At 38.1% G+C, this 55,450-nt stretch overlaps 2 protein-coding genes across 2 annotated transcripts; both read left to right on the top strand.

The window, feature by feature from the left end:
- The first annotated feature begins 17,915 nt into the window (after positions 1-17,915).
- Positions 17,916-55,214, top strand: LOC135707071 (cytosol aminopeptidase-like). The gene is made up of 6 exons (XM_065228808.1): positions 17,916-18,033; positions 18,305-18,420; positions 53,491-53,874; positions 53,931-54,307; positions 54,373-54,523; positions 54,588-55,214. Exons 1-6 carry the CDS (start codon positions 17,950-17,952, stop codon positions 55,003-55,005), a joined length of 1,530 nt encoding a protein of 509 aa, XP_065084880.1. The 5' UTR covers positions 17,916-17,949; the 3' UTR covers positions 55,006-55,214.
- Positions 45,331-48,377, top strand: LOC135707068 (E3 ubiquitin-protein ligase COP1-like). Its single transcript, XM_065228806.1, has one exon. The coding sequence runs from the start codon at positions 45,498-45,500 to the stop codon at positions 47,568-47,570; it is 2,073 nt and encodes a 690-aa protein (XP_065084878.1). The 5' UTR covers positions 45,331-45,497; the 3' UTR covers positions 47,571-48,377.
- Positions 55,215-55,450: the final 236 nt, after the last annotated feature.

Raw genomic sequence — 55,450 nt, 5'->3', positions numbered from 1 at the left:
AACACGATATAAGGATGCAGAGTGCGTTCCTTATGCGGCTCGATATCCTTACATACTTCCAGCAAAGCATCATGTAGTTGATTTAATATTGAAAAATCAACATGAACAGTTTAAACATAAAAAAATGAAGGCTACGATAGCAGCAGTGCAACAAAAATATCATGTTATCCAAATAGATGCTGGAATGAAGAGGACAATAAAAAAATGTCAACATTGTAAAAATGAAAATGCGAAGATAAATACCCCTAAAATGGCACCTCTACCTGAGTGTCGATTGCAACCGTTCGTGAAACCATTCACCCATACCGGAGTAGATTACTTTGGGCCGTACAATGTGTCCATCGGACGGAGAACAGAAAAACGATGGGGAGCATTGTTTACATGTATGACAACAAGGGCAGTATATCTTGAAATAGCCCATGATCTGTCTGCAGATGCATTTTTATTATGCTTGAACTCAGTGCAGAACAGACGAGGCAGAATAAAATTCCTTTATAGCGACAACGGTACTAATTTTGTAGGAGCTGACAATGAACTAAAAAAGATTCAGCACAGACTTGCGTCAAGAGGAATTGAATGGCATTTCAACCCTCCATCATCTCCACACTTTGGTGGAGCATGGGAAAGGTTGGTTCAAGAAGTTAAAAGTCTTTTACCAAATCAAACTATGCCAGAACACACATTCCGTGCGTTATTAACAGAAATCGAAAATATAATAAATAGTAGACCTTTGACGAAAATATCTTTAGATGCCACGGATGACGAACCACTCACTCCAAACCACTTCCTAATTGGTTGTGCCGGCGGTGCCGAACCATCATTGAATGATGTGTCGAAGGCAGAGGCCACTAGACAACAATGGAAGAAAGTGCAGTCTATGGCTAAAACTTACTGGGATAGGTGGTTACACGAATACCTTCCTTCATTAGCCAAAAGATCAAAATGGTCGGAAGCTGTGAAAAATGTAAAGGAAGGAGACATCGTTATGATTGCTGAAGATGATCAAAAGGCAAAGTGGAAAAAGGGAGTTGTTTTGAAAACACATGTAGGCAAGGATGGTCAGGTAAGATCGGCTGTTGTGAAAACAGCCTCTGGAGAATACACTCGACCAGTAGTCAAATTGGCTATTATGGATGTTGAGCCGCCAGGCGAAGCTTCTTCAAATGAAGACAATAAAAAAGAACAAGTAGCATCAAAACGGGTGTTGAAACACCAAGATGTTGAAACTACCATTAAGAAAGATTGCTTTGTGGGAATGATACGCAAAGTAAATGACGAAACCTCGCAGGGATACGAATGTGGAAAACGAAGGCGTGTCGATATTGACAAAGTAAAGCAAATAGCTGCGGAAATTGCAACACCAAAACCCAAACCAAAGAAAATCATAAGGCCTGTCACATGGGCAAATTTTATGGTGGTTTTGTACTTAGCATTTGCAATTTTCGGAAGTGTATTATCCTTTGAAGGATCCGGATTAATTGCATATGACTGCGGCAACCCAGAAGTTAATTTAACAAGTTATTCGTTATTGGATGTAGCTTCATGCATTCCACCATCGAATAACTTATCAACTGTGGAGGTACAAATACAAGTATTACAAAGAAATGTTAAAAGTGAAATAAGAGTGTTCCAATGCAAGGTTATAATTAAACGAAGCATAAAACATTGTGGAATGCATTCTCATACTTCTGATTATGAGAGAGGTTACGAATACATTGTAAAGGAGTTTTCATCTGAAGAATGTCAACTCTCACATCAATTAGGAATTGTCAGACTAACGCATGACTATCGATTACGTGAATTAAAGCGGAACGCAACTACACGTGGAGAAGTCCTCATAACAGGATCTGTGTGGGGAAGTAATTGCAAAGGCGGGACGTACAGAACGCCTGTCTATACCTGGGTCGATGCCTTGGTATATTATGAGTATGAAATAACGCTACGTGATTATGTTGCTACCGTAGATTACGAAAACGACGCTATTTACTTAAAAAATAGTTTGGCCTGCACATACTCTCAAGGAAAATGTTTAGATTCAGAGGATGGCTACATCACATGGGACATAGCACTCAACAAGAAATGTAAAGGAAGGAGATAGACGAGTTGCGTCTAACGTATTACACAAAATCTTGATCGGTGAGCACCCAGAGTATCAAGGATTTCGTTTTGAGGCGCTCGTCTCAGACAAGTTTGTCGAAAATATAATTGGAAAATTTTGGGAGAAGTTGATGTCATGGTCTAATATGCTTGGTAACATAACATCCACGTTTATAGGAATATACATGATCAGTCGGATAATTAAATTCGTCATTGATACAATAATGCATGGGCGCATATTGTACGATATTTACGGTTTAGGTTGGCAATTGCTAGCTTCATTTTGGGACTCCCTAACAAGCTTCCTTTCTCATCGAAATGCAATGAAGAGAACGTCCCAACGAGAAAACAATATAGAATTCATTAATCAGGATGAAGCAACCGCACATGTAGACATGGGTGAGCCTAGTGCACCAACAATATACCCAATCTTACACTCGCGGAATAACGATCATATATAAGTAAACCTAGAAGGATTTACGGGCTCCGGAATGTTACCGCGAGGCAATTAATTTAAAACCAAAACCATAAGATAACCACATAGTTGCATCCCGTTTGCATAGCCCTAGCTGACGTTGATACCAAGGCCAAGAATATGAAATGAAAAGTAGGGCAAAAGGAGCGAGAGCTCGTTTTACATAATCTAACTGCAGTATTTACTTAGGAACGTTCCTGCGTTCAAGTAGGATAAACACGCCCACGCATGGCATGCTTGCGCATCTAGGTTACGTTTAGCTTTCCCTCTCTGTTTATCCTTAACGAAGGATATAATTATAATGTTTAAACGTTACAAATGTCTCATTCTTATTTGTAGAGCCATATCAGATCTGAGTTACAAAAAGAAATAAACTTACAAGATAACCCGAGAAATCCCAGATCTGAGAGGGCATAGTATATAAGATCCAAATAACACAAATTTACCCTTTCAAGGGCGATCGAAATCCTAGCTAATAGAATAGGCAAAATTAGGTCAAAAGTCCGGTATTGAAAGGGATATGTAAAACCCTGGACGAACCAAGTAAAAGTTTTACATAATTATAAGTTGCTAATGCAACACGTAGCTGTAAGATCACTTTGTACAATTTTGTTGAATAAAATTAAGTTTCATAGGTTACTCCAGATTCTTCTCTTTTTTGAATCCGAAAGAACTTTCGGCCTAGAAGTGAAAACTTCTCTCCTTAACCGGGGAAAAAAGTAGCTCCTAGAATCGAGAAACAGTGTCTGATCTGAAAGCGAAAGACTCTCCCTAACCGGAGAAGAAAGTAGCTTTTGGCGGCGACACGACTTAAGCCCAAGCCTTTAAACCACGCTCTCGAAGAAACATTAGGAATAATTGAATGTAACCACCGTCCAAGATTTCCAGGGTCCCAATCGGTTTGCCAACTCGAAAAGGTACTCTGACGCACTAAATGGTAAAATTCATCGTGTGAAATTTGCCTGTCATACAATTCGCCTTCCTGCGCGCCCACCTTTTCGAGAGAGTCCGCCTTCTCATTGCCTGGGATTGAGCAATGTGAGGGGACCCATACAAAGGTAATCATATATGATCTTTCGACCAGCACACTCATCTGCTCCCTTACCTTTGAAAGGAAATAAGATGAGTGCCTACCTTGTTTCATCGACCGAATAGCCTCAATCGAACTGAGACTATCCGTGAAGATGAAGTAATGGTCTGCGGGCATGTTGGAAATCATCCCCAATGCGAAGTTGATTGCTGCCAGCTCAGCAACAAAAACGGAACAAGGTACCTGAAGTTTGCGGAAGGCGCTAGAGTTTTCATTGAAGACACCGAAGCCAGTGGATCCACTGAGACGAGACCCGTCTGTAAAATATCTTTTCATGCAATTGACTTGTTGGTACTTTTCAGTAAAAATACGCGGAATAATAATAGGTCGAAGTTGATCGGGAATCCCATGAGTTGCTTGTTTCATGGTCAGATCATATTCAATTGAGGAACTGCGATTGGTGAAGTGAACACGGTCTGGAGTATAACAAAGAAGACACATATCTGATGATATTTAGTGGTGGTAGATTCTCATAAATCGAGATTGTGTGTTCAGCCCAAGAATTTCTTCAAAATTAGCAATTATAAGTGTGTTCGTCACTCCGCATTTGATTAGTATTCTTAGAGAGAGCTCCCAGAAACGGTTCTGGAGGGGTGTTACTCCTGCCAGAACCTTGAGACTCATGTTATGCGTTGAGTGCATACAGTCTAGAGCAATACGCAGACAACGATATTGAATTCGTTCCAATTTTATTAGGTGAATTTTTCTTGCCGAGCCGTACTCTAGAACAGAGAGAATACTTGTTTTATAAAGCGTTATGAGGTCTCCCGGATGAGCACCCCACCATGTGCCGCAAATTGAACGGAGAAAGTTGATCCTCTGCTGACATTTTTGCTTCAAATACGTAATATGGGCATTCCAAGTGCACTTTGAATCAAACCAGACCCCAAGGTATTTGAAAGACAATGATTGGGTAATGTTTCTGCCCAAAAGATTAAGCTGCATTTGGGCTGGGTACCGCTTTCGAGTAAACACTACCAGTTCAGTTTTCTGCGGCGAGAATTCGATCCCTAGATTCATAGCCCAAGAAGACAAGTTATCTAAGGAATTTTGCAATGGTCCTTGCAAGTCCACGGCATGTGGACCTCTTACGGAAACCACACCGTCATCTGCAAGTTGTCTTAGCGTGCATTGTTCTGCCAAACAGTTGTCGATATCTTTGACATAAAAGTTATAAAGAAGAGGGCTGAGACATGAGCCTTGGGGCAGGCCCATGTAACTAATTCTGGAAGTTGTCAGTTTTCCAAGAGAAAAGTTCATTTGCTTTTCTGACAACAAATTGTACAAGAAATTATTTAAAATTCCAGAAAGTCCACATCTGTGCAGATTGTCTGACAGAATTTCAATGGAAACTGAATCAAAAGCCCCCTTAATGTCCAAGAATACTGAAGCCAATTGCTCCTTGTGCGCAAAGGCCAGTTGAATATCTGTGGAAAGCAGCGCTAGACAATCGTTTGTTCCTTTGCTCTTGCGGAACCAAAACTGTGTATTTGATAGCAAGTTATTTGATTCGACCCAGTGATCGAGTCTCCGATGGATCATTTTCTCCAACAATTTCCTAATGCACGAAACCATAGCAATCGGACGGTATGAGTTATGGTCAGACGCTGATTTGCCAGGTTTTTTAATGGCTATTACTTTGACCTGTCTCCATTCAGGCGGTACAATGTTGTTTTCTAGCAAGGAATTGAATAAATCTAGCAAGCGTCTTTTAGCGATATCTGGGAGATTTTTCAGAAGATTGAATTTAATCATATCGCTTCCCGGTGAGGAGTTGTTCGATGAAAGAAGAGCCATAGAGAAATCCAGCAGTGAGAATGGTCTTTCCAGAGAGCCGCCGCTAGGAGACGCTTCTCGAAGAATATTTTGTGCTGGAACTGAGTCCGGACAGACCTTTTTAGCGAAATCGAATATCCATCGGTTGGAGTATTCTTCACTCTCATTGAAAGATGAGCGGTTACGCATGTTGCGAGCCACCCTCCACAAGGTGTTCATTGAGGTTTCTCGTGAGAGTCCCTCGACGAAATTGCGCCAATAACCGCGTTTTTTTGCTTTGGAGCATTTCCAGCCCAAAACGCAAACCGGTTGGTCATGAGTGTTTCCGATTTGAATGAAACATTTCTCACGTGTTCGCTACTACTAATGGTTGCATTTTTCATTTAAATATGATTTTTTCCTCCAGAGTAACTTTTGAAAAGGGCGTATAAAAAAAGGATTATTTTTTTTCAAAAAATCATAACTTGAAAACTATTGATCTGATCAAAATGACATATCAGAAGAAGTTTTAGGTAGTTAAATTATCTTTGCAAAAAAAAAACACTGAAAGAAAAACTTAGTAAATTAGTATTTAAAAAACGTAAAACGATGATTATCTCAAAATACCCCCCCTTCGATCTTTATAATTTTTTTTTTCAAGAAAACTGAAAAAATGCACTAATATTTGGTGAAGAGTGTATGCTGGTAACTTTCTTTAAATTTTTTTTATAATTTTTGAAATTTTTGTTGGTTTTTACAAGTTGGTGAAATTGCATATTTTTAGTAAAATAGTAATTTATTTGGATTCTACGCATAATTTTCAAAAACTTTGCATATAGGAACTTTTTTCCTAAGTCCAGCCGTTCTCAAGTTAATGCAATTTAAAAAAATAATTATAATAATTTTCTACATTTTGGGCCATTTTCAAATGTTAGTCGTGATGTCCAGCAACGAGATGTTTTTCCATGAATGTATATTAAAAAACAAACAATTCATTCTCAAATATGGTAGCTGTCAGACTTACCCGTTTCTATTTAGACGCAGCGGAAAAGAAACAAGTTTATAAGTAAATACTCTCAAATATACCCAAATAATCAACAAACCCACTCATGTGCCTTTTTTCTGTCCTCTATTAGTTGTATACCTGGATAGAATTGTGTATGTCATAACAGAGGCTCAAAACATAAACAGGTAAACAAATATGTTATTAAACCTGTAATTGAGATAAATTCTCTAGGTACTTCTCTGACGTATACCGTATTGTGCCTTAAGAGCTCATCCCGCGATACACAACTACATAAAAAGGCACCCCGTGGAGGCTTCTTACACTCACACTTAAAAAAGTTTGCTATAATCAATTGTACCTAATGAAGATAGGTATAATGTCAACATTGTAATTATTCTGCTATATATATATATATATATATATATATATTGGGACGTTCTTCACCTGTTCTGTATCCGCTGATTTGCCGCAGATCCCGCCTCTCAAGGGTGAACAAACTGGCTGTCTACAAACAAATCATAGCACCTGCGATCCTCTATGAAGCTCCCCTGTGGGAATCATGTGCACAGACTCACAGGAACAAAATCCAAATCACTCAGAATAGAGTGCTGAGGATGGTTCTTGATCGTCCTTTCGACATTAGAATAACAAATTTACATGAAGAGGCAGGCATTGCCAAAATAGATTCCCGAATTAACGGAATTAAGACTAAATTTGCAAAAAAAAGTGTATTATAAGAACATGCTTTGATAAGCAATTTGTATATAGTAGATTAGGTGTATATAGTAGTTGTAGGTTAGTTGTAGTTGTAAATAGTAGTTATAAGTAGTCTCCTTTTTTCAAATTTTAAACAAACCAATCCCACCAAGGTGGTCATACTTTAAAACAGGCCTGATAGGACTAGGAACTGTAATTAATAATAATTTTAATTGAAAAGGAACTAAAGCTGAAAAGACGCATCTGTGTCACTTGATAAGGTATACATGTAAACCACACAATACAAGAAATAAAGATCATTTAAGTCAAGTTCTTCACCTGTTCCATTCAGTTCATCTCTCTTAGCGTTTCAAGTTAAAAAGCAAGTAGTTTTTTACGATGGATAACAATTTCAAGTGTTGTAAACCTCTACCTAAATCAATTTCAAAGCATGACACAGCAGTTCAGTTGTTTATCTCAAAATTATTAGAATTTTTAAAGTCGCAAATAACAGTCCAAAAGTGTATTTTTATGTTAGATAGAGCAGCATCACAATACAAAAACATAAAAAAATTTGCTAGCCTTTGTGGATTTAAAGATAAGCATAATGTAAAAATGGAATGGCATTTTTTTGCAACTTCACACGGCAAAGGTCCTTGTGATGCGATTGGCGGTACCCTTAAGAGAATGGCAACCAGAGCAAGTTTAGCAAAGCAACACGAGCACCCTATAACGAACCCTAAACAACTGTACGACTGGGCAAATAGTCGTAAAGAAGATCTTCAAACAAAAATGTCATTTTGTTATGTTTCTACGGAAGAATACAAAAAGGCTGACACGGAATTTGATCCAATTTTTAAGAAAGTGAAACCAATTCCTGGAACTCGAAAATATCATTGCTATATTCCAGTTTCAAACAACTAAATTGCAGTAAAAATATTCTCTAATTCAAACGATACAAACAAATTATTCAATGTATTCAAATAATATGAGTTGTAAAATAAAATAATAAATATATACTGTTTCTTATCTCAACAAATCTTTCATTTGACCACATCAACGTGCTTCTCTTCCGCTGCCTTTAGATAGAAACGGGTAAGTCTGACAGCTACCATATCTGAGAATGAATTGTTTGGTTTTTAATATACAATCATGAAATAAAATCTCGTTGCTGGACATCTCGACGAACATTTGAAAATGGCCTAATATGTTGAAAATTGTTATAATTATATTTTTTTAATTCGCATTAACTTGAGAACGGCTGGACTTAGGAAAAAAGTTTCTATATGCAAAGTTATCGAAAATTATGCGTAAAATTCAAATAAATTATTATTTTATAAAAAAATATGCATTTTCATCAACTTGTAAAAATCAACAAAAATTTAAAAAATTATAGCTTTCTTTTTAAGAAAGTTACCAGCATACACTTTTCACGAAATTTAAGGGTATTCCATCAATTTTCTTGAAAAAACAAAATTATAAAGATCGAAGGGGGGGTATTTTGAGATAATCATCGTTTTACGTTTTTTAAATACTAATTTACGAAGTTTTTTCTTTCAGTGTATTTTTTCCGCAAAGATAATTTAATTACCTAAAACTTTTTCTCATATGCCGTTTTGATCAGATCAATAGTTTTCAAGTTATGATTTTTTGGAAAAAAAATAATCCATTTTGTTATACGCCCTTTTCAAAAGTTACTCTGGAGGAAAAAATCATATTTAAATGAAAAATGCAACCATTAGTAGCAGCGAACACGTGAGCAATGTTTCATTCAAATCAGAAGGGGTCGAGACAAAATTGACATTTTTTTTAACGATTTGAGCTAGAAATGCTCTTTGATTAAGGGGGTATTCCCAATCTTTTGCCTTTTTTCGGCCTGTTTTTCAATTAATTTTTTTTCAAGGAAAATGAATAGTAATGCGCCTAACTCTTTGGGATTCGTGTTTATTGAACATTAAAGTTTACAAATAATTTTTTTTCGACATAAAAAAAGACATTATTGACGTCACAAAATGGCGACAAACAGACCCCTGTTCGCCGCAAACGCCTGGACGGGCGAAGACTTTTCTCTGGAACGGCTTCATCTGAAACAGATTTCGTGATGAAATAATAATCTGCATAAGATTCTCTGGAGCTTCTCCCGTTGGCAGCAAAAAATCTTGCAAATTAACAAAATGGCGGCCATATGAAAAAACAGGCGATTTTTAGCCCGCTTTTTTGCAACTTTAAGGTGCTTCAAACAATGTTAAATGTTAATATTTTTGGCTGAAAGTGGGAGAAGCTCCAAAGAATTTAATAAGGAACAAAATGCGCAAAGATTCAAGTCAATATCTCTTATAGTTTCTGAGAAAAATCTTCGCCCGATAAAAAAATGTGGTTTCGAGAAAAACGCGTTTAAAGTTTTGACTTTAGTTTAAACCATTTGGGGGTTCTTACCATTAGTCAGCTATGCCTGGACACCGAATTCGCTGATCGGAAAACGGCTTGGGGGGATGAAAATATAAAGTCTAAAGTACAAAAAAACGTGAAAAAAAAAAATTTGATTTTTTGAAAAAAAAGATCGGGAATACCCCCTTAATTGTTTCAGCTTTGTCTCAAGCTTTGAATACTCCTCGAAGTATGTGGAGGTTTTGTGTCTACGAAAAGCTTTGAAAGCATCAGATTTTTCTACATACAATTTTGTGCATTCTTCGTCCCAACCAGGTGTGGCTGGTCTCCTTTTAAAGTGTGCACTTGGAACTTTTCTTTTTTGTGCTTCCAGTGAGCTTTTGTAAATCAAATCGGCTAGGAATCGATATTCTTCCAATGGTGGAAGCGCATCTATTGATTCGACACCGATTGTCACCGCCGTTGCATATTTCTGCCAGTCGATGTTCCTTGTAAGATCAAATGGAACCCGAGATGGTTTTGCAGAGTGAGGGCCACACTTTATTGAAATGATGATTGGCAAATGATCGCTACCATGGGGATCATTGATAACCTTCCACTGACAATCCAATGATAGCGATCTTGAACACAAAGATAGGTCGAGTCGGCTTTCTCGAGCCGGAAAGAAAAACTTAGTAAATTAGTATTTAAAAAACGTAAAACGATGATTATCTCAAAATACCCCCCCTTCGATCTTTATAATTTTTTTTTTCAAGAAAACTGAAAAAATGCACTAATATTTGGTGAAGAGTGTATGCTGGTAACTTTCTTTAAATTTTTTTTATAATTTTTGAAATTTTTGTTGGTTTTTACAAGTTGGTGAAATTGCATATTTTTAGTAAAATAGTAATTTATTTGGATTCTACGCATAATTTTCAAAAACTTTGCATATAGGAACTTTTTTCCTAAGTCCAGCCGTTCTCAAGTTAATGCAATTTAAAAAAATAATTATAATAATTTTCTACATTTTGGGCCATTTTCAAATGTTAGTCGTGATGTCCAGCAACGAGATGTTTTTCCATGAATGTATATTAAAAAACAAACAATTCATTCTCAAATATGGTAGCTGTCAGACTTACCCGTTTCTATTTAGACGCAGCGGAAAAGAAACAAGTTTATAAGTAAATACTCTCAAATATACCCAAATAATCAACAAACCCACTCATGTGCCTTTTTTCTGTCCTCTATTAGTTGTATACCTGGATAGAATTGTGTATGTCATAACAGAGGCTCAAAACATAAACAGGTAAACAAATATGTTATTAAACCTGTAATTGAGATAAATTCTCTAGGTACTTCTCTGACGTATACCGTATTGTGCCTTAAGAGCTCATCCCGCGATACACAACTACATAAAAAGGCACCCCGTGGAGGCTTCTTACACTCACACTTAAAAAAGTTTGCTATAATCAATTGTACCTAATGAAGATAGGTATAATGTCAACATTGTAATTATTCTGCTATATATATATATATATATATATATATATTGGGACGTTCTTCACCTGTTCTGTATCCGCTGATTTGCCGCAGATCCCGCCTCTCAAGGGTGAACAAACTGGCTGTCTACAAACAAATCATAGCACCTGCGATCCTCTATGAAGCTCCCCTGTGGGAATCATGTGCACAGACTCACAGGAACAAAATCCAAATCACTCAGAATAGAGTGCTGAGGATGGTTCTTGATCGTCCTTTCGACATTAGAATAACAAATTTACATGAAGAGGCAGGCATTGCCAAAATAGATTCCCGAATTAACGGAATTAAGACTAAATTTGCAAAAAAAAGTGTATTATAAGAACATGCTTTGATAAGCAATTTGTATATAGTAGATTAGGTGTATATAGTAGTTGTAGGTTAGTTGTAGTTGTAAATAGTAGTTATAAGTAGTCTCCTTTTTTCAAATTTTAAACAAACCAATCCCACCAAGGTGGTCATACTTTAAAACAGGCCTGATAGGACTAGGAACTGTAATTAATAATAATTTTAATTGAAAAGGAACTAAAGCTGAAAAGACGCATCTGTGTCACTTGATAAGGTATACATGTAAACCACACAATACAAGAAATAAAGATCATTTAAGTCAAGTTCTTCACCTGTTCCATTCAGTTCATCTCTCTTAGCGTTTCAAGTTAAAAAGCAAGTAGTTTTTTACGATGGATAACAATTTCAAGTGTTGTAAACCTCTACCTAAATCAATTTCAAAGCATGACACAGCAGTTCAGTTGTTTATCTCAAAATTATTAGAATTTTTAAAGTCGCAAATAACAGTCCAAAAGTGTATTTTTATGTTAGATAGAGCAGCATCACAATACAAAAACATAAAAAAATTTGCTAGCCTTTGTGGATTTAAAGATAAGCATAATGTAAAAATGGAATGGCATTTTTTTGCAACTTCACACGGCAAAGGTCCTTGTGATGCGATTGGCGGTACCCTTAAGAGAATGGCAACCAGAGCAAGTTTAGCAAAGCAACACGAGCACCCTATAACGAACCCTAAACAACTGTACGACTGGGCAAATAGTCGTAAAGAAGATCTTCAAACAAAAATGTCATTTTGTTATGTTTCTACGGAAGAATACAAAAAGGCTGACACGGAATTTGATCCAATTTTTAAGAAAGTGAAACCAATTCCTGGAACTCGAAAATATCATTGCTATATTCCAGTTTCAAACAACTAAATTGCAGTAAAAATATTCTCTAATTCAAACGATACAAACAAATTATTCAATGTATTCAAATAATATGAGTTGTAAAATAAAATAATAAATATATACTGTTTCTTATCTCAACAAATCTTTCATTTGACCACATCAACGTGCTTCTCTTCCGCTGCCTTTAGATAGAAACGGGTAAGTCTGACAGCTACCATATCTGAGAATGAATTGTTTGGTTTTTAATATACAATCATGAAATAAAATCTCGTTGCTGGACATCTCGACGAACATTTGAAAATGGCCTAATATGTTGAAAATTGTTATAATTATATTTTTTTAATTCGCATTAACTTGAGAACGGCTGGACTTAGGAAAAAAGTTTCTATATGCAAAGTTATCGAAAATTATGCGTAAAATTCAAATAAATTATTATTTTATAAAAAAATATGCATTTTCATCAACTTGTAAAAATCAACAAAAATTTAAAAAATTATAGCTTTCTTTTTAAGAAAGTTACCAGCATACACTTTTCACGAAATTTAAGGGTATTCCATCAATTTTCTTGAAAAAACAAAATTATAAAGATCGAAGGGGGGGTATTTTGAGATAATCATCGTTTTACGTTTTTTAAATACTAATTTACGAAGTTTTTTCTTTCAGTGTATTTTTTCCGCAAAGATAATTTAATTACCTAAAACTTTTTCTCATATGCCGTTTTGATCAGATCAATAGTTTTCAAGTTATGATTTTTTGGAAAAAAAATAATCCATTTTGTTATACGCCCTTTTCAAAAGTTACTCTGGAGGAAAAAATCATATTTAAATGAAAAATGCAACCATTAGTAGCAGCGAACACGTGAGCAATGTTTCATTCAAATCAGAAGGGGTCGAGACAAAATTGACATTTTTTTTTACGATTTGAGCTAGAAATGCTCTTTGATTAAGGGGGTATTCCCAATCTTTTGCCTTTTTTCGGCCTGTTTTTCAATTAATTTTTTTTCAAGGAAAATGAATAGTAATGCGCCTAACTCTTTGGGATTCGTGTTTATTGAACATTAAAGTTTACAAATAATTTTTTTTCGACATAAAAAAAGACATTATTGACGTCACAAAATGGCGACAAACAGACCCCTGTTCGCCGCAAACGCCTGGACGGGCGAAGACTTTTCTCTGGAACGGCTTCATCTGAAACAGATTTCGTGATGAAATAATAATCTGCATAAGATTCTCTGGAGCTTCTCCCGTTGGCAGCAAAAAATCTTGCAAATTAACAAAATGGCGGCCATATGAAAAAACAGGCGATTTTTAGCCCGCTTTTTTGCAACTTTAAGGTGCTTCAAACAATGTTAAATGTTAATATTTTTGGCTGAAAGTGGGAGAAGCTCCAAAGAATTTAATAAGGAACAAAATGCGCAAAGATTCAAGTCAATATCTCTTATAGTTTCTGAGAAAAATCTTCGCCCGATAAAAAAATGTGGTTTCGAGAAAAACGCGTTTAAAGTTTTGACTTTAGTTTAAACCATTTGGGGGTTCTTACCATTAGTCAGCTATGCCTGGACACCGAATTCGCTGATCGGAAAACGGCTTGGGGGGATGAAAATATAAAGTCTAAAGTACAAAAAAACGTGAAAAAAAAAAATTTGATTTTTTGAAAAAAAAGATCGGGAATACCCCCTTAATTGTTTCAGCTTTGTCTCAAGCTTTGAATACTCCTCGAAGTATGTGGAGGTTTTGTGTCTACGAAAAGCTTTGAAAGCATCAGATTTTTCTACATACAATTTTGTGCATTCTTCGTCCCAACCAGGTGTGGCTGGTCTCCTTTTAAAGTGTGCACTTGGAACTTTTCTTTTTTGTGCTTCCAGTGAGCTTTTGTAAATCAAATCGGCTAGGAATCGATATTCTTCCAATGGTGGAAGCGCATCTATTGATTCGACACCGATTGTCACCGCCGTTGCATATTTCTGCCAGTCGATGTTCCTTGTAAGATCAAATGGAACCCGAGATGGTTTTGCAGAGTGAGGGCCACACTTTATTGAAATGATGATTGGCAAATGATCGCTACCATGGGGATCATTGATAACCTTCCACTGACAATCCAATGATAGCGATCTTGAACACAAAGATAGGTCGAGTCGGCTTTCTCGAGCCGGAGGTTTTGCTATACATGTCGCTTCACCAGTGTTCAAAATAGTCAAATTGAAATCGTCACATAAATCGTAAAAAATAGCCGCTCTATTGTCATCATATAGATCGCCCCACCCAGTACCATGGGAGTTCATATCACCCAGAATTAATACTGGGGATGGAAGAATCGAAACTAGATTCCAGAGTTGACTACGGCTAATGGAGGTTCTTGGTGGAACGTATACTGAAGCTATGCAAAGATCTTTGTTCTTCACTTTTTTTTGGCAAGCAACGATTTCGACGCCGGATAGAGCAGGAAGGGAAATTTTGTAGAAAGGTTAGCACTTTTTGATCCCTAAAAGTACTCCTCCATAAGAATCGTCTCTATCCAGGCGTATAATGTTAAAATCGTGGAAGTTGAGTTCTTTATCGGAAGAAAGCCATGTTTCACAGAGAGCAAATATATCACAATCAGAATTGTGAAGTAAAAATTTGAACGAGTCTAGTTTAGGCACTAGACAACGGCAGTTCCACTGTAGCACCGTGATCATATCTTCAACCTCGTTCGACGAATTATCCATCGAAAGATATGATTGATGCAAGGAGGGGCCATGAAACAGTCAATTGCTTAAGATATGATTCTAACGTTGGAAGCAAGGCAGAAACTAAGCTTCTTAGAGGGTCTTGTATGTTGAACATGTTTAATATGAATTCCACTATGTCCGAAAAAGCTAGCAAACCTCGTTCGGACTTGGATTTCTGTTGAGAAGTTTGAGGAGCAGCTTTTTTATTTTTTTTTTTATCTTTGTTGGGCAATGGCGGAAAATTCTTGCTGCATCCAGGGATTGGATCAACAGGAGCCTTCGGTTTTGTTTTTTCATCCCCATTACCCTGGGAATTTGGCAATCGTCTGGAGGTGACTTTAGTTTTCTTACGGCGCACTTTCGGGGAGGGGCATTTTCTTTTTGAGGAACCGTCCATTTTTGAAGGTGCGTGTACCACCGTAGAATCACCTTCAACGGATGAGTCAGAGTCCGATTCTTCAACTGACAAAACCGAAAATTGGTTTGCATCTTGGACGGCTGATGCAGCCTTCAACATTTGAGCATATGTCTGCTTGGAGCGTCCAGAGATTGAACGCTGCACTTTATCGGAGAGCTGTTTGTACATCGGGCACTCCTGCAAGGGGTGAGGATTCTCGCCACAGTAAGCGCATTTTACTGATTCTTTGTGGCAAGAATCCTCTTTGTGGTTTTCACCACATTTGCCACAACGAGTTTTGTTGCCGCAATGGCTGGCGGAGTGTCCCAGCCTTTTGCAGTTGGTACAATTATATACCCTCTGTACAAACAGTCACACCGGAAAAAAGCACCATCAATTTTAACAAAGTTTGGGAGAACTGAACCTGCGAAAGTCACCCGGAACGAGTCTGAATGTTTATAAACTTTTTTACCGTCTAGCAAAGATGCTGAATGCAGTTGCCTTACATCCAGTATCTTCACTAGCGTGGTAGCGAATGTCGAGTTTTTAAAAGTTCCCGAGGCATGTTTCAAGTCCTCGACAGTCAGACTCGCGTCGGAGACCACGCCTTCTATCTCCACATCTCGAGAAGGGATGTAGATGTTATACTCAACACTAAAAAGCTCGTGTTCAGCAATTTTATTTGTCACATCATAAGTCGGTGCTTCTACACGCAGTTTGTTGAATCTTTCTTTGTGTACCAAGATTCCCGGATACTTACGCAGCAAATCTCTCGTTATGTCGAGAGTTTTCAAAGGTTTATTTTTGGGCCGAAAAAAGACAACCCATGGTCCTTTCGAACACGGTTCATAGTATCTGGTTCGCGTAACGTAGGCATCGGAAGATGCCATAAGTGTTGCGCAAAAGCGGTGCGCAACCACTTAAGAAGGAAAAAAATTAAAACCTTCACTAATTAATTAATTTTAATTACTAGTAATTAAATTTTTTGCCCGACGTACAAACAAATCAAAAAGAAAAAAAAACTTATATCTACTTGCAAAAAGTTGTCTCACTATGACCCATACTCCCCTACCAGGGGTGAGAGACAGAGTCACGCGCCACGAGGCAAAATTAAACTACAATAGGGAGGCAATGGACTTGCAAAATGTATTGTCTAATACTTATGCCGGTTGTAAACAACCTATCAGCCGTTGCAGCTAGATGGTCCGTTTGCTGCTGCTGGTGGTGATGGTTGGTGTTGGTGGGTCAGCACGATGATGATACGATGATGAAAAAATGGCTTGACGACCGGATGGATTACCGGGGTGAATTAAAGCTGGATGGCAACTCCAAGGGGCTCGGCCCATGGAATTCCACTTCCTCTGTTGCACACTGGTCACTTGGGGCACCCAATGGGGGGGGGGTGAAAAAGCCGCTCGGACGGAAAAAAACACCGAAAAAAAACTAGATGCCGCGCGACTGAGACCGGGACGTTGTTAACCGACTGAGTGTTCAACTAGGAATGACGTCGCTTTTCTTGATACCAAATGTTTATTGTTGTTCCTAATTTATAGAAATAATTTAAAATGAAATCTCAATAAATGGTTAGCATTTGTATCGTTTTTTGGGTATCTCAATATCGTATTCCGTAGTTATATCAATAACAGGCTGGAAGTGCTAGTTGGGTGAGGTTATGTTTGATATAGCTACTGCAGCGGTCATATCAACTAATTTCTATTAAAATGCGTAAAATTTACCCTGTTATCAAATGTCAACATCTGGGTAACCGTTACCCAGTTTCTGTCGCAGGTACGTTTACCCAGATATGGGTAAATGAATGTTTACCCATTTTTGGGTTGGTTCAGTTTTGAACGATCTGAGTTGATTATACCCAAATTTGGGGAGTTTTGAAATAGCGTGTATGGAATTCTTAAATTAGGTTCTGCAGCGTGACGTCACGAATGAACTCAGTGTTAATCGGCTGAACCTTTTTGACAGTTCAGTGGTACTGTTTACAAGCACTTAGTCGTTTTTTCGAAAAAACAAATTCTAAAATTTCCGAATTTTAACTTGAAAATTGTCGATGAACAGCGCGGTGAAAGGATGTTGCTCGTGGACAATGCAGAAGTGTGGTTTACATCTCACTGCAGTCTGAAAAATTATCGAGAAAATCTACCCAAGAAAAAAACGACTAAGTCCACGTAAACAGTACCACTGAACTGTCATCAGATTGAGGTTAACCCCGACGGTGCAAAACCTAATTTATTTGCGCTTCAGTTTGGTAACCGAGTTCATTTCTGATGAACACATCATTCATCCAGTGTTGCTAAACATGACCAAGAAAGTGGATATTCGGCAGACATTACTTAATTTAATCTTGAATTGAATAGTACTATTACGGAATGCCAGCGCATAGAGTCTCAAACTTAAGTAAGAGAAATTTTAATTATTTAAATACTGCACTACTTGACTCAACCTTGCTCTTATTATTTAACTATTGATGTACCGCGGTAAATATAATTGCATGTAATAATCATAATATAGGGTAATACTATTTTCCTACTCGGCAGCACTGCCACTTACCTGATGTTGGCTTGCCATGCGCTTCATCCAAAAAGCTCACTGTCTTCATTTTTCCTCGGCTGTCATACCATGGTAGTATAATGGCATTCGTTCGTTCTTATCTGCTGGTTAGATACAATAATTCCGTGCTATCGCAAAGGTTCTTCTCTTCAATGTCCGACAAAGTACGTGCGCAAGTGTTGCCCATTAGGAAATAACTGAAAACTGATTGAACTTTGCTGAAAACGGTAAATAATCGCGATTAATATTTTCTCTTTCCCGACACCATCATTTTTGGCTTGTGCAACATTTCGTGGCTTGCCGCCGTCATCGCCTTTTGGTTGTGGTTTTCTTACTGTTATTATTCCTCGATCCTCGCCTGCCTGATTGACCTGCAACACCAACCAATCATCGTTTAATCAATCTTCGCCGACGACGACTTTCCGAAATCCGCAGCGAGGTCTTGTGCTTGGCGTTTACTGCACCGACGGTCAGGACAATGTAAAATTCACCAAATTTGCCCAAAAGTACAACGAATCAACAGCTGGTAAACTTCTGGAGCAGATCAAAATGTGAGTACCTAAATTTGATAACAATGCGTAGATGTTGCATTTCTTTTTTGTGTCGCGTTGCTTCGGTATTGATTTAACCTTTATCCATGACATTTTAGTCCAATCAATGATTCGTCCCGAATAAGAAATACGAGTCTTATTAATCTTGTTAATAGAAATGGTATAATCGTTCTCATAAATATTATGATTGCATTGACATGTTTATATTACGTAATTTAGTGCCGGAACGAGTCAGAAGCATCGATGGCTTTTGAGTCTATAGGCGCCTTTTTCTCGCTGGTGGGTGGCAATTTATCACCTCTTATCGTCTGCCATCGACAAGAAGACGTAGTGTCAAGATACCGGCCACAGTGGGTCAACTATAGAATTATTTATATGGGACACTGTTAACTATCTTTCTTAATATCAGTATAAAGATTTTTAATATGGAAAAATATATAATGGTTGATAATCTTCTTTACATTCAAAACAGGGATTTTCTTAATTTTTGTTCGTGAGACATTTTAGTGATTATACCTAACGCAAGTCATTCTAATTCCAAGCTTTCACAATGTAGGTCCATTCCTGAGCAGATTCTTCTTCCTTGACCTTACACCTTACAAACACGTATATGAACTACAGGTTAACGCTAAATAAATTTCAATACAGATTCTGTAACTCCAAATTTTCTGCAAAAATAGACGGTTCGGGGAACAATTTCTGTACACAGTAACTGTAAATTACGACAAGGGAATTTGGAGTTGGGGTGCACAGTGCCGTTTTTGACAACACGTGATTTTTGTCTTCTATACCTTCTAGAACATCCATCTAAGGCTTTATTCAATTTGTGATTTCACTAGACCATTCTTTGTAGATCCTCAATACTTGGTATATCATGGAAAATTGTCCAAAAAGCACTAGTACAAATATGAGGAAAAAACTAGCTGATGAGGCCATGTTGCCAACAACGGGAAAGCACTATATTCGCGTTTTGGTCGAATACGGTGTGACTCACCATCATTATTCGACCATGTATTCTATGAAATGTCGTGTAACATTAGGAAAGGGTCTACCAACTTTTGTTAACAAAACTAGTTGGGCCCTTTCCGTGCCAAACCGAGCACATATTTACATCATGAATACAATATGACCCGATTTCAGCCCCCTTTTTAAAAATCTAATATTCTACGAAGCCCTTGCGTATTTCCACACTAAGAAAAATTTAAATATTGTTTTTATGCGTCCCACACATGCATTTTTGCAATGTGACCAAAAAATGATATTTATGTGCCGGACACATACTTAATATGTGTACGCATAACAGACATGTGTGACCACATATGCTATTCATTTTAAGCATAAATTTCATGTGTACTTCTGTGTAGTCACATAAAAACCATAAGGAATGTCACATGGAAATTCGTCAACAAAAATGTGTGGTCTTATTGTACCAAAGTTTACCTTAATCATCCATCTTGAATATGAATCAGAAATGTTCGGAATTACGGTTATCTGAAAATTATTGATGCGCTGACAAATCGGGTCATTACTGTATAATATGAAATGTATATTATTGACTTCTACGAAAAAATATTAAAAATGTTCTTTTTTTGTTACCGTAATACAACCGCTGGGGTAAAATGAACACCCCCGGTAAACATATGCTTTTCTCAAGAATATTTATGAAGGGCCTTAAGTAATAAAGAATGAAGTTTTAGAATGAAAAGATCAATAAGAAATAATAATTTTCTGTAGAATAAGATGAAATATAAATTTTACTGCCTTTCTAAGGTCAATTTCGTTCCAGTCGTATGAAACATTTTTTTTTATCAAAGCAGTTGCTATTTTATTAGATAAATTCATATTTTCAAAAGGAACAATGAATGGAAAAATTATGTTTTTTTTTAAGTAAGAGCTGCTCATACTACCCCAATTCGACAAAGTAATATTTTTTGAAGAAAAACCACCAGTTATGTAGCTGTTTAAGGAATATTTCTGATTAGTTATTCGAAACTATTGGTAAACCTTATTTTCTGATGCAGAAATCTTAGCTCATTATCAGCTAGACTAACACTTAGCGTTAGAAAAAAAAATAATGTTTTAGACCACAATGAAAAAAAAAAAAAATAATGTCAGCAAGTATTACGTACGTAACGCTGTAAGAGATTATTGTGAACTATATGCAATTAGTTGAGTTTTAGTGGGGTTTTGTTATATTTCTCCTATGGCAAAACTACCACATTTTCCCCTGAGCAGTTTTGATCTGTATAAGTTCCTTTCAAATAGGCGAAAAGAACATGATTGTAATAAAAACCTTAAATTTTCAAGAAAAGCTAATTCTTATATTGGACGTATACTGCCTATAATCCCATATCTGTTCCATATGGAAGAAATAGGCAATAAAATAGTGCAATTTCCATGTAAATGTTTGAAAAATCATTTGATATTTTATCAAGTTGAAATCAGTTAGAATAAAGTGAAATAAACAAATAAATAAATTGACAAATATTTGGTGAAGTAAAATTAATTGTCTTTGAAATTTGATAGATTCCGTATCCATTGGTAATTGAATTCCGCTTCACCAAAAATGATGTTGGCTTCATTTGTATGTTGAAAATCTCGCTGTAGTAAGAAGTACCTCAACTGGCGAATGGCAAAAAGAACGTAGAACCAGCAGCGATCAGTCTATAAAAGTAGCAGTAACGGATTCCAGGGCTCATTCTATTGACGGAAGACAAAGCGAGCGGACTCCATTCGAGGTTAAGAGACATTACCCAACCGGACCTGACCAAGGATCATCACATGTTCGTCAGGGCACCTGGTGAACAGACCACCGGAAATCACGACATGAAGCTTGCATGTTTTGTTATATCAGCGAAAAATATGGTCTATCTAAAAAGCAGAACTAGTAGCTTGTCCTCCGGACAATCGAATTTCAGGATGGGACTGATATGCGATTACTGCTCAATGGGACAAACTGTCTTTAAGTTGTTTTCACATTTTTCATAATCAAAGTCCGTAGTTTTATTCAATTGATAGTGGATAACATTGTTATCTTAAAATTGACGAAAATCCATACGGGACTGATAAGCGACTATAGGCATCATATTCACAGACAAACAGACATAACTCTCGCAAGTTGTTCATCGCACACGTATTTAACGGTAAATTTATATGTTTTTTTTAATAGGTAGTACCGCCACATGTGGCGCGCATAGTCAATTCCCTTGCGTTTGAAGTTTACACACTACCGCCATCTATTCAGCATACTGCCCATCACAGTATAATCAACAGATGGCGGTAGTGTTCAAGGAACGATGTTTTATATTGAAAAATATTCAATGAGTTATGTCTGTTTGTCGGTGGTATATTGCTTATTCAGAAACCTTTTTTATTAGTCAATGTTCAAATCATTCATTAAACATGAAAAACAATACAGTGAAGAAAATTTTATGAAAATTAAGCATAGTTTATCCAAAAAAGCCCAATTTCTGAAAAAAAGCCTTTGCGCAAAAAAAATAGACAGAGAAAATTAAAAAAATCGCTCAGTTGAATATTATTTGTTATGTTTGCATCAACAGACTAGAAATAGTCCCAATGATGTGTTGTAAAAAAAGTACAGATTATACAGACTACATATACTACAGTTACAAACGAAAATAACAAGGAAAGCATTGTCAAGTTACTAAAAATGTATAAGTCTAAAATTTTACACTTAGCTGTTGGGCGTCAAGCGCCTTTGGTCAGCAAAAAAGGCAGAGAATCTTCGGCGAAGCATATTCCGTGTCAAGTGGAAATCGAACATCGACGCTACTCGGTTGAACACTCGCTGCAAGACGTAAATAGCGCTCCCTAAGCTTATAATTAGTTCGAAGAAGTGGAAGTTTTAGCATAAGACTGTTGCAGAATTGCTTCGCAATCGATTCTTCCTTGCAGAGTATCGGTGACGGTTAAGGCTCTGAAAACATATCTTCGGATACGTAAGGGCTTGACATTGATCAATTGGCAGCGAATCGTAGTTTGGAATACGAAGAGGCAGCTTACGGAGCGCGAATCGAAGAAAAGGTCGTTGCACAGATTCAATTTACTAGGCCCCATTATTGTAGTTCGGGCTCTAGACTGCAGAGCAGTATTCCAACGTAGATGTCTGAAGAATTTTAAGAGAGTTTTGACAAAGCAGTGCCGCCCGCAAAGTGTACCGTGATTGTGCAAAGTGCAATCGAGCTCGATAAGTACGTGTAACACAGCAAATGGGACAGTTGCCAGCAGACCATTTGAAGCCACATTTGAAGAATTAAAAACTCAACAAATGTCTACGGTCCATACAAATTAAAAAAATGTATGGACTTGTCTACTTGGGTCTAAAACTTCTAAAAATAGGTCTACGTAGTTTATGCACAGCCTCACAGCTGCTTGCATGAACTCTCGTCCGACCTCCGCGATTTCGAACGACCCCACCGGTTCACAACCGCTTACGCCAACACACGTCTTAATCGGGCGACCTCTTAAAGTTCTCCCGCAGGTTAACCATTCGGAACAACATATAGGCTCGTTGTCAAGGTTGAACTATGTGCAAGATTTTCAAGCTCGGTGGCAATCCGAATACGTGCTATCGCTCCAATGGCTAACGAAATGGATAGCATCATCCTTCTAATGTCGGAAAAGGTCATTTTGTGCTCCTCGTCGATGACAACGAAATGGAGCTCTTATCCGGGAACGATGGACTCGTCAGGATTGTCCCGGTCAAGGCAGCCAAGGGTGTTTTCCGTCGAGACGTCAGGATACTTCGACGAGTCTCAATCGACAGCGACGAACACGTTCCAGGAAGAAATGGGTAGGAAAATCCTACTCGTAATTTGGTGGGCGGACTATGTTTACGCGAGAATGATTAGCGGTACCCTTCTCGTTGCAACCGCAAGCGATTGCATTGTTTTGCCTCGCACGGACGGCGTCAACCAACTAACACATGAAAGGATATGATATAATATGGAACTTCGCTGTTCGCTGTTGCAAAGGAATCCCTGGCATCACGATGATTTCGAAGAGCTCCCATAGATATGCTGCCACTACTTCTTTAACCGGTCTTAAAAACAGTACTCTCGCCTTTCGTTCCGCACACAACAGCGTAAACCCCCATAAACCACGAAACACACTCTAGCTGTTCCATCTGGAGGGACCTCAGCAGAAAAAAGGACTGCGTTCACTGTCCATCACCAATCACGCGCGACACATAAATCTAACATAGCATGTACTTTAAGGCAACATTGGAGGTGCAATTTCAAAAACCAAAGTCGGTCGCGGCATAAAAGTGGTCTGATGTTGATCCAGAGATGATGGATTGTAATTCTTAATACGCCAATAGGAATTTTTTTCTTCGAATCTGTTGAAATTAAGATGATTAAATGTTACTATCAAGCCCAAGGCTGAAAGCCTCCCTAATAAAGATAAATAATAATAATAATGTTACCATTGAAAATTGCACAAATGTGCAACTGTTGTTATGATAGTTAAAATTATCACCGATTTCCTGCGAAAAGCGATTTCCTTAACACAGATTTCAAAGTTGAATTCCATCCGGTCTCACCAAACGGTGTTTATTCAATCACCGCGTGGTGAGTGGTGGTGTTCTCCAGTTCACAACGAAAGGGTGCCTGCAATCTGAGAGCTGCAGCCCACATGAGCATCCATAGAAGGAGGGAGAAGCCGCACCGCTATTGATCGGAATCAGTAGCTCTTCGTGAGTCGCTCTGGGCCATCTATGTCAAGTGCGTCATACTAAAGTTTATAAACAGAGAGAACCCCGGTCAAATTCCTATTCCAACACAAACAAAACACATGCTCCTGCTGCAGTTAAAAAATAAGATTTATTATATAAGACCACATAGTCCTACGTCACCATTGCATTGCGTACAACCCCTAGGGCTGTCCCTTGTAGTTTTTATTTTAGTTTTTTGATGAATAAGTCAGTAAATTCATCAACAATGTTTTTATTTCTGTTAATTCATGGTTTGGGTTCATTCGATCAAAACATTTCGAATTTATAGCGATTTTTATTTGGGGACTCAGTTTAATGGCGGATTTGCAGTAATGCTGTTTTAGCTAGTCCCAGGTTGAACGGTCAGAGCTTCCTGGTGGTTTGGCTGGGTGGTGACTCTTTTGATGCGCCGAATTGCGTGCCTAAGTTTGGAGCTCTATAACAGTTAATTTTGGTGAAATTTCTTTCTTCAAACTAAGTCGAACATCTGGAAGTCAATGCAGGAGTGCAGTAAACTGCTAAATTTCGTGGTAGTTTATGCACTCCTGTGTTGACTTCCAGATGTTTCACTGATTTTCACAATTGGGTTGTTTAACTTCGAAAAAATATACCGATTTTTATACATCATCTGATAGAGCTTCGTTCTCTGAGCACAACGATATTTTTATCAATCCCGTAGACATTCATCTCGATTTTTAAATCAAGATTTAAGTTTTTGGTCATTGACACTAAATCTATTCGTTGACAGCTCGCTCCGATACAAAGTCCCACCAAGGGGCGCTAAGATGGTGATTTTTACTAATGTAATCGCACTTATTTAAAATAGTTCTAGTTCACCAAAATTTTGGATTCCGGTTCCATTTTTAATGCAGATAACAAATCTAGATAGGGCGAAACAGCTTTTGTAAACAATGACTTCTATCGATGATTTCTGGGAACTCAAGGCACGCCCACGCATACAAACATAACCATCGGGTAGAGGAAGTCTTTCCCTACCCGATGAGGATGTTGGTTTGCGTGGGCGAGCTTTGAATTTCTAGAAATCATCGATAGAAGTAGTTGTTTACAAAAGCTGTTAGGCCCTAATTCCAGCCCTATCTAGAAATATGTATTTACCTCAATACCCCCAAACAACCCAATTGTTTCCTGTTTTCTTTCACGCGGAGATTTTCGACGCGTGAGGTGGAATGTAGGAGGATTACATAAGAAACTTGCTTTACTGTCAGTATCAGCAATGTTGGAATTTCGTTTGATGACTGCTCGAGTAAAACGTAACGAATACTGAAAACTCGGTACCGTAAAACGGGGTATCTTTCATAATGCGGGTAACTTTGATAATATAATATAAATAATAAATTTAATCGCTGTGCTTTTTCCAAATAAGAAACAATGGTTCCATACTGTAGCTTAGGGTATTTCCGTTGATATCGTATATAGTTTTAATGTAGTATGTGTTACATATTTAACAAAAATATTAAAAAATCCATTTTCGTGTTTTTCGCCTTTTTGAAAAAGCACTCAAACCATCACTTATGTAATGTATTTCCGATACAGCCATCACAAATTCAATGTTGTATTCTTTGTGCTTATGAAGTTTTCTGATTATATACTCATTGAAAGTTTCATATTTAAAGAACTAAATTGTTTGAGTTTCACTCATTTTTTTCTACATTCATCGAGCATTATCAAAGTAATCCCAAATCAAAATACTGAAGTTCGGTCACAAAACTAAAAAAATAGAGCAAATGCTTTAAAAATTAACCAACTTATTACTAACGAATTAACTCTTGGATCCTCAGTACTTGTTTTAAAAATATAAAATTTGAAAAACATTCATTGCTGTAAAAAATATTTAGAATATACTTTAAAAAACTATCAATGTTACCCCGTTTTACGGTACTCTATTTTACTGAGCTTTAGTCATTCTCCGCAATGCTGTTATTTTACGGTAAGTTAAGTATTTACTCTTACCGTATTCAGTAGCTTTTTGCAACAGCTGCTGATCACCAGTAGTTTTATTGAGAATAGCAGAATGTTCGGTAATTTTTGTGATTCACAGTTCGAAAACTGTAAAACAAATTACCGAACAGAGAAACCGTGATTAAGTGTGCATAGTCTGCGACATATTCACTTTTAATCCAACCTTTTCTGCTTCAAGTTTTAGCGTGCCCTAATAAAAATAACCATAAAAGAGAGCTTAACGACGTGTTCGGGGTATCATCCAAACCATTTGTGGGATAGTTTACCCATCCGGGATACAGTTCGTTTATGGTATTTGTTTATTAGGGTGGTGTACTACCCTGACACCGCCTGGATCGTTCTTCCGATAATCTGCACGTGTAGAGCGAAGCACATGAACTGGCTGGATTTATTGAAGAGCGAGCCCTGTATGTTAAAGCCGTCATAAAACCTTCGCCTTGTCGTAGCCCTTCGCGTGCTTCAAACGAGTCCGATAACGCACCCGATATCTTCACACAGTACTGTACACCATCCATCGTAGCTTTGATCAGTCTGGGCAGTTTCCCAGGGAACCCGTTCTCGTCCATAATCTTCCATAGCTCTTCACGGTCAATAGTATTGTGGCTTCGAAATCGATGAATAGGTGGTTTGTAGGAACTTGATATTCGCAACACTTATGGACGATTTGGCGCAACGTAAAGATTTGGTCAGTTTTCGATCGCCCGTCCGCAAAACTGACTTGATATCTTCCCACAAACCTACTTGCTAGCGACGATAAGCGGCGAAAGATGATCTGGTAAGGCCCTTTGTAGGCTGCGTTATGAATAGTGATCGCCTAATAGTTCTCACATTCTTGCTTGCGCCTTTTTAGTATATTGACCATATTACTCCCTTTATGCACTCCTCCGGTAGCTGTTCTGTATCCCAGACATGGACACGGCGAATGAGAACGACCCAAACTTGAGTTTAGTTGACCCATAACCGCCAAAAGTGCAAGAACTCAGAATCCTGTGGATAATCTAAAAAATCTGCCGGCATATTAGGAAAATTGACGCAAAATTTACTCAGCCTAGTTGTAGTACCAATATACTGAGTGAATCCAATTTTTACTTTCTTCATATTCCGGATTTTTTTCCTGGACAAACCTGGGAAAACATGAGGCAAAATTATTCATCGTTGCGGTCCTCATAAAGGATTAATGAGTCAACTAAACTCAAATTTAGGTCGTTCTCATTCGCCGTGCAGCCAACTTATCCGGGCATATTTTAATAAATTCCTCTCCGATACCATCCTTCCCAGCTGCTTTGTTATTCTTAATACCATAGACAGACCGCGTAGATCATGCGTACTGTTGTACCAACCGGTGGAAACTAACGATTTTAAATTGGCTCACTACTTGACTAGCCTATTGGTCCCAATTACATCTATAAGCGTACTCCATTCTAGTCGAAATTCTAGTACTACACTATGTTTGTTTTGATTAGCTATGATTAGGTTGACAGATAAAATGAGGGGTTCGTGAATTTTCCTATGTTTCGAGGGGTGTATCGATTAGTTTGGGACCGAAGATAGTACCAGAGCTGAGCCAAAAAGTTGAGCACGTTTCTTCGGTACCTTCTAGTCTTAGAGTTACCTCTATGGTATAATCCTTTTCATCCCAGATGGTTTTTCGTTGTTTGGATTTTTGTTTTTGAAAAAAGGGATAATCTCATCTTTGTTTCAATCTAGTACTGAAAACCTAGATTCAGCCCATTGTGGTAGGTAGTCCCTAAACGGTTATTCATTCGATCTAAAACCTCACACTCTTTTGTGCAGGGATAGAAAAGCCATGAAAAGAGTGCAAACCAATAACATAATTATGATACACCCTTCGTCATGTTCGACGTGCAGTCCATGTTGCTTGCATCCTATAAATCGGAAGACCTTGAAGACGTCCCATGTTGGCATGTTAGTGTGCTCTATCGACATGGAACACACTACTAAACTCACGTTGCCTGTTTCGAAAGTGGGTTAATGAAAAGTGTCTCTCGTTCACTAGGATTTGAACGAATCAGTGGGTGCAATTCAGAATAAGCCATTCGAATCACTGGACCTCTGTTGGAAATAATGCAATGCGAAAAAGAGCTTGGAGAACCGTCTTTGGTGAACCACACTCTGTTTATACAGAAAAAAAAGCAGTTTTTTTTTTTCGTATTGGTATAGAACAGGCTCATTTCGCACTAGTGCAAAAATAACACGGGCAGTTACTTGCGTGATATATGGCTGGTGCAATGTTTTCGCCATAATACCGGCGTATTACGGGAAAAGTTGTGACGTTATCTTATCTCGAAGCATTGTTATTATCATCGTTCCAATCTACTGCTCTCGGCTCGCTGCGACAGTTCAAATCCAATTGTAAAAATTAGAATTTGAGCAGCAAGATGAATAGATGGATTTGTACGTAGCCGTATCAGACGACAATGCGGCCGACGCAAATAACAATATAATTGTTATGGTAATCAGAATGGAGTATCACACTCTTCAGAAGCTTATTTGTCGGCTTTATCGATCGACATACTCTGACGATAGAATGAGAAGGGGTTTTCTTGCCTAAAAATAGGCCCAAAATCGTAGAACACATTCCCATCGTCGTCCTGGCTCGGGCTGGACTGCAAAAAAAATAAAACACTCGCTCTATAAATGCTGCATCACGTATCGTGTCTTATCGTTTCCCGTTCATATATTCAATATTTCCGTACACACAAGCCGATTGCCGGTATCAGCTGTTTGCAACGGCTTTTTAACGACACTTGAAAAAAACGGAATCTCCGATTACGACAATGTTGGCATTTAGTCGATCGGTGGATATTGATTACAGGATGTGTCTATGCCGTAACCTCAAAAACAAATTCAGATTTCCGTCTGCAAAAACGTGTTACGCTATAATATAGACAGACAATTAACCCCTTCGTGGCATTTGTCCAATAATACATTGTACGAATTTGAATAAACATCTCGATTTTTTATTGGTTATAGGTCAAAGTGTGGGTCTAATAAACAATTTGTAAAAGAAAGTTGATATTTTTATGGGCACCGTGGAGGCACCATATCTAAAGCCAGGTTCAAATTTTATTAAGAGAAAACAATTAAGGGGTAACATTGATAGTTGGTTTCAGTATATTCTAACTATTGTTTACAACAATGAATGTATTTCAAATTTTATTTTTTTAACAAGTACTGAGGATTCTAGTGTCAATGCGTTAGTAATATGTTTAACGAAAATTATTACATTTGCACTATTCTTTTAGTCTTGTGACCGAACATCAGTATTTTGATTTAGGGTTAGTATGATAATGCTCGATGAATGTAGAAAATAATGCATGAAACTTTAACAATTTAGTTCAAGAAATAAGAAACTTTGAATGGGCTCCTATAGTTGCGGTACGTTAGAAGCGTTAGGTTCCTATAGTTGTGTATGGAGTCTCCGTACACAACTAAAGGAACCTAACGCTTCTAACGTACCGCAACTATAGGAGCGTTTCCCCTTTTTGGAATACAAATAAAACACAAGTAAAATCTTTTAAGATTGATTGTTTATATTTACATCAATGCCAAAAAGCAAATATTTAAAAAAAAAAATTACAAGGCCGCTGATCGACTGTCAAGTTTTTAATCACCAGTGAATTTTATGAAAGACTTCTCGATTACTTTTTTAAATGGACGTATCTGCTTTTGTAAACAATGCATTTGATCGTCGGGCGGCGTAGTGATGGTAGTGTTAGTATGCGTGGGCGAGCTAACAGTTAAGCCAAAACGACGAGCAAATGCATTGTTTACAAAAGCAGATACGTCCATTCGAAAAAATAATCGAGATTTTATTCATACAGGGTATGAAGCATGAACCGCAGATTGCATAATTTTGCGCAACGCTCTGTACAATATCCGCTCCAATATGGTATATTGGATTCAAATACTTCGTTTGAATACCGATACGAGGGGCATGCAATACAAAGAACCGGTGCGATGAAGTTAAAATGCAATCAAAAGTACTTAAAGTAATTAATGTGTTACTGACGGTAATTAAAATCATCTATCCGTAATTAATGTAATTAAAAGTATTGAAAATGTAATAAATGTACTTTAATTACGAAATTTCAACTGTAATTAATGCAGTTAAAAAGTAGTTAATGTACTACATTGTGTAATGAATGTAATTAAAGCTGTAGTTAATGTAATTAATTTAATTACAGCCGTTGCCTGCGTTGAAGTTAAATGTTATTGCGTGCCCCTAGTACCGATACTACCGAAGCTATCAAAAAAGTATACGTTCAAATTAAAAGTCACTCGAAGTAGACACAAAATTGTGGGCTGTCAAACCTGGCAGACAAAATAACTTAGATGGCCGTGCAACCAGATTTACTTTTATTCTCTCCGCGCGTCTCTTATAAAACATCGTCTCTGGTAAAATCCATAAGCAAACGTCAGACTGTGCGTGAACCTGAAACACTCCACTGAAAATTCCCATAAAAAACTAGTTGCCAACGGTGCCGTCAACGCCAATACTGACAGTGGTAAAACTGACGGAGGTACAACAGAACAAAACAGCTTACTCTTTCGCACTTGCATCGCATTGCTGAATGCAAGAAAGAGTAGTATGTTGTAGTCATCCTCACCTACTATATTCATCACATTGATGTGAGCTGCGCTGAAATTCGTGATTGTTGCCCCCGTGCCTTTACCAGTTACAAAAAGTCGTAAACTGTGCTCATTTTGTGTGGCCTTTTATATGTTCAATATTTAGGAACAAAGAGTAAAAAGCTATGCTATATTTTGGACAGCACAAGTACGAGAGTTCACTAACAAAAACCATCAACATACAATCGAAATATGTAAGAAATAACTTACTCTGTTAATATCAGGCAAAAGTGTAGTGAAATTATTTATATTCTATCTTTTTTGCGGCCATATTGTTTGACGTTTCAGAGATTTTAAGAGATCTTCAGTCGTAGGTCATCATTAGGTGTAGTTTCAGGATTGTAGTCATATCATCATTAATTTGGCCGTAGTGTTAATTCTCTTTGAATCCTCATCAGAATTCCCTTAGAAACTTCCCTGGAATTCCTTTTAATTTGCTAGAGCTCCATGGAATTCTACTCAAAATCCCCATCGTATTGTCTTCAGAACTAGTTTAAGAGTCACCTTTAGTATTCCATAAAAAAAATCTTGAAATACTTCTCAAAATGACCTTAAATGTCTAGTCGAATTCCCATTGGTTACTCTCCCCAGAATTTCTTCAGAATTATCCCTAGAATTCCTCCACAATTATCATAAGTCAATGCTTCAATGTGTCAGAATCTTCTTTCCTTTATTTAACGTCGGTATCTGTTCCGCAATCTACTGCCAATCCATTGACGGCAATCGAATATACAGGAAGGCAGCTTCACCTGCGTAGGATATCGCACCCATGGGCCGGGACCAACGGCTTAAAACTATAGTCAAAAGATACAACACAATAAACACTTCATCATCCGCTAACCAAAAAGCCTCCTCCATCAGAACGGGATCAACTTCCAGTAGTTTCATTGCATTGCAGTATCGCCAGCGGCCGACTAATGTATCGGAATCAGAATCCTAAAAATTTGTTAAAGTCCTAGCGACTTGATTTTTTTTAATTTAAGTACTTTTAAAACCATTGTATTGAAGTCAGAAATCTCGCAAAGCTAAAAAATGTAACAGAACTGGCCATTTAAAAATATTGATAAACAATTCTCATGTAATGTTCACAACATTTCTTAGTCCGAGAATTCAAATGTTATTCCGTACTTACCATACTTACTTACCAATCAGGCTAAGGCCTTGTTGTCCTCTGCTGTCCGAAGAAGTCGTCTCCACTCTACTCGATCCATGGCCACAGTTCGCCAGCCTCGTAGTCTGCGAAGGGTCCGCAGGTCACCTTCTACTTGGTCGATCCACCTTGCCCGCTGCGCGCCTCTTCTTCTTGTTCCTGTTGGGTCGCTTTCTAGAACCATTTTCACTGGGTCGTCGTGCGGCATTCTTACGACGTGCCCAGCCCACCGTAGTCGCCCAATTTTTGCAATGTGGACGATGGATGGTTCTCCCAGCAGCTGGTGCAATTCGTGGTTCATTCGCCTCCTCCACGTTCCGTCATCCATCTGCACTCCACCGTAGATGGTACGCAACACCTTCCGTTCGAAAACACCAAGGGCGCGTTGGTCCTCCACGAGCATAGTCCAGGTCTCGTGGCCGTAAAGGACCACCGGTCTAATCAGCGTCTTGTAGACAGTCAACTTCGTGCGACGGCGAATTTTATTCGACCGGAGCGTCCTCCGGAGTCCAAAGTAGGCACGATTCCCTGCCATAATGCGTCTTTGAATTTCTCTGCTGGTATCATTTTCGGCGGTCACCAGTGAGCCCAAATACACGAACTCATCGACCACCTCGATTTCGTCACCGTCAATCTGAACTCGGGGTGGGAGGCTAACATTGTCTTCCCTAGAACCTCTTGCTTTCATGTATTTTGTCTTTGATGCGTTGATGGCAAGTCCAATCCGTCTAGCTTCAGCCTTCAGTCTGATGTACGTTTCCGCCATCATCTCAAAGTTCCGTGCCATAATGTCAATGTCATCGGCGAAACCAAGGAGCTGGATGGACTTCCTGAATATCGTGCCACTCGTGTCTATCCCAGCTCTTCTGATCACACCTTCTAACGCGATGTTGAACAGCAGACACGAAAGTCCATCACCCTGCCGTAACCCCCTTCGAGATTCAAAGTGACTCGAGAGTGTCCCCGATACTCGAACAACGCACATCACTCGATCCATCGTCGCCTTGACCAGTCAGTTTATCCGGAAATCCGTACTCGTGCATAATCGTCCATAGCTGATCTCGATCGATTGTGTCGTATGCGGATTTGAAATCGATGAACAAATGATGTGTGGGCACGTTGTATTCGCGGCATTTCTGCAGAACCTGCCGAATCGCGAAAATTTGGTCCGTGGTAGCGCGGGCACCCATGAATCCCGCCTGGTATTGCCCCACAAACTCTCTTGCATATGGTGACAGACGGCGGCATAGAATTTGGGAGAGTACCTTGTAGGCGGCGCTCAGCAGTTTGATCGCGCGGTAGTTGCAGCAATCCAACTTGTCGCCCTTTTTGTAGATTGGGCATACGACACCTTCCATCCACTCCTCCGGTAATATCTCCTCCTCCCAAATCTTGGCAATTACCCAGTGCAGTGCTCTAGCCAGTGCTTCACCACCGTATTTCAATAGCTCACTTGGTAGTTGATCCTCTACTAACAGTTTGCATTCGCCGTCAAACCAGTCATTTCTTCGGTCCGGGATTGCAGTACCTAGTGCCGCTGCAACAGTACTACCTATGGCTGAACGGATGTCCCTCCAGCCATCTTCAAGAGAAGCTGCGCCAAGCTGCTCTTCCGTGGGTAGTGCAACTTCCAGCTGCTGTTATTCCGTAGATCTCAGTATTTTCTAAACGAATTACTATGCACACTCTATCAATTTCGCCTAGTGCCCTTCTTTAACTTAAATAAATTTCAAAATTCTGAAACTTTTAATAACATTAAAATTTTCATTAAACTTCAAATCAAGAGCCACTTGTGAAAAGGGCATACAAGCTTTTTGTAAACAAACCTTTGTAGGCCCTTTTCTCGGCCAACCGAGGGTCACCCACGCAAACTAACAACATCATCGGGAAGGAGAAAGCTTCACCTTACCGGTGATGTTGATGGTTTGCGTTGGTGACATATGAGTGGCGAGAAAACAGCATAAGAAGGTTTGTTTACAAAAAGCTTGTATGCCCTTTTCACATGTTGTTCTTGAAATAGTTATCTAAATTTTATAACATAATATTGCCTTCTGGAAACGTAATAAATTTTAAAATTCATGTATTTATATTGAAATTATATTATTTGCTATTAGAGGGGAAACGTTTTTTGCATTTAAAATAAAAGGCCCTCCCTTTTTTCAAATTTACTACGATATTAAGCTGTTTATATGAAACCGGGAAAAATATGCTGGGCACCCAGGAATTTAAATTATTAAATATTACCCTGCGTACGGTGCTTCGTGAAGATATCGGGTGTGTTATAGAACTCGTTTGTAACACGCAAAGGACTTTGACAAGGCGATGGTCTTGCCTGCCTTCTGTTCAACATAGCGCTAGAAGGTGTTATGTAACGTGCGTGGTTTAACATGCGGGCCACGATATTCAATCAATCCAGCCAGTCCATTTGCTTCGGTGATGATTGTCGGAAGAATGCTCCAAGCGGTGACAGAGCAGTACACTTCGGTACGCTTCGATGTTTCCAGCTTTTACCCAAATCTTGAACAGAGGCACTTATTGGCGACAACTTGCGTTTTCTTTCGAATAGCTGTTAGACCATTTGTACACGATCTGTTAGCGCTTTTCCTGGATAATACCTCGGGTGATATTTAGGAAAAATTCACTTTCTACACATTTTTCTGCACTTTTCGAGCAACTTGTAAACAATAACAGAACAATAAACGTGATGACAGCATGTTGAAAATGTATTTATACTTCCTATGACAACCTATAGCGTCACCAGAGCGATAATTATTTAGTCGGAATCATTAATAAAATGCCAGTTCAAACTCACCGCTGCGAAATACCACAAAACACAGTCAAAATGTTCACAAGCCCTCATAATATGCCCAAATAGGGATTCATTAATGGATATTTTTGGTCGCTATTGAAAATTTAGTCGATTGCTGAGTTTATGTATGGGCCCAAATTATGGGCATGTAGGCCGACATTACATCCATTTCCCCTACATCTGCAAAGTATGATGCAAAATTTAAAATTTTCGCTCTACAGTGCTCAAACGGTTCCACATCGAGTCCTGATCATCCCCCAAAATTTGAACTCTTTTAGTTATTGTTCAGAGAGAAAGTTCAATAGCTATCCCTGTAGGAAATTGTCTCAACTACAACTTTCCTAAAAATTGTTTCGAGCACTGTGGAGCGAAAATTTCAAATTCTGTATCTGTCTAATGACCATAACCAATTAAGTAAAATAAAATACATTCTAATAAAGGCAAGCAGTTTTAATCCTTCCTGGGCTGCAGCACAAGTTGATTTTCTCACTTAGCTTGTTTGTAAATCTGCAGCAGCAGTAGAGGAAATCCGAGGGCGGCACCAGGGAAGGTCGTCAATTTATGCCAAATTAAGTTCATCTGCATATATTTGTGCCCCAGTTCTTTTATATAAGTATAATAAAAGGGCTGATCCGGCGAATTGACGGATAAACGTAGTTCGTGGTGGCAACCAAGAGAGGAGGGTAAGGATCGTGAAAAGCTCCTTTCGGTTCGCTGCAGCCACAAACATGCAACGTCACACTGTGATTTCATTTTGAGGTGGGAAAGAACTGAAAATAGAAAGAACGATTCGAATTCTCTCATTTAAAATTCCTGGCACAAACAACGTCACGTAAAGGCCGTAGAATCGTGTTCCCTCGCCTGCGCGCCTACCAGACCAGCCAAGTTCAAGTTCACAAGTGCATTCGTGCTTTCCCTGGATAGGATCCGTTTGTGCAGCTCTATCATGTTCTATCGACATCTCCGTGCGGTTGGTTAGTATACCGTGAAGTGTGTACGTGTGTGTTTGAGTCGTTACATTCGTTACATCTTTTATTGCATTCGGAAATTCGACATCATCGGAAGTGACACTGTTCCATTGTTCAAGGAAGCATCATTAGGTACTATGACATTTGTGCTGTGAACGTGAACGTGAAATATTTTCAAACTTTTGCAAAGTGTCTATAAACTTAACAATAACCTGTCACTGATGATATGATTTAGTTTAGAGAATACTATAACATGTTATAGAAGCAATTATTTAACAACCGCTATAACATGTTACAACTGCTCAGTCTGGCCAGCGCTTTAGACTTTAGACATTGACGACGTTATTTCACCTTATTCAAAAGCTGATCAATAGAGCCTACCGGTATGTGCTAGTCAGTAAAGAAGTTGTACACCATACTAGAGGCGGTGGGTTCGATTCTCGATCGAGGATATTTGCCGATTGAAAATTTAGTAAACTTTCCTGCACTGAATAAAAATTCGTTAACCCTTTCCTTCCCAGAAGGTTTTTCGTTGTTTTGAGGAGCAAAAATGTGTTTTTGAAAAAAGTGCTAGAACAAAAAATGATCCAGTCTTGGATAATCGAATCCATAAAAAAAGTTTTTGTTTAAATTGAATAGTATTTTAATTGTTTTTCAATAGTTGCTTAGTTGAATTCTTAAGAATACATATGGACAAGAATAATTAGCAGCTTAGAGAAGTTTCAATCAGTACTGGTTATTTTTTGGTAGATTGACAAACATGAGACGGATCAAAAAGTTGTGGATCACGTGTGCTACCATGTGAAGGAGAAGGTTAACCGTTATATATACATTGATGCATTGCAGCAGACTACGAATACAATACAATCAATTGAAGTAGTAATATTATTCAAAAAAAATAGTTTAATTAAATGGTGCCCAAATTTAGTAGCGACGGTTTTTAGTAAACTTTTAATATAGTATGTTAGTGCATATAGTGAGGTCTTTGTGTTTGCTGAGAAAATAGTGGCGTCGTGTAACCTCACTTTTTACCTGTGCATCAGCATTAAAAATGTGATATCTAGCAAAAAATAACATTCAAATCGATTGTAAAATGCACAGAATCTTCTAGTTTCACTGATATTTATCTATAGCAAATATTTTGAGATTCGTAAACGTTTTGAGATCTGGTGCACAGGTAGATTAAGTTTAGGGTGACGTCACTGTATTTTCTGACAATTTGTTGAATGGAAAAAGGTCGAATGATGAGAAGGGAGACACAAATTTGAGTGAACAAAAGGTCGTTAAATAGAAAAAAACGAGTGATTCAAATAAGGAGAAATGGTCGAATAGTGGTATATTTAGTCGTGAAGTATTGGAATGACTATATTATGTTTTTTACAAGCTGACTTTGAACTAAACGGTTTACATGTTTATTGCAGATCATATAGTTTTTTTTTTGCTCTCACCATCAGTAGTTACACTAACACTGAAAGCTAGAATAGCATTATCAATATTTGTCCTTTTCATCACTGCTCGTTCTTTCATATAACCAAAAAACAAAATGGGTTCCGATGATTAGTCATTCAATATTCAACGTAACGGTCATGAAATATTCAACTTAACGGTCTATAAAATATTCTTTCCATTACTTGCCATGTGGTCAAGTGAGCTTCTAATCTAAACTAATCTAATCTAATACAAACGCAGCCAGTACGAGAAAGCATCCTGGAAAATGGTTAGGTTAGATAACGCCTAATAAGCATATCTTCGATATGACAAACATCAAAACGGTCAGGCCTAGTGCGTTTCATTTGTCGCAAAGGTGATGATGATTCTGTGAAATGATTCAATTTTAAATAAATCTATTTAAACAGCGATGCATTTCGTGAATCTAGAGGGGTGGAAGGATGCGTGGACATACCGTACCAAACGCTCCGAGTTAATTCGCTAACCGGACCGGGACGAGACTCTCGATAGAACTACACGCCGAAAGTGTGGCATCCGAACTCGGAGAACCGGGCTCCCGGGAGGCAATCCACTATAGCACAATTTCATGAACACTTGAAACTCAATTCCCATGTGGACTTCAAAACAAAATCTACCACCATTCGATCTTTTCTCCTTCTTTGAATTATTCGCTGATTTTTTACTTCCAAACCTTCTCATCATTCGATCTTTTGTCCTTTAGACGTTTTGTCATTCGTCCGTTGTTTTGATCGTATGATCTTGTTTGAAAGTAATCAAATAAAACTATGGTGGTATTGAAGTTTCTGTAATCCTCCTAAATGAACACAAAATCGAACAAAATTAAATCGTGTACTGAACCGAAAAAAATAAAAATAAAACCGATAATCGCTTTTTTTTTTATTTGTATTCCTGTAAAAAAAAGAACCATAGAGGTGCAATGAAATGTATTGTAACCATACAATAAAATTTATTGTAGTCACAATAAATCGTACTGTCCGCAACAATAAAATAACCAAAGAATTTATTATTTCCATTATTTAGATTCTATGGAACAAAGGGGTTGTTATGTATCTTAATCATACGAAAAATCACTTTTCCCGAACAAACTTGAGCCATATACCGTTAATTGTAATGTTGTTCTATTGTTGAAAATCCTCACAATATGGGACGTATTGTACTTTTTTTGTAATAACCATCTGTTAAAATTTCTTGTACAATATACGTAAAATAAGATAGATTGTTGACAATAGATTTCGTTGTAACTGTATTTTATTTTATGGCAATGTATGGTTATTTTTCCGGGGGGCTTGTTGAAAGTGGTAAGGCAAATTCAAATAATCGATTTTTATTTCTGGGTACAAAATCTTTTACTGTTAAAGTCTTAACAATTAAAAATATCAAAATAAAAAATAAAAAACTCAGGTTCCAACCCGTATAAAAAAAACAAATGATTCCCATTAAACTCTCCTCAGAATCATCTCCACAGAAATCCCTTGGAATTCAGATAAGAATTTCTTAAGATTTCATCTGAAAATTATCGGAGTGTTAACATATGTTCCTCTTCCAGGTCACCAAAAATTGTGCCTAGATTTCATCTGTTCATCTATTTTTCAATCCAATAATTCACTGTTTACAATTTTGGTCTAATGACACATTCAGTCCGATAGTGTTCGGCGTAGTGCACTTAAAAAAAATCTCTGTTTCTCAGTAAGTTCTGTGGCTTTGAAAACATTTGTAAGCCTCATGTTTTCAAAGCCACAGAACTTAAGGGGATTCATCATCGCAGGATGTTAGTGGAGGCCGCATGAACGAAAGAGGAGATATAACGAGCTGCGGTCCAATGCAAAAAATGGAGAAAGGAAAATGTGGAGTAGACTGGCTCACATTTATATGGGGGAAATTTTTGACGTAGGACTACGTCTTTAATTTCTATACTGGGGGTTACATTAAAAAAAAATCTAAATTCAGACGTGTAACGAAAAATCCCAAACACAGACGCAACGATAGACTGCAAATCGAACACACGACACATTCCCCTTTCTCACATGAGCGACCTCAATGCTCGGTTAACCGCTCACCATTTCACCAAGGAAGGGAGGAGAAAAGCAGCGGTAATAAAAACGCTTGCCATATCGTTTTCTTCGTCATTTGCTTTCGAGCAACGGATAGATAAGCGTCGAACACGACGTACGAGTGAAACAGCACGCATCGCACCAATACGAAGACGATGACGACGACGAAAACATCCACATCGACCGGAAGAAAGGCTTCCCGCAATAGGCAGCATGACTATGCCGCCGTTATTCGGTCGGCATCGACTATTGCACTGGTGTGGCCACCATTTGAAAAACAACCGGCCATTTTCAGGGCCACCAATTCAAAAACGGAAAGAATTAAGAACTAAATGATCAACATATTTGTTCCGTCCACTAGCGGTCCTACGTCAAGCTTCCGTTCGTGCCCCTAGGCACAGACCCTTCTACTGTTTTTATCATTGTTTGCAACGGGCCAACCCCTAGATTTATGCCATTAGATGAGAAAACCACTCTGAAATTTTCAGCTCATTTGGATGTAACACGAGCTGGCGCTTTTGGTTTAAAATTTATATGGGGATATTGGTTGAAATGTATGGAGAAATAAAATTCCTTCACTCTTTCGTGCATAGAACTGGTTCAGCAAACTCGATTAAGCTCAGAATTTCAGCACACGTAGCGCAAACTATAGGGAACAACTTTGCTGAAGACAGCATCACCATTGAAGTTAGTATTATGGAGATATTAACTCTTTTACTTATATGTGCAATTTGTTCGTATATTGCAACAAAATACAGGCAGCTTATGCAACGTATCAACTAGATTACCACTAAAAATAAAAGTTCATATTTTCCACAGGCCAACATCCAGATTCGTGTCTTTTGGTGCGATAACCGCTATCTGCATATTACAGCTCTTTTTGACGTTACACGGGCTGGCGCTTTTGGTTTAATGTTAATATAGGAGATTTGGTTGAAATTTTCATACACAAAATGCTCATATATATATAAAAGCGAATATCTCAATAAAACTAACTGGATTTATTATGCAATCTTCAGCAAGGTTGTTACTCATTGTTTGAACTACAAGTTTTGAAAATCTGAATCTAATCGAGAATAAGGAAACTTTTTTATGATCGGAAGAGTGTGGAGTGTAATTTTTTTCATGTATTGTATCCAAATTCTCTCACTACTCACTATCACTATTCGGTATGCGTCGCCCCAGGGTCGTCCACGTTCAGAACCACGGGGCTCCTGTCCACACGGAGTGCCTCAACGAAAAGATCCTTTTCGAAAGCCTTTGTCTTCTACTTCCGGTCACAAGTTCTCGTCCTCCGCACTGCCACAGTATTCGGTTGGCCGATGCCATATCGGATCGCCTGATGGTCGCTATGGGTACATCATTCGCACACTCTCCAATCCATGTTTGTCACCAGCGACGGACTGCATAAAGTAACGTCGATAATGGATTCCCGGCCATCTCTGCGAAAAAGTGTTGCTGGTGCCTTCGTTGGCCAGCATAACTTTCAGTTTTGCCAGAGCTTCCAGCAGACCTGTGCCCTCTTGCATTGGAATATCTGCTTCCCCACTCCACTGCCCAAGCATTGAAGTCTCCTCCGATGACTACCGGTCGTCGTCCGATCAGCATCTCATGGAACTGCTCCATCGTTCATCTGGAGGGTGCGTAACAACTACATATGAAGATTCCGTTAGTTTTGGCGATCACGAAACCTTCGTATGAGCTCGCAACCACTTCTTGAATAGGGTATCTACCCATAACTTGTATAGCCGTCATCCCTGCTTTATCCGCCACCCAGTTACCGTTATCGGGAGGGACTCGATACGGTTCCGCAATGATTGCCACAACAGTTGCTGTGCAGTGTCGCAATGATTGAGATTTATTTGGGTTACCTCCATTACTGTTGGCCTGCCATTGCCTTTTTGTATGCTAGGCATTTGAAGCCTCTCGCCGAAAATTCGATTTTATAGTGATTTATAATTGTTATTTTGCACCAGTGTTTTTTATTACGCACCTAGTACCGTTGAGTGTAATGCGACTGCATTTTAAATGAAAAATGTTGATAAGACATTTAACATTCTGAGAATTAGCTGGAGTATGTATGGATCTCTTGCTAAATGGCGTGTAAATGGGCAACGATAATCATAACGCCTGAGGGTAACACGATGGGACCAGCGTATCGCATATCCAACATGGCCGTGTGGATTTCGCACAATCATCGAAGAGAACAGAAATTCTTGGTAATAGGGTTAATTACCCCATTTTCGGCGCATTAAGCACAACCCGCACTTAGCCTTTCATAATCTAGCGCAGTTTAGCACCAAACGGAATGTTATTATTACTGATAGCTTCCAAATTTATTTACCTTTCCATATGTACCGTAAGATTTGATGAAGATAAACCAATCTTTGAGATATTGTCAAAAGTCTAATACTGCTTCTTGACGCTAAACCACGGATTCTAAACTCGGCCTAACGCATTGAAACGCCAATGAATTCACTTCGGCCTATCGGATGAAGATAAATATTGATTCGTTCGGAGCTCTTCTATTGTTTTTGGGAATAATGGGTGCAAACCTTCATATTACGCGTTCTCATTGACTTCGTTCCGTAGTTTATTAACTAAAGTATCGTACCAAACGCAAAATTCACTTGTTAACTCTGAAATCATGGATTTATTTGAAGTTTTCTGCTCGATAGGCCCAAAATGGGCGATGAGGCCGAAGTAGTTCTCTACCCTACCGATGTAACGCGAGGAGTAATTATCAGATTAGTAACTAAATGTGTTCAAATGAGTTTGAGTGGGCAGGACTAGGGTGTAAGTTGGGTTTATTTGTCGTGTATCATTATCTTTTTTACTGATCGAAGACAACATCTCGTGTTACACGAAGGTTTGTGCATAAACTGGGACCGTTGTCGTCACATATTGGCAAGTTTTACCAAAATTTATTATGTGCCGCACACGCAGAGCTGGTAGCAACTTGGTTACTATTTTGAAGCCAGTCACTAAAAAGTCACCAAAGTCACTATTTCCCTAAAAATAGTCACTAAAGTCACTTTTTCACTACTAAAATAGAGTAAAATTAAAAAAATATCAACAAAATGTTTAAATTGAGTACTTGGCACTAATAAAGTCTACAGTAGTTTTAACAAAATATACATATCTGTTAAAAATAAAATAAAAATTTTAACCAGGGTGACCAGTGAATCGCAAAACTTTAGAACATCAGGAAAACTATTGGGAAATGCCTTCAATTTCGATTAAAAATCGGAGAAAATATACATCCTTTCTCAGAAAATAAATTGTAAACCATGGAAACTTTCCAAAGGTATTTGTCTGTGATAGATTTTCACAAGTCTTAAGATGATTATGAACTTTAAAAAATCTAAAGTAAGTTTTTACAGAATTCCAGGGATGACACCAAGATATATCAGAGAAGATTACGAAAGTACAGACTACGAAAGTATCATGTAAAATTAAGTGCTCTGAGGACCAATTTGTTCATCTCCTCTTAAATCTTAAGCCAGGTTTACCTATATAGTTATACCTGAGTGCGTTTCACGAGAGCTCTGAGAAGAATTCTATGTTGATTGGATGACGATTCAATGTCAAATTCTAATAAGAATTCAAACTTAGTTCCGAAATTCCAAAATATTTCTAAAGAGTTCGAAATAAATTCCGAGAATTTCAATGGAATCGAATTTTGAAGGTTCAATCTCAAAGGACTTCTGAGAAGAGTTTCAAAGTTATTGTGTGATGGATTTTTGTTTTGAGAATTCTGAGGAAATACTATGGAAATTCTAAGGAGAATTATTCTAAGCAGAGTTCTATGAAATTTCTGAGGTTAACTGCATGGAAATTCTAAGGGGAATTCAAATAAATTTAAAATGGATCTATGGAAGGAGCCTTCAGGAAGTTCCTAGAAGAGTCAATAAAAAATCGAAAATGATCTACTTTAACTAATCATGTGTTATTACTTCATGCGTGAATTTAACGTCAAATATCAGACTTAAAGTGGAGATTTTATACGATAGATGAGGGGATTAAATTATAGAGTTGATAGTTCCGTTGTATTAGGGGAAACGATCCTATAGTTGCGGTACGTTAGAAGCGTTAGGTTCCTATAGTTGAGTCATGGAGACTCAATACACAACTATAGGAACCTTACGCGTTTAATGTACCGCAACTATAGGAGCGTTTACCCTGCGGCAGTGTGAAAATTGTATATACAAAGTAGAAAGCGAATGGACAATTTTGAGGAAGGTACGAGTCTTGTAGATGTTTACGCCAGATGGCGACTTGAGTGTGAAACAATCGATAGAACTGTTTCCGCACATCGGAGGTACATGAGCAAATTTCACACTGCCGTACTATAACGGAACTATCAACTCTTTATATCTTATCATCTATCGTATAAAATGTCCACTTTAATTCTGATATTTGATGTTAAGCATTTCCAACTACGAAAATAATCTATTTCCAAGAATTTTGTTGATTGTTCTGCAAATAATTTCAAGAATGCAATATTATTTTTGTAAAAGCTTTTAAGAGAAGGGAAATTATTCTAAAAAAGTTCTTGAGAACATTCTAAAGAAATTCTGTGAAAAGTTATCTACCTACATACATCAACATTTTGAAAATTTCGCTAGTCATCATGTATAACGTAAACAAAAGTAAATTACTAAAATCACTTCAAATGCTCTTCACAGGAGATTTCGTTTTTGAGATACGATTAAATTAAAGGAATTTATGAAATTTAATTTTGAAGTTCAATAACATAAAAAGTTTATTTCAATATCAAACCGTAGTTGAATTTCTAAGGCTGTGAACCATTTGCCGAGTTAAATTTAACTCGCGGTTAAAAGTGATTCTCTATGTTCGAACATGTGCTGTCGATCGCCCGGTTTTCGAGACTTTCCATCTGTCAAATAACCAAAAGTTAAAAAAAATCCACCATATGGTTCAGAGCCTAAGTTACCATATAAATGGTCACTATTTCCGTAATTTTAGTCACTAAAGTCACTACTATTATATCGCATCAGCACTACCAGCCCTGCACACACGGGAATGCTTAACAGTGAATCCAGATGATCAGGAAAGTGGTATTGGTTTGCGTGGGCGTACTTTGGTTCGCGTATAAAGGGCCTTAGAAAGTTTGTTTACAAATTCTTTTGTGCCGTTATCAAATGTTATGCCTGAAGTTACAGTTCTGTTTTTTGAGTTGTCATATTTTTCGCTGATATATCAAAATATGCAAGCATCGACGCAATTGATTTTAACTTGTATAAATTTACAATATTTTTTTCAACTATTGACATCGAAATTGCACTTGTTACTTATATGTACTGTCATTTTCTCTATGCTACTTTTTTCCATATGATACTGATATGCAATGATAGACAGTGCAGATAACATCACTCAAATCTAGGGAGTAATTGATAATGTGCCAAGTATATAAATTGTTTCTTCTCCAGATTGTTTCGCTGAGTTCACCACTTTTTCTTTAACACTAGGTGTCAAACCACTCGATTTCCGTAGTCTGGTTTAAATTGCTGTCTCCTGTGATGTATAATATTTGTTATGTGTTTTAATTGATTTAGAATGAATACTTGAATGTTTTATTTGTTTATTTTTGTCTCTTGTTTGTCGTCATTATTAAAAACGCTTTATAAAAATCATCTCAACACCCACCTTCATTTTATATTCGTTAATCGATAGGTAGAATTAAATGTTTAACAAACGTACTTCATAACAGTAGACCTGAGACGAAAATTATAAATATTTGCCTAATTGAGCTCTCTTCTAAAAAATTAAATAACTACGCATGTTGTCGGTGACCCATGTTGTTACTACTATGGAAACCTCTTTCGACAAAAACAATTTAGAATTGGCTCGTTCCATTTTTTATAATTCTATTTTGTTTTTTTATTCTTCGAATTTTCCAATTGCTTTCTAAGAAGAGGGTTTTTTTACCGACTTTGGAACGTTTTCTTTATTAGTTTGATTTCTTCCTTTAAAATCTACTTTTTTCCTATCCTCTCAACATAGTTTACTCTCGATCACAAAGTTTGCTCATTTTTGGCATTATTTTCGTTTCAGCTCCGCTGTTATGTTGTAAGAAAAAGAACAAATAGCAAGCTAACACAAAAGAGTACTATTTGAAAAGCGAAGTTGCTCAGACATAGAAAAGAGTCATACAGGATAAAAATACCTATACGTAATTGAGGAAAGCTATTTCGGAAAAGGAAGCAGCTAAAAGCAAGAAGCAAAAATTGGCATCGAAATGACAACCCGTAGGCAGCTGTCGGATGTACAGTCTTCATCTTCCAGTGGCGGTGGCGGGACAATGTCTGGTGGGACAGGTGGTGGGGGATGTCTGAGTGACTCGCTGATATCCTCCTCCGGCAAGAAACGAATGACTGCCCTAAATGGGATCCCCACCAGCATCGATGACAAGAGCAACGACTTTCTGTGTCCGATTTGCTTTGATGTCATTACCGAGGCACACATTACCAAATGTGGTCACACCTTTTGCCACCACTGCATAATCAAGTCGATAGAGATGACCAAAAAGTGTCCCAAATGCAACTTCACCCTATCCTCACATGAATCCATTGTGCCGAATTACTTGCTCAACGATTTGATCACTAAGTTTAAATTGAAAGGGAAGCGAAACGATTCCAGCAATACACAGTCGGGTGATTCAGCTGACACATTGAAACACTTTCTAGCGTCAGAATCGAAAAAACTGTCTCTGTCGGACGTGAATGTAATGCTGGAGATTCTGAATCAGCGGAAAATACTGCTGGAAGCCGAATCGTGTGCTGCTCAAAATAGGCTACTGCATGAGTTCCTGAAGCACCTGCTGCAGCAAAAAGAGCAACAACAATTGCAAGTCGCAAACGAGATTGCGTTGATCAAGAATGATCTTACGGATGTAGAGAAAATTTTGAAAGAGGTACAAAGCAGTTGTCCGACGGTGGAAGAGGTGGAGAATAGCGTAAAAGACGAGAAGGATGAACACGTGGTGGCTATTAAGAAAGAAATAATCCAAATCATCGACAAGATCGATACCATTACCGTCCCATCGAATCGCAGCGAGTCGTCAGCAGAGGGGTTCAACTTGTACAAAAATGACCCAAGCTCGTCATCTTTTATGGCCCGGAAGCAGCGAATGTACCAACACTTTGACGACTTTGTACAGTGCTACTTTGCGGCCCGTAGCGAAGAGTTGTACTTTGGAAAGGATCGTTCCTTTAGTTCAGGATCTCTGGGCACCTCCACTCCTACCCGCTCGATTGACACTACCAAATCTACACGATCGCTGGATACGTTTAGGGAAAATCTCATCAAATTCTCGAAGTACAGCGCACTCCGACCGTTGGCGACGTTGAACTATTCTTGCGAATCGAGTTACGTGTCGACCATTGTGTCCAGCATAGAATTCGACAAAGATAGTGAGTACTTTGCCATTGCAGGTGTTACGAAGCGAATTAAAATCTTCGACTACTACACTGCAATCCGGGATGCTGCGGTGGACATCAACTATCCCATCAATGAAATGGTGTGCAGCAGTAAAATTTCCTGCGTGATATGGAACAATTACTTCAAAGAGGTTCTAGCGTCCAGCGATTACGAAGGAATTGTGTCCGTTTGGGATGTTAGTACGAAGACCCGGACGAAAGCCTATGAAGAACATGACAAACGGTGTTGGTGTGTTGATTTCAACGAAGTGGACACACGGCTGCTTGCATCCGGATCCGACGATGCTCGAGTCAAATTGTGGTCGCTGAATGTAGACCACTCGGTAGCAACAATCGAAGCACGAGCCAATGTGTGTTGTGTGAAGTTTAATCCGAAAAGTTCGTGTCACTTGGCGTTCGGTTCGGCTGATCATTGCGTGCACTATTACGATCTACGTAACATTAAAGAGCCGCTGTGCGTTTTCAAGGGACACAAAAAGGCAGTATCGTACGTGAAATTCCTCAACACGACTGAAATCGTTTCGGCAGGAACCGACGGCCAGTTAAAGCTGTGGAACATCAACTCTCCGCCCTACTGCTTGCGGTCGTTCACTGGGCATATAAACGAGAAAAACTTTGCCGGTCTGGCCACGAACAATGACTATCTGGCTTGTGGCAGCGAGGACAATTCTCTCTGTGTCTACTACAAAGGCTTGTCGAAGCAACTGTTCAACCTAAAATTCTCGTCGAGCAGCACAAACCGTTCCATCTCTGACACCGAACGAAACACCGAAGGCAGTGATTTCGTTTCAGCGGTTTGCTGGCGAAAACAAAGCAATATCATCATTGCGGGCAACAGTGAAGGAATCATAAAGATTTTAGAAATTGTGTAAAATATGTGTTAGAAGATTCGGTCCAATTGTTCAAGTTTATGACACGCGTTAATTTGTTGTTTCTTCCTTTTATACACCCAGACACACATACACACACACACACGGACAAAAACAATGCACACAACCACTCGAGTGAAACCCAAACGTTTTAAACGATGTTAATAAAGTGATAGACTTAACGATAGAATAAAGCGCTTTATTTTGTTATAAATTTTTCAAGATAAGACGTAGACATTAATTACGTTCTAGCGCTAAGTGTGACGGAATTCCCTCATTGACGAGGTCGAACTGAAACAAACTAGTAAACTTTACCTAAAATAATATCGGAAAATATTGTCGTCAATGAGCTAAATTGGAAACGTAGATGATGATGGTATGCAGATCAATTGCCAGGACCCACGAAGGGAGTCAATTAATCCAAGAAAGCCAAGATGAGATAATACCTACAAAATATGTAAATCCTAGAGTTAACATTGAAAAGAGAAAAGGAGAAAAGCCCACAGTACAGTGGTGAAATCGAACAAAGGTGTGAATTTATTTACAATCTTCATAACAGGAAGACATGCCGTGTAGCCAACCTTTGTAGAGAGAACTAGCGAAACAAGAGAGCATAAGAAATTGAACTCTATACTAACCCCCTATTTTTCTAACATACTACTTCAATGTCGATATCATAAACATAAACCGACTGCACTGAGAGACAAACTATTGTAAAACCAACTGTAGTTTATACATTTATGTAAAAAAAATGGAGATCCTACTGCACCTCGTTAATTTTTAATCTTTATTAAAGTATCTTATCCTATATATATATTGGTATTTCTTTTATGAAACAGCATACGAATCCCTGTTGACTACAGAAGTTTGTGTTTACCAACTGAAGCAGTTCTCACAACTGTTTGCTATCTAGCGTCCAAAAGTTAATATTTAAAGCGATTAAGACCCTATATCACATTTTTTATGTCTTTGAGATACATGTCGGCCTCTAGTCATATATGTAATGCTAAACGGTGATGGTGAACATAACATTTGATATTATGAAGGGAATGGTAACTTATCACCCATATTTTCATAATACTGGTCATCAACTTTGTTCTGGAAAAGCATGGAAAAACAGACAAAAGGGTTGTCCCATTACATAAGAAGCAATGGCACGCAACATAAATCGTATTTTTCACGGATTTTTGATTTGTGCTATGGGATGGTCTTGCCGAGCAGTTGGGGGCTCGGTTGAGGGTAATATGAACATTAGGGTAGTTCAAAATATCGATGTTGCTCCACCCCACTCAATCGATTTCAAATCAGGTTCTAATCATTCTCCCAAAATTTGAGCTCATTTAGTTGCGATCTCATATTGCATTGAAGTTTATATGGGAATTACTATAATGAAAGTGAACTTTGTGTTCCCATCGTCCTATCCTTTCACCCTAATGAAAGGATTCAAGTCTGCCCGTAAACCATGTTATTTACTGTCACATTTTTGTCGATTTCCATAAAATCACAACGAAATTCATGGTTAACAACAATAAATATCATTTTTGAGTGTTTGAGAAATTTACAGTAAAAAAGGGGGGTTGTTAAGTATCTTCAGTTGTCCCACAGCTGTCTACAGCAGCAGTCGATTTTTTATTTAGTTGTGAACCACATGATAGCCTGTTTTCGAGAATCGCTATTATATAGTTGCTCTTTGTTCGTTGCTAGCAGTTCGGTGCCTTTTGTTGCTACGGTGCAAGATGTGTGAAGTAAAAAACACCATAAAGTTTAGCTTCAGCCATTGTGATGCCAAACCAAACATCGGAGAGATAGTAAATTTCGCCAAAGCACTCGACGCGGATCCGGCTGAAATGGAAGCTGTTTATCGCATTGGTGAGGAAAGGGGAGTCTTCATGAAGTTCAAATCAGAGGAAGCGATGCTCCATGCTCTGACATTCAATTCGGAGGATTTAATCTTCCATTATGCGAATGGAACGACGGCAAAGGTACGCATGTCGCATGCTGGTGAATTCATTCAATATGTGCGTGTGTATGACTTGCCACCAGAGGTACCCGACAACGAGCTGGATAAAGTGCTGGGGAAATATGGGAAAATTAAACGCATCATCCGGGAGAAATTTCCAACTGATCTGTGTTTTGAGGTATATACAGGGATACGCGGTGTATATATGGATGTGAAGAAGAAAATCCCCACGTCATTACATTTCTTCAATCGCAAAGGAAATATTTTTTATGATGGCAACAAAGATAAATGTTTTCTGTGCAAGGCGGACGGACACCGGAAGCTTTCCTGTCCCAAGCGGAAGGCTCGGAAGGAACCGGAGAAGCAACTGAAGGAAAAAGGAAAGCAAAGTGAAAGAAAACAAGGAAGGTGCGTCGTTGGTCATTAGCGATCAGGAAACGGACACGGGGTTGGAGATGTTGAATGAAGATAACGAAATGGACGTGACTACCCCGACGACCGACGAGAGTAGCGGAGAGCATGCAACGGGAAACGATGTTCAGAAACAGCAGCAGCGATCACGATTCGGGTTCAATGAAAATGAGGAACAAATTCGGGAAAGAAAGAAGTTGCGTGCACGGGAGAAGATCACTTTGTCGTCGCTTCGATCGCCACCCAGAAAAATCATATGATAAAATATATTTGTACATATTTTTTTTTGTATTTTGAGTACCATAATTGGTATTCTATGTTACTCGGCTCCGCTAAGTTATTTTTATAACATTTGAGCCTGCCAAATAAACGAAGTGAAAAAAAAAAAAAGTATCTTAACAATAAAAAAAACTGAACAAACTTGATCTCATCACACTAATTTTCATGGTTTTGAGCATTGTATTGTTAAAAATCGAAAATAACTTTTTCTCTCGTACAAAAATTTAACAATACATTTTAATGTACTCGAAATTCAACAGTAAAAATCATTGTAATTTCGTTGTTTTGTTATTTTTTTTTCTGGTGATGCGCAAAACCGTGCCGTGATGATCAAATTTGTGCTGAAATCCGCCCATGTAGGAAACTGTCTTCAGACAAAAAAAAAATACATTTGGTAAAAAACACTAATTTTGTTAAAAAATAAATAAAAAAAAAACTGGTGGGTTCATTTGACATTTAGCTTAGCATTCTCAAAGCATCCTCTTGGGATTCCTTTTAAATTCTCCCCATAATTTATTTGGATTTCTGTTAAAATTCACGTTAAGTTTCTTCTTGGAATTTCCTTGTAATTCCCCTCTTAAATCCTTTGTAAACTACGTAGGTATTTTCACAGAATCTCACAACTACAGACTGTACTCCAAATAGGTCAAAAGTTAACCGTTAGTTTAAAACTATGTTAAATTTAAATTCTTCAATCCAGTGGCCACCCTGATTTTTTAAAGTTGATCAAAAATTACTTAAATAAAGGGTATTTCGACGATTTTGCGCTTAATATAAATTCAGCTCCCACTGGCACATTCCAGAGTTGAACTGAGATCATGAGGGTTGATAAAAATCCATTTCCGTAGATGCTAGACGTTGTTAGTTGGCCCTTCGCTCAATTTCAACTTTTATTCAATTTTCCCCTTCCCCAATCCTCTTCAGAAATTTCTTTAGTAGTTAATAAATTATCACACTAAAGCTTCATGTAAATATTAGTATAGCATTTCCAACAAACTCTGAAAATCTTAAAAAAGTTTGTTAATTTTAGAATCTTGAAATTTTGTCATGTCATAAACCTATAGAAAATTTATTCATGTCTCGGCATATATATGATTTTTACGAGTGGAGAGATGGAGATCTCGTACAGAGGTTACACTGTTACACTTTTCAGAAATGTCTGGTCCCCTAATCCTGAGCAGTTCTTGGGCTTGAATTTATGTGTACGGGATCTTGTACAATTTTCAATGTCTGAATTAACTAAATTATTTCTTTGGAACTTATCTCAAACCTCAAATTTCTTAAAGATTTCCTTCGGATAATTTCAAAATGACCTCAAATATTATTTTTTGTATTATAGTCACCTTAATCACTATAGGCATTCGTGACTTGCCGGAAATGAGATTCAGATTCGTGACCTTTAGAGGTACTTTCAGGGGCCTTGTTACGGAAATCTAAACGGAACGTTTTCGTATGAACGCTTGCATGAATAAGTCATTTCGACTCGGTTTCTCCATAACATATTCGGAATTCTGTGCAGCACACTTTGTGAATTCCCTCCAGAATACTCTAGAAATTCACTCTGCATTTATCTTCGTATTCTACATAATATAATTTGCTTCAATTTCTCTCCATAAAACAGCAGAAAAGGTTATCTTCCATTTAATTCCACCTAATTAATTTTGGTATCCATGACAGATACGTATTTCGACTACAATGTGCAGTCTTCATCAGAGTAATTCCCTCTAAAGACTTATCAAATTATGACCCTCTAGATAAAAATGTTAAGATCACAGATATTGTAGTCGATATTTTTTAGTATCGTAGTATAGTATTTGTCATGGATACCAAAATTAATTAGGTGGAACTAAATGGGAGATAACCTTTTGCTGTTTTATTTAAGCATTTCGCTAACAACCCAATTTCAACTTCATTCTCTCTATAGTATTTCTTAAAATATTCCTCATAAATCTGTTGGTATGCTCTTTAAAATTTAGAAAGTATTCTTCCAAAATTTCTTTGGATTCCACCTCAGATCAGAATTGCATGTGAATTTTCTACGGAATCTTGGCATTCTTCTCACTTCTGGTCCAGAATGCAGATTTAGGTGGAAGGATATGTTTTGAGCCTGAAATTTAAACTTTAGACGAAAAGTCTCTTGTACAAAGTTGTTACTTATAGTTACTTATAGTTGCTCACTGTAAAACATCGTCGCTAAAACATTACCACCATCTGTTGAGTACACTGTGGTGGGTAGTACGCTGAACAGATGGCGGTAGTGTAAACGTCAAACTCAAGGGAAATGACTATGAGCGACACAGGTGGCGGTACTACCAACTACGATACTTTTAAATTTACCGTTAAATGCTTGTTCGATGAACAACTTGCGAGTGTTATGTCTGTTTGTCTGTGGTTAGGCCCTCAGTTTTATGACAATGAATTCTAGGGTGGTTCTTATTATGATTAAAATCAAAAATCTAACTTTTTTGTTTGAAGAAAGTAAGGTATAGTTATTGCTGAGCTAATTTCAAGCAACTTTGTAAAAAGTAACTGTTTTGTATCTCTTAAATTGACCGATTTAAAGCTATTTTCTTGAATTGAGTTAGATTGTTGTTTTGCTCTATTTTTCTTATTTCAAATTTCTCAGCAAAAATGTCTTCAAAAAACTTTTAGATCGTTGTTGTTGCACAAAGCTTGTCGATATCTTTTGCCGATCAAGAGTTACTGACGTTTTTCTACTAAAAATATGCCTTTTTCAAATGATAATATCGTAAATTTTTACGGCATTTGAAAGGGCCTATGTTATTCTCAATCATATGAAAAAAATAGGGGTATGCTATTTTTAAAACTCGTATAAAATCAATTTGAAGTTGATGATTTTTTTTACTATAATTGGTTATATCTTTTGCTATAGAGATACAGACAACAACTTTTCCTATAAAGAGCTTTAATAGTCTCTCCAAGATAACTTTCATGAGAAACTTGAATTAAAAAAATTATCGGCCAACGATGGTTTTCATAGGACCACTCTAATAACAAATTTAAATAATGTGCTAGTACATTTGTTTCAATATTTGGACATTTAGTGTTTTTGGAGAAGTTTTTGTGGAACTCGTTTGGCATTTTCATCAAAATTATCAAGATCTGCAATGTGTCAGATTCCAGAAAAAATAACTTACTTTAAGATTTAGAAAAATATGGTATACCTTTTAAAAGTTCGGCACAGAACAAGAAAATGGAAAAAAATGTAACCGTTCAAAAAACAATCGGTTGTAATCAGTTTACGACTTTCAGCTGCGGTCCAATTAAAGGTGGCCAAACACGCGTCTATTGGGACCTGGGAAAGTATCCAGCAGTGGCCGTCGCGGGTCTCGGTGATGCCTCCAAATGGGATGAGCTGGACGAGATCAACGGTGCCAAGGAGAACGTTCGCATTGCCGCATCTTCCGGTGTGAAGGCCTTGTCGGCATTGAAAATTGGTCTTATCGAGGTGGAGGATCTGGAAGATGCCAAAGCGGCGGCTGAGGGAGCCCTGCTAGCTAATTACAAATTCCAGGACTTCAAATCCAAGGCTAAGCAAACACCACTGCCTGCAGTTTCATTTGCTGAAAATGCCGATGGTTGCGAGGAATGGGAACGAGGATGGATTCTTGGTCACGCTCAAAACTGGGCTAGGACGTAAGTTTGTGTAAAATGAATTATTTGCCTTCATTGATACATCTTCTTTCTAAAAGGCTTATGGAAACTCCCGCGAACCTGATGACTCCGAGCATCTTTTCCGAAAACGTTAAAGCCAAATTCGTAGGGTTGAACGTGGACGTTCAGATTCACGATGAAGACTGGGCCAAGGAGAAAAAGATGGGATCTTTCCTGTCCGTTACCAATGGAACGAAGGAACCGGCTAAATTCGTTGAAATCACCTATAAAGGTGAAGGTTCAGATGACAAATGCATTGCATTGGTTGGCAAGGGCGTAACTTTCGATTCTGGTGGCATCAGCTTGAAGCCGTCGGCTAGCATGGACCAAATGAGGGCTGACATGGGTGGAGCAGCTAATGTTGCAGCTACCATCTTTGCGCTGGCTCAACTGAAGGCACCCGTGTTTGTGAAAGGTATGTGTACTCACTTTTTAGCTTATTCATGCCTTTCCTGATAGGTGACGGTATTTGATTTGCAGGTTTCATCCCACTTTGTGAAAATATGCCCAGTAGTACTGCAACCAAGCCAGGTGATGTCGTTTTTGCCATGAATGGCAAGAGCATTTGCGTGGACAACACTGACGCAGAGGGTCGACTTATTCTGGCCGATGCATTGTGCTACGCTTCAACGTAAGTGTCTAATCTTTGTCACTTAAAAAGCTGTTTATAAATCCGTTCTCAATCTCCGCAACAGATTCAATCCGAAATTCGTTCTGGATATTGCAACATTGACTGGAGCCATCAAGGTTGCTCTAGGAGATTGTGTTGCCGGGGTGTTCTCTACGAACAATGCGCTGTGGAATACGATTCACCAAGCTGGCTCCGAGACCGGTGATCGTGTCTGGCGCATGCCTTTGTTTAAGCATTATTCGGATCAAATGTGTGACCATAATGGTTACGATTTGAATAATCTTGGCAAAGGCAAAGGAGGAGGTTCATGCACTGCAGCGGCCTTTTTGCGTGAATTCGTGCCCAAGGAAATCCCTTGGATGCATGTCGATATGGCCGGCGTTATGGGTGACTGCAGCGATCAGGGCTATACCGGAGCCAAGGGTATGACAGGTCGTCCAATGCGCACGCTAGTTGAATTCGTCTCAAAAGCTAGTCCATAGGAGCGCAATACGCGATACTGCCGATACGTCACAAAACAGAACATTACCTGCATTTTAACCCAGTGAATAGTAGGTTTTAGATATTAATCCAAAGATCACAGAAAAATATGAAAAGTTAAACGGAAATAGAACGCATTCCGAATGTAAATAATTCGGAATGCAGGCCATCTAAATAAATCTAACAAACTTGTTATTGTTTTGAGTTTAAACATTTTGCACGCAATAAACATTTAGAAGTTATCACTCGACGATCAGAAGATGAAAGAATTCCATCAGGGTGTCGACTCAATGATGAATCATAAATTCCCTTATAGGTACTCACTGATTTTTCAGACAGAGTAGAAGTGATAGAAATAAAGGAAATACATAAATGAAGCTTATTGATTAATGTGTATTACGTGTATTTACAGTTTAACTTCTATACATTACTGGAAAATTATAACTT

Source organism: Ochlerotatus camptorhynchus, unplaced genomic scaffold, assembly GCF_037179485.1.
Source record: "Ochlerotatus camptorhynchus isolate MF236.1 unplaced genomic scaffold, CSIRO-AGI_Acam_v1.1 ptg000303l, whole genome shotgun sequence".
Classification (NCBI taxonomy): Eukaryota; Metazoa; Arthropoda; class Insecta; order Diptera; family Culicidae; genus Ochlerotatus; species Ochlerotatus camptorhynchus.
The sequence above is the reverse complement of the archived record's forward strand: the minus strand, read 5'-3'. Positions and strand labels throughout refer to the sequence as shown.

Coding starts and splice junctions, on each gene's coding strand:
- LOC135707071 (XM_065228808.1), top strand. CDS start 17,950: ATGGCATTCGTTCGTTCTTATCTGCTGGTTAGATACAATAATTCCGTG. Junction 18,421..53,490: donor CTTCTGGAGCAGATCAAAAT/GTGAGTACCTAA, acceptor TACGACTTTCAG/CTGCGGTCCAATTAAAGGTG. Junction 54,308..54,372: donor GGCACCCGTGTTTGTGAAAG/GTATGTGTACTC, acceptor TTTGATTTGCAG/GTTTCATCCCACTTTGTGAA.
- LOC135707068 (XM_065228806.1), top strand. CDS start 45,498: ATGACAACCCGTAGGCAGCTGTCGGATGTACAGTCTTCATCTTCCAGT.